Below are 72089 nucleotides of genomic sequence, written 5' to 3' on the forward strand. Positions count from 1 at the left end.
CTAAGTCTATAGGATCACCCCTAGTCTATAGGATCACCCCGAAGTCTTTAGGATCACCCCTAGTCTCTAGGATCACCCCTAGTCTATAGGATCACCCCTAAGTCTATAGGATCACCCCTAGTCTATAGGATCACTCCTAGTCTATAGGATCACCCCTAGTCTATAGGATCACCCCTAGTCAATAGGATCATCCCTAAGTTTATAGGATCACCCCTAAGTCTATAGGATCACCTCTAGTCTATAGGATCACTCCTAGTCTATAGGATCACCCCTAAGTCTATAGGATCACCACTAAGTCTATAGGATCACCCCGAAGTCTATAGGATCACCCCTAAGTCTATAGGATAACCTCTAGTCTATAGGATCACCCCTAAGTCTATAGGATAACCTCTAGTCTATAGGATCATCCCTAAGTCTATAGGATCACCCCTAGTCTATAGGATCACCCCTAAGTCTGTAGGATCACCCCTAAGTCTATATGATCACCCGTAGTCTATAGGACCACCCCTAGTTTATAGGATCACCCCTCGTCTATAGGATCACTCCTGGTCTATAGGATCACCCGTAAGTATATAGGATCACTCCTAGTCTATAGGATCACCCCTAATCTATAGGATCACCCCGAAGTCTGTAGGATCACCCCGAACTCTATAGGATTACCCCTAGTCTATAGGATCACCCCTAAGACTATAGGACCACCCCTAGTCTATAGGATCACCCCTAAATCTATAGGACCACCTTTACTCTATAGGATCACCCCTAAGTCTATAGGATAAACCCTAGTCTATAGGATCACCCCTAGTCTATAGCATCACCCCAAGATAATAGGATCACCCCCTAAGTCTATAGGAACACTTCTAGTCTATAGGATCACTCCTAGTCTATAGCATCACCCCTAGTCTATAGAACCACCCCTAAGTCTATAGGATCACCGCTAAGTCTATAGGATCTCCCCTAGTCTATAGGATCACCCATAGTCTATAGGATCACCCCGAAGTCTATAGGATCACCCCTAGTCTATAGGATCACCCCTAAGTCTATAGGATCACTCCTAGTCTATAGGATCACCCCTAGTCTATAGGATCACCCCTAAGTCTATAGAATCACCCTGAAGTCTATAGGATCACTCCTAGTCTATAGGATCACGCCGAAGTCTATAGGATCACTCCTAGTCTATAGGATCACCCCTAAGTCTATAGGATCACCCCTATTCCATAGGATCACCCTTAGTCTATAGGATTACCGCTAGTCTATAGGATCACCCGTAGTCTATAGGACCACCGCTAGTTTATAGGATCAGCCCTAGTCTATAGGATCACCCCTAGTGTATAGGATCACCCCTCGTCTATAGGATCACTCCTAGTCTATAGGATCACCCGTAAGTCTATAGGATCACCCCTAGTCTATAGGATCACCCCGAAATCTATAGGATCACCCCTAGTCTATAGGATCACCCCTAAGTCTATAGGACCACCCCTAGTCTATAGGATCACCCCTAAGTTTATAGGATCACCCCTAAGTCTATAGGATCACCCCTCTCTATAGGATCACTCCTAGTCTATAGGATCACCCCTAAGTCTATAGGATCACCGCTAAGTCTATAGGATCACCCCTAAGTCTATAAGATCACCGCTAAGTCTATAGGATCACCCCTAGTCTATAGGATCACCCCGAAGTCTATAGGATCACCCCTAGTCTATAGGATCACCCCTAGTCTATAGGATCACCCCTAATTCTATAGGATCACCCCTAGTCTATAGGATCACTCCTAGTCTATAGGATTACCCCTAGTCTATAGGATCACCCCTAGTCTATAGGATCACTCCTAAGTCTATAGGATCACCGCTAAGTCTATAGGATCACCCCTAAGTCTATAAGATCACCGCTAAGTCTATAGGATCACCCCTAGTCTATAGGATCACCCCGAAGTCTATAGGATCACCCCTAGTCTATAGGATCACCCCTAGTCTATAGGATCACCCCTAAGTCTATAGGATCACCCCTAGTCTATAGGATCACTCCTAGTCTATTGGATCACCCCTAGTCTATAGGATCACCCCTAGTCAATAGGATCACCCCTAAGTTTATAGGATCACCCCTAAGTCTATAGGATCACCCCTAGTCTATAGGGTCACTCCTAGTCTATAGGATCACCCCTAAGTCTATAGGATCACCGCTAAGTCTATAGGATCACCCCGAAGTCTATAGGATCACCGCTAAGTCTATAGGATAACCTCTAGTCTATAGGATCATCCCTAAGTCTATAGGATCACTCCTAGTCTATAGGATCACCCCTAAGTCTGTAGGATCACCCCTAAGTCTATAGGATCACCCGTAGTCTATAGGACCACCCCTAGTTCATAGGATCACCCCTCGTCTATAGGATCACTCCTGGTCTATAGGATCACCCGTAAGTCTATAGGATCACTCCTAGTCTATAGGATCACCCCTAATCTATAGGATCACCCCGAAGTCTGTAGGATCACCCCGAACTCTATAGGATTACCCCTAGTCTATAGGATCACCCCTAAGACTATAGGACCACCCCTAGTCTATAGGATCACCCCTAAAACTATAGGACCACCTTTACTCTATAGGATCACCCCTAAGTCTATAGGATAAACCCTAGTCTATAGGATCACCCCTAGTCTATAGCATCACCCCAAGTCTATAGGATCACCCCCTAAGTCTATAGGATCACTTCTAGTCTATAGGATCACTCCTAGTCTATAGCATCACCCCTAGTCTATAGAATCACCCCTAAGTCTATAGGATCACCGCTAAGTCTATAGGATCACCCCTAGTCTATAGGATCACCCATAGTCTATAGGATCACCCTGAAGTCTATAGGATCACCCCTAGTCTATAGGATCACCCCTAAGTCTATAAGATCACTCCTAGTCTGTAGGATCACCCCTAGTCTATAGAATCACTCCTAGTCTATAGGATCACCCCGAAGTCTATAGGATCACCCCTAAGTCTATAGAATCACCCTGAAGTCTATAGGATCACTCCTAGTCTATAGGATCACCCCGAAGTCTATAGGATCACTCCTAGTCTATAGGATCACCCCTAAGTCTATAGGATCACCCCTATTCTATAGGATCACCCTTAGTCTATAGGATCACCGCTAGTCTATAGGATCACCCGTAGTCTATAGGACCACCGCTAGTTTATAGGATCAGCCCTAGTCTATAGGATCACCCCTAGTGTATAGGATCACCCCTCGTCTATAGGATCACTCCTAGTCTATAGGATCACCCGTAAGTTTATAGGATCACCCCTAGTCTATCGAATCACCCCGAAATCTATAGGATCACCCCTAGTCTATAGGATCACCCCTAAGTCTATAGGACCACCCCTAGTCTATACGATCACCCCTAAGTTTATAGGATCACCCCTAAGTCTATAGGATCACCCCTAGTCTATAGGATCACTCCTAGTCTATAGAATCACCCCTAAGTCTATAGGATCACCGCTAAGTCTATAGGTTCACCCCTAAGTCTATCAGATCACCACTAAGTCTATAGGATCACCCCTAGTCTATAGGATCACCCCGAAGTCTTTAGGATCACCCCTAGTCTCTAGGATCACCCCTAGTCTATAGGATCACCCCTAAGTCTATAGGATCACCCCTAGTCTATAGGATCACTCTTAGTCTATAGGATCACCCCTAGTCTATAGGATCACCCCTAGTCAATAGGATCATCCCTAAGTTTATAGGATCACCCCTAAGTCTATAGGATCACCTCTAGTCTATAGGATCACTCCTAGTCTATAGGATCACCCCTAAGTCTATAGGATCACCGCTAAGTCTATAGGATCACCCCGAAGTCTATAGGATCACCCCTAAGTCTATAGGATAACCTCTAGTCTATAGGATCATCCCTAAGTCTATAGGATCATCCCTAGTCTATAGGATCACTCCTAAGTATGTAGGATCACCCCTAAGTCTATAGGATCACCCGTAGTCTATAGGACCACCCCTAGTTTATAGGATCACCCCTCGTCTATAGGATCACTCCTGGTCTATAGATCACCCGTAAGTCTATAGGATCACTCCTAGTCTATAGGATCACCCCTAATCTATAGTATCACCCCGAAGTCTGTAGGATCACCCCGAACTCTATAGGATTACCCCTAGTCTATAGGATCACCCCTAAGACTATAGGACCACCCCTAGTCTATAGGATCACCCCTAAATCTATAGGACCACCTTTACTCTATAGGATCACCCCTAAGTCTATAGGATAAACCCTAGTCTATAGGATCACCCCTAGTCTATAGCATCACCCCAAGTCTATAGGATCACCCCCTAAGTCTATACGATCACTTCTAGTCTATAGGATCACTCCGAGTCTATAGCATCACACCTAGTCTATAGAATCACCCCTAAGTCTATAGGATCACCGCTAAGTCTATAGGATCACCCCTAGTCTATAGGATCACCCATAGTCTATAGGATCACCCCGAAGTCTATAGGATCAACCCTAGTCTATAGGATCACCCCTAAGTCTATAGGATCACTCCTAGTCTATAGGATCACCCCTAGTCTATAGAATCACTCCTAGTCTATAGGATCACCCCTAAGTCTATAGGATTACCCCTAAGTCTATAGAATCACCCTGAAGTCTATAGGATCACTCCTAGTCTATAGGATCACCCCGAAGTCTATAGGATCACTCCTAGTCTATAGGATCACCCCTAAGTCTATAGGATCACCCCTATTCTATAGGATCACCATTAGTCTATAGGATCACCGCTAGTCTATAGGATCACCCGTAGTCTATAGGACCACCCCTAGTTTATAGGATCACCCCTCGTCTATAGGATCACTCCTGGTCTATAGGATTACCCGTAAATCTATAGGATCACTCCTAGTCTATAGGATCACCCCTAATCTATAGGATCACCCCGAAGTCTGTAGGATCACCCCGAACTCTATAGGATTACCCCTAGTCTATAGGTTCACCCCTAAGACTATAGGACCACCCCTAGTCTATAGGATTACCCCTAAATCTATAGGACCACCTTTACTCTATAGGATCACCCTTAAGTCTATAGGATAAACCCTAGTCTATAGGATCACCCCTAGTCTATAGCATCACCCCAAGTCTATAGGATCACGCCCTAAGTCTATAGGATCACTTCTAGTCCATAGGATCACTCCTAGTCTATAGCATCACCCCTAGTCTATAGGATCACCCCTAAGTCTATAGGATCACCGCTAAGTCTATAGGATCACCCCTAGTCTATAGGATCACCCATAGTCTATAGGATCACCCCGAAGTCTATAGGATCACCCCTAGTGTATAGGATCACCCCTAAGTCTATAGGATCACTCCTAGTCTTTAGGATCACGCCTAGTCTATAGAATCACTCCTAGTCTATAGGATCACCCCTAAGTCTATAGGATCACCCCTAAGTCTATAGAATCACCCTGAAGTCTATAGGATCACTTCTAGTCTATAGGATCACCCCGAAGTCTATAGGATCACTCCTAGTCTATAGGATCACCCCTAGTCTATAGAATCACTCCTAGTCTATAGGATCACCCCGAAGTCTACAGGATCACCCCTAAGTCTATAGAATCACCCCGAAGTCTATAGGATCACTCCTAGTCTATAGGATCACCCCGAAGTCTATAGGATCACTCCTAGTCTATAGGATTCCACACAGCAGTGTCAACACGAATGATCAGGGCCCTCTAAAGGGCATCAGCTGAGTGACAGTAACAGAGACAGAAGCAGAAAAAACTCCTACAGCTTAGTAGGGTGAGTGGGTGGGTGAGTGGGTGGGTGAGTGTGTGGGTGGGTGAGTGGGTGAGTGGGTGGGTGGGTGAGTGGGTGGGTGAGTGGGTGGGTGAGTGGGTGAGTGAGTGGGTGAGTGGGTGGGTGAGTGAGTGAGTGAGTGGGTGAGTGAGTGAGTGGGTGAGTGAGTGGGTGGGTAAGTGGGTGAGTGGGTGAGTGAGTGGGTGAGTGGGTGAGTGAGTGGGTGGGTGAGTTTGTGAGTAAGTGGGTGAGTGAGTGGGTGAGTGAGTGGGTGAGTGAGTGAGTGGGTAAGTGGGTGAGTGAGTGAGTGAGTGGGTGAGTGGGTGGGTGGGTAAGTGGGTGAGTGAGTGAGTGGGTGAGTGGGTGAGCGAGTGGGTGGGTGAGTTTGTGAGTAAGTGGGTGAGTGAGTGGGTGAGTGAGTGGGTGAGTGAGTGAGTGAGTGGGTGAGTTTGTGAGTGAGTGAGTGGGTGGGTGAGTTTGTGAGTGAGTGGGTGAGTGAAAGAGTGGGTGAGTGGGTGGGTGAGTGAATGGGTGAGTGGGTGTGTGAGTGAGTGGGTGAGTGGGTGGGTGAGTGAGTGAGTGGGTGAGTGTGTGAGTGAGTGGGTGAGTGAGTGATTGAGTGGGTCGGTGGGTGAGTGGGTGGGTGAGTCGGTGAATGGGTTAGTGAGTGGGTGGGTGAGTGAGTGAGTGGGTGGGTGAATGAGTAGGTGAGTGACTGAGTGAATGGGTGAGTGGGTGAGTGAGTGGGTGAGTGGGTGGGTGAGTGAGTGAGTGGGTGGGTGAGTGTATGAGTGATTGGGTGAGTGGGTGGGTGAGTAGGTGAGTGGGTGGGTGAGTGGGTGAGTGAGTGGGTGAGTGGGTGAGTGAGTGAGTGGGTGAGTGGGTGAGTGAGTGGGTGGGTGAGTGAGTGGGTGGGTGAGTGGGTGAGTGGGTGGGTGAGTGGGTGAGTGAGTGGGTGAATGAGTGAGTGGGTGAGTGGGTGAGTGAATGGGTGAGTGGGTGAGTGAGTAGGTGAGTGGGAGAGTGAGTGGGAGAGTGAGTGAGTGGGTGAGTGGGTGAGTGGGTGAGTGGGTGAGTGGGTGAGTGAGTGAGTGGGTGAGTGGGTGAGTGAGTTTGTGAGTAAGTGGGTGAGTGAGTGGGTGAGTGAGTGGCTGAGTGAGTGAGTGAGTGGGTGAGTGAGTGAGTGGGTGGGTGAGTGAGTGGGTGAGTGAGTGAGTGAGTTTGTGAGTGAGTGGGTGAGTGAAAGAGTGGGTGAGTGGGTGGGTGAGTGAATGGGTGAGTGGGTGTGTGAGTGAGTGGGTGAGTGGGTGGGTGAGTGAATGGGTGAGTGTGTGAGTGTGTGAGTGAGTGCGTGAGTAAATAGGTGAGTGGGTGAGTGTGTGAGTGAGTGGGTGAGTGAGTGATTGAGTGGGTGAGTGGGTGAGTGAATGAGTGAGAGGGTGAGTGAGTTTGTGAGTGAGTGGGTGAGTGAGTGAGTGTGTGGGTGGGTGAGTGAGTGAGTGGTTGAGTGAGTGAGTGGGTGAGTGAATGGGTTGGTGGGTAAGTGAGTGGTTGAGTGAGTGGGTGGGTGGGTGAGTGAGTGAGTGTGTGAGTGAGTGGGTGATTGAGTGAGTGTGTGAGTGAGTGAGTGGGTGAGTGAGTGAGTGGGTGAGTGGGTGACTGGGTGAGTGTGTGAGTGAGTGGGTGGGTGAGTGAGTGAGTGGGTGAGTAAGTGGGTAAGTGAGTGGGTGGGTGGGTGAGTGAGTGAGTGGGTGAGTTTGTGAGTAAGTGGGTGAGTGAGTGGGTGAGTGAGTGGGTGAGTGAGTGAGTGAGTGGGTGAGTTTGTGAGTGAGTGAGTGGGTGGGTGAGTTTGTGAGTGAGTGGGTGAGTGAAAAAGTGGGTGAGTGGGTGGGTGAGTGAATGGGTGAGTGGGTGTGTGAGTGAGTGGGTGAGTGGGTGGGTGAGTTTGTGAGTGAGTGGGTGAGTGAAAAAGTGGGTGAGTGGGTGGGTGAGTGAATGGGTGAGTGGGTGTGTGAGTGAGTGGGTGAGTGGGTGGGTGAGTGAGTGAGTGGGTGAGTGTGTGAGTGAGTGGGTGAGTGAGTGATTGAGTGGGTGGGTGGGTGAGTGGGTGGGTGAGTCGGTGAGTGGGTTAGTGAGTGGGTGGGTGAGTGAGTGAGTGGGTGGGTGAATGAGTAGGTGAGTGACTGAGTGAGTGGGTGAGTGGTCGAGTGAGTGGGTGAGTGGGTGGGTGAGTGAGTGAGTGGGTGGGTGAGTGTATGAGTGATTGGGTGAGTGGGTGGGTGAGTAGGTGAGTGGGTGGGTGAGTGGGTGAGTGAGTGGGTGAGTGGGTGAGTGAGTGAGTGGGTGAGTGGGTGAGTGAGTGGGTGGGTGAGTGAGTGGGTGGGTGAGTGGGTGAGTAGGTGGGTGAGTGGGTGAGTGAGTGGGTGAATGAGTGAGTGGGTGAGTGGGTGAGTGAATGGGTGAGTGGGTGAGTGAGTAGGTGAGTGGGAGAGTGAGTGGGAGAGTGAGTGGGTGAGTGAGTGGGTGAGTGGGTGAGTGAGTGAGTGGGTGAGTGGGTGAGTGAGTTTGTGAGTAAGTGGGTGAGTGAGTGGGTGAGTGAGTGGGTGAGTGAGTGAGTGAGTGGGTGAGTTTGTGAGTGAGTGAGTGAGTGGGTGGGTGAGTGAGTGGGTGAGTGAGTGAGTGAGATTGTGAGTGAGTGGGTGAGTGAAAGAGTGGGTGAGTGGGTGGGTGAGTGAATGGGTGAGTGGGTGTGTGAGTGAGTGGGTGAGTGGGTGGGTGAGTGAATGGGTGAGTGGGTGGGTGATTGGGTGAGTAGGTGGGTGGGTGGGTGAGTGGGTGAGTGTGTGAGTGAGTGGGTGAGTGAGTGATTGAGTGGGTGAGTGGGTGAGTGAATGAGTGAGAGGGTGAGTGAGTTTGTGAGTGAGTGGGTGAGTGAGTGAGTGTGTGGGTGGGTGAGTGAGTGAGTGGTTGAGTGAGTGAGTGAGTGGGTGAGTGAGTGGGTTGGTGGGTAAGTGAGTGGTTGAGTGAGTGGGTGGGTGGGTGAGTGAGTGGGTGAGTGAGTGGGTGATTGAGTGAGTGTGTGAGTGAGTGAGTGGGTGAGTGAGTGAGTGAGTGGGTGAGTGAGTGAGTGTGTGAGTAGGTGAGTGGGTGAGTGAGTGAGTGGGTGAGTGAGTGAGTGGGTGAGTAAGTGGGTGACTGAGTGAGTGGGTGACTGGGTGAGTGTGTGAGTGAGTGGGTGGGTGAGTGAGTGAGTGGGTGAGTAAGTGGGTAAGTGAGTGGGTGGGTGGGTGAGTGAGTGAGTGGGTGAGTGAGTGGGTGAGTGGGTGAGTGAGTGGGTGAGAGAGTGGGTGAGTGGGTGAGTGAGTGGGTGAGTGGGTGAGTGGGTGAGTGAGTGGGTGAGTGTATGAGTGAGTGAGTGTATGAGTGAGTGAGTGGGTGAGTGAGTGGGTGAGTGAGTGGGTGAGTGAGTGAGTGGGTGGGTGAGTGAGTCACCAAAACACAAATCTGAAAAATGTCACCACAAATTTATTTATCAGTCCGCGTCACACAGGGACAGCTGCCACTGGGGGTGCCCCTCAGCAAAAGGATCACTCACAGGATATAGGATCACACACAGGATATAGGATCACACACAGGATATAGGATCACACGTAGCCTAAAGAATCGCTCCTAGGCAATAGGATCATTCCTAGGCTACAGGATAATCCCTAAGTCTATAGGATCACCCCTAGTCTATAGAATCACCCCCAGTTTATAGGACCACCCCTAAGTCTATAGGATAACCTCTAGTCTATAGGATCACCCAAAAGTCTATAGGATAACCCCTAGTCTATAGGATCACCCCTAAGTCTGTACGATTACCCCAAACTCTATAGGATCACCCCTAGTCTATAGGAACACCCCTAAGACTATAGGACCACCCCTTGTCTATAGGATCACCCCTAAGTCTATAGAACCACCTTTAGTCTATAGGATCACCTCTAAGTCTATAGGATCCCCCCTAAGTCTATAGGATCACCCCTAAGTCTATAAGATCACCACTAAGTCTATAGGATCACCCCCAGTCTATGGGACCACCCCTAAGTTTATAGGATCACCCGTAAGTCTATAGGATCACCCCTAGTCTATAGGATCACCCCTAGTCTATAGGATCACCTGTAAGTCTATAGGATCACCCCTAGTCTATAGGATCACCCCTGGTCTATAGGATCACCCGTAAGTCTATAGGATCACTCCTAAGTCTAGAGGATCACCCCTAGTCTATAGAATCACTCCTAAGTCTATAGGATTACCCCTAGTCTATAGGATCACCCCTAAGTCTAAAGGATCACTCCTAGTCTATAGGATCACCCCTAGTCTATAGAATCACTCCCAGTCTATAGGTTCACCCCTAAGTCTATAGGATCACCCCTAAGTCTATAGGATCACCCCTAGTCTATAGGATCACTTCTAGTCTATAGGATCACCCTGAAGTCTATAGGATCACTCCTAGTCTATAGGATCACTCCTAGTCTATAGGATCACCCCTAAGTCTAAAGGATCCCTCCTAGTCTATAGGATCACCCCTAGTCTATAGAATGACTCCTAGTCTATAGGATCACCCCTAAGTCTATAGGATCACCCCTAAGTCTATAGGATCACCCCTAGTCTATAGGATCACTTCTAGTCTATAGGATCACCCCGAAGTCTATAGGATCACTCCTAGTCTATAGGATCACCCCGAAGTCTACAGGATCACCCCTAAGTCTATAGAATCACCCCGAAGTCTATAGGATCACTCCTAGTCTATAGGATTCCAAACAGCAGCGTCAACACGAATGATCGGCCCTCTAAAGGGCATTAGCTGAGTGACAGTCCCAGAAACAGAAGCAGAAAAAACTCCTACAGCTTAGTAGGGTGAGTGGGTGGGTGGGTGAGTGAGTGGGTGGGTAAGTGGGTGAGTGAGTGAGTGGGTCAGTGGGTGAGTGAGTGAGTGAGTGGGTGAGTGGGTGGGTGAGTGGGTGAGTGAGTGGGTGAGTGGGTGAGTGGGTGGGTGATTGGGTGAGTGAGTGGGTGAGTGAGTGGGTGAGTGAGTGGGTGAGTGAGTGGGTGGGTAAGTGAGTGGGTGGGTGAGTGAGTGGGTGGGTGAGAGAGTGGGTGGGTGAGTGGGTCAGTGAGTAGGTGAGTGGTTGAGTGGGTGAGTGGGTGGGTGAGTGAGTGGGTGAGTGAGTGAGTGGGTGGGTGAGTGGGTGAGTGAGTGGGTGGGTGAGTGAGTGGGTGGGTGAGTGGGTGAGTGAGTGGGTGGGTGAGTGAGTGAGTGGTTGAGTGGGTGAGTGAATGGGTGAGTGGGTGAGTGGGTGAGTGAGCGAGTTGGTGAGTGGGTGAGTGAGTGAGTGAGTGGGTGAGTGAGTGGGTGAGTGAGTGGGTGAGTGGGTGGGTGAGTGAGTGGGTGAGTGAGTGAGTGAATGGGTGAGTGCGTGAGTGAGTGAGTGAGTGGGTGGGTGGGTGAGTGGGTGGGTGATTGAGTGAGTGAGTGGGTGAGTGGGTAAGTGAGTTAGTGGGTGGGTGAGTGGGTGGGTGAGTGGGTGGGTGAGTGGGTGGGTGAGTGGGTGGGTGGGTGATTGGGTGAGTGGGTGGGTGAGTGAGTGGGTGAGTGAGTGGGTGATTGGGTGAGTGAGTGAGTGGGTGAGTGGGTGAGTGAGTGGTGAGTGAGTGAGTGGGTGAGTGGGTGAGTGGGTGGGTGAGTGGGTGAGTGAGTGAATGGGTGAGTGGGTGAGTGGGTGGGTGAGTGGGTGAGTGAGCGAGTGAGTGAGTGGGTGAGTGAGTGGGTGAGTGAGTGGGTGAGTGGGTGAGGGAGTGGGTGGGTGAGTGAGTGGGTGAGTGGGTGGGTGAGGGAGTGGGTGGGTGAGTGAGTGGGTGAGTGGGTGGGTGAGTGAGTGGGTGAGTGAGTGAGTGGGTGAGTGGGTGAGTGGGTGGGTGAGGGAGGGAGTGGGTGGGTGAGTGAGTGGGTGAGTGAGTGGGTGAGTGGGTGGGTGAGTGAGTGGGTGAGTAGGTGAGTGGGTGAGTGAGTGGGTGAGTGGGTGGGTGAGGGAGTGGGTGGGTGAGTGAGTGGGTGAGTGAGTGGGTGAGTGGGTGAGTGAGTGAGTTAGTGGGTGAGTGTGTGGGTGGGTGAGTGGGTGAGTTAGTGGGTGAGTGAGTGGGTGGGTGAGTGGGTGAGTGAGTGGGTGAGTGAGTGGGTGAGTGGGTGAGTGAGTGAGTGGGTGAGTGAGTGGGTGAGTGAGTGGGTGAGTGGGTGAGTGGGTGAGTGAGTGGGTGGGTGGGTGTGTGGGTGGGTGAGTGGGTGAGTGAGTGGGTGAGTGAGTGGGTGAGTGACTGAGTGAGTGACTGAGTGATTGAGTGACTGAGTAACTGAGTGAGTGAGTGAGTGACTGAGTGAGTGTATGAGTGAGTGCATGAGTGACTGACTGAGTGAGTGACTGAGTGACTGAGTGAGTGACTGAGTGAGTGTGTGACTGAGTGACTGACTGAATGATTGAGTGACTGAGTAACTGAGTGAGTGACTGAGTGACTGACTGAGTGAGTGACTGAGTGAGTGACTGACTGAGTGACTGAGTGACTGAGCGAGTGACTGACTGAGTGACTGACTGAGTGACTGAGTGAGTGACTGACTGAGTGACTGAGTGAGTGTCTGAGTGAGTGAGTGACTGAGTGACTGACCGAGTGACTGAGTGACTGACTGAGTGAGTGACTGACTGACTGACCGAGTGACTGAGTGATTGACTGAGTGAGTGACTGACTGACTGAGTGACTGACTGAGTGACTGACTGAGTGACTGATTGAGTGACTGACTGAGTGAGTGACTGAGTGACTGAGTGAGTGACTGAGTGATTGAGTGAGTGAGTGACTGAGTGTATGAGTGAGTGTATGAGTGACTGACTGACTGAGTGACTGACTGAGTAACTGAGTGAGTGACTGAGTGACTGAGTGACTGAGTGAGTGACTGTGTGAGTGATTGAGTGACTGAGTGAGTGACTGAGTGAGTGACTGAGTAACTGAGTAACTGAGTGACTGAGTGACTGAGTGAGTGACTGAGTAACTGAGTGAGTGACTGAGTGAGTGACTGAGTGAGTGACTGAGTGTATGAGTGACTGACTGAGTGACTGAGTGTATGAGTGACTGACTGAGTGACTGAGTGTATGAGTAACTGAGTGACTGAGTGAGTGACTGACTGAGTAACTGAGTGAGTAACTGAGTGAGTGACTGACTGAGTGACTGACTGAGTAACTGACTGAGTGACTGAGTGACTGAGTGTATGAATGACTGACTGAGTGACTGAGTATCTAGCGAGGCAGGTGCTGGTACAGCGCCTGTACGTAGGTGAAGATGCACTTGGGGTCTGGGTGATGGCTCATCGCCATCATGTCCTCCACCTCGATCAGACGGTCGCAGTCCGCCAGCTTCCTGCACGGGGCAAGATCACCATCATCATCAGCATCATCATCAGCATCATCACCATCAGCATGGCGGTGTGGGGTGAGGTTTGCGGTGGACCAGCGCCCAACAAAAACGTTGCACCGACGTTGGTGCCGAAACACGCCTTACAATAACAAGCATCATCATCTTCAGCATCATCATCAGCATCATCATCATCATCAGCATCATCAGCAGCAGCAGCAGGGGTGGAGAGGCACATGGTATGTAGAGTTCGCTTGCCATGTTCACCGCCACGTGCCCATGATAACCGCCCAGGCAATGCGTTTCTCATCAGAACCGGCAGCAGCATCGTCAGCAGCATCATCATCATCAGCATCATCATCAGCATCATCATCAGCATCATCCTCAGCATCATCATCAGCATCATCATCAGCATCATCCTCAGCAAGATCTTCTTCAGATGCATCATCATCCTCAGCAAGATCTTCGTCAGATGCATCATCAGCATCATCCTCAGCAAGATCTTCGTCAGATGCATCATCAGCATCATCCTCAGCAAGCTCTTCGTCAGATGCATCATCATCAGCATCATCATCACCATCAGCATCATCCTCAGCAAGATCTTCTTCAGATGAATCATCACCAGCAGCAGCATCATCCTCAGCATCATCATCATCAGCATCATACTCAGCAAGATCTTCTTCAGATGTATCATCATCAGCAGCAGCATCATCCTCAGCATCATCATCCTCAGCAAGATCTTCGTCAGATGCATCATCATCAGCAGCAACAGCATCATCCTCAGCAAGATCTTCGTCAGATGCATCATCATCATCAGCATCATCATCATCCTCAGCATCATCATCCTCAGCGTCATCCTCAGCAAGATCTTCGTCAGATGCATCATCAGCAGCATCACCATCAGCATCATCCTCAGCAAGATCTTCGTCAGGTGCATCATCATCATCAGCATCATCGTGAGCCCGTGGTGGTGAGACGCACGGCATGCTGGGTCAGATTTCCGATTCAAAGTTTCCGTGACTGCAGGGATTAATCTTCCGGGTTCTTTCGGTAAAATCACCGCCACGTAGGATGCAGATGTAACAATGAAACGCAATAAAACGAGATTCCCACGACGTTTCGGTCCATGAAACAAGTAGCCTTCTTCAGGTAAATAAACAGGACTTACGATATTTTACATTATGAGACCTCCTTTGCCAGTTACAAGATAGAGTAATAGGTTTTTACCCCTTTTAACTGGCACTCAAAAAACTGACACCTTTATTCAAGGCATCGTGTCTGCAATAACCACAACACAAGCAGTCAAAATGCAAACAAAAAGAGACAACTCTGATAAAAATATTGGCACTGTCCTTGAATTTGATTGGTCCACACCCGAGACGGCTTTTCTTAGAGCCCTTTAGTCTCTCCACTGGTGTTGGACCAGAAGATGCCAAAAGGCGTACAACTCAAAAAGGTGTCAGTTTTTGTGCCAGTTAAAAGGATTAAAAACCTATTCCTATATCTTGTTACTGGCAAAGGAGGTCTCATAATGTAAATGCTCACCCCAAGCCCTCAATAACTCTGATAGTGCGCTGTTTTTGAGTTGTACTCCTTTTGGCGTCTCCTGGTCCAACACCAGTGGAGAGACTAAAGGGCTCTAAGAAAAGCCGTCTTGGGTGTGGACCAATCAAATTCAAGGACAGTGCCAATATTATTATCAGAGTTGTTTATTTTTGTTTGCATTTTGACTGCTTGTGTTGTGGTTATTGCAGACACGATGCCTTGAATAGAGGTGTCAGTTTTTTGTGCCAATTAAAAGGGTAAAAACCTATTACTAGGACTTACAATACTTGTACAGTGAATATATATATATAGAGCAGTGTGGCATATAGTGGGGGTTATAAGATAAGACACGGTGTAAAGTTACAAGCGTAATATTTCACAGTCTATAAAGCACAGGGCGGCGTAGAGCAACGCATTGTATAATTCAAAAGGTGGGATTTTTTGTTTGTTTTGTTTTTCGGTCCATGGATATGATATTTATTATACCACCACGTAGTTCAGATTGGACGGTGTACTATTACACTGTATAGTAGTCCAGTTTATAGCATAGTTATTAACGCGAGACAGGACAAAGCAGCACAACTATCCTGTTCCTCAGTACCTGCCACCACCCTCCACCCCCGATCCGGCGTTGGTGCTCATTCGTACGTTAATTCCGCCCACACAGCTTAAAAAAATATGTGGTCCAGGCTTGGCAGTTGTTCACCCGAGCGCCATCTTCTGGACAGTCCTGTTCGTTCACCTGAGGAAGGCTACTTGTGTTGTGGCCGAAACGTCGCGAGAATCCGATTTCGTTAGGTTTCATTTTCATCATTTCATTTCCATCCTACGTGGCGGTGACTTTAAGTGAGAATCTTATTTTATTGTTTTGAATTTTTATTATTTTATTTCCATCCTACGTGGCGGTGACTTTAAGTGAGAATTTTATTTTATTACGTTTAATTTTTATTATTTTATTTCCATTCTACGTGGTGACTTTAAGTGAGAATTTTATTTTACGTTTCATTTTTATTATTTTATTTCCATCCTACGTGGCGGTGACTTTTAGTGAGAATTTTATTTTATTATGTTTTATTTTCATTATTTTATTTCCATTCTACGTGGTGACTTTAAGTGAGAATCTTATTTTATTTCGTTTCATCTTCATTATTTTATTTCCATCCTACGTGGCGGTGACTTTACCGAAAGAACCAACAAGACGCGGGGTCAGGTTTGCCCGGACGAGCCCCCGATATCCACGTTCACGGCCGGACCGTCCGCCACTCATCACGACAATCATCATCAGGCCGGTGAGACGCACGGCAAGCGGGGACAGGTGGCCCAGACGAGCCCCCGATATCCACGTTCACCGCCAGACCGTCCGACACTCATCACGACAATCATCATCAGGACAGAGAGACGCGGGGTCAGGTAGCCCGGACGAGCCCCCGATATCCACGTTCACGGCCAGACCGTCCGCCACTCATCACGACAATCATCATCAGGCCGTGCTGGTGAGACGCAGGGTCAGGTCACCCGGACGAGCCCCCAATATCCACGTTCACCGCCAGACCGTCCGCCACTCATCACAACAATCATCATCAGGCCGGTAAGACGTGGGGTCAGGTTTGCCCGGACGAGCCCCCGATATCCACGTTCACCGCCACACCGTCCACCACTCACTATAACAATCATCATTAGGCCGGTGAGACGCGGGGTCAGGTTTGCCCGGACGAGCCCCCGATATCCACGTTCACCGCCACACCATCCACCACTCACTATAACAATCATCATTAGGCCGGTGAGACGTGGGGTCAGGTAGCCCGGACGAGCCCCCGATATCCACGTTCACCGCCACACCGTCCACCACTCACTATAACAATCATCATTAGGCCGGTGAGACGCGGGGTCAGGTAGCCCGGACGAGCCCCCGATATCCACGTTCACCGCCACACCGTCCACCACTCACTATAACAATCATCATTAGGCCGGTGAGACGCGGGGTCAGGTAGCCCGGACGAGCCCCCGATATCCACGTTCACCGCCACACCGTCCACCACTCACTATAACAATCATCATTAGGCCGGTGAGACGCGGGGTCAGGTTTGCCCGGACGAGCCCCCGATATCCACGTTCACCGCCACACCGTCCACCACTCACTATAACAATCATCATTAGGCCGGTGAGACGCGGGGTCAGGTTTGCCCGGACGAGCCCCCGATATCCACGTTCACCGCCACACCGTCCACCACTCACTATAACAATCATCATTAGGCCGGTGAGACGCGGGGTCAGGTTTGCCCGGACGAGCCCCCGATATCCACGTTCACCGCCACACCGTCCACCACTCACTATAACAATCATCATTAGGCCGGTGAGACGCGGGGTCAGGTTTGCCCGGACGAGCCCCCGATATCCAAGTTCACGGCCACACCGTCCGCCACTCACTATAACAATCATCATGAGGCCGTGCTGGTGAGACGTACGGCATGCAGGCAGGCGGGGGGGGGAGGGAGGGGGCAGGCAGGCAGGCAGGGGGTAGGAGGCATGCTTCAAGGCTCGCTGGAGGAGTGTCCGGTTCTGACGAGGCCACGCAGGGCCAGGCACCGGTAGACCTCCTGCAGGTAGGTGAAGACGCTACGCCAGTCCGGACAGCGCATGCACACCATGTCCTCCACGTCCAGCAGGCGCGGGCAATCCAGACGCGCCCTGGGGGCCGCCGTGGTGGGTGGGTGGGTGGGTGGTGGGTGGGTGGAGGGTTTAGGGTGATGGTGGGTGGGTGGTTTAGGGTGATGGTGGTGATGGTGGGTGGGTGGGTGGAGGGTGATGGTGGGTGGGTGGTGGGTGGAGGGAGGGGTTAGGGTGATGGTGGGTGGGTGGTGGGTGGGTGGAGGGTTTAGGGTGATGGTGGGTGGGTGGTGGGTTTAGGATGATGGTGGGTGGGTGGTGGGTGGTGGGTTTAGGGTGGTGGTGGGTGGGTGGAGGGTTTAGGGTGATGGTGGGTGGGTGGAGGGTTTAGGGTGATGGTGGTGATGGTGGGTGGGTGGAGGGAGGGATTATGGTGATGGTGAGTGGGTGGTGGTGGGTGGAGGGTTTAGGGTGATGGTGGGTGGGTGGAGGGGTTAGGGTGATGGTGGGTGGGTGGAGGGTTTAGAGTGACGGTGGGTGGGTGGAGGGTTTATGGTGATGGTGGGTGGGTGGGTCGAGGGTTTAGGGTGATGGTGGGTGGGTGGTGGGCGGGTGGAGGGTTTAGGGTGATGGTGGGTGGGTGGTGGGCGGGTGGAGGGTTTAGGGTGATGGTGGGTGGGTGGAGGGAGGGTTTAGGGTGATGGTGGGTGGGTGGTGGGTGGGTGGAGGGTGTAGGGTGATGGTGGGTGGGTGGTGGGTTTAGGATGATGGTGGGTGGTGGGTGGGTGGTGGGTTTAGGGTGGTGGTGGGTGGGTGGAGGGTTTAGGGTGATGGTGGGTGGGTGGAGGGTTTAGGGTGATGGTGGTGATGGTGGGTGGGTGGAGGGAGGGATTAGGGTGATCGTGGGTGGGTGGGTGGGTGGAGGGTTTAGGGTGATGGTGGGTGGGTGGAGGGGTTAGGGTGATGGTGGGTGGGTGGAGGGTTTAGAGTGATGGTGGGTGGGTGGAGGGTTTAGGGTGATGGTGGGTGGGTGGGTGGAGGGTTTAGGGTGATGGTGGGTGGGTGGTGGGTGGGTGGAGGGTTTAGGGTGATGGTGGGTGGGTGGTGGGCGGGTGGAGGGTTTAGGGTGATGGTGGGTGGGTGGAGGGAGGGTTTAGGGTGATGGTGGGTGGGTGGTGGGTGGGTGGGTGGTGGGTGGGTGGAGGGAGGGGTTAGGGTGATGGTGGTTGGGTGGTGGGTGGGTGGAGGGAGGGGTTAGGGTGATGGTGGTGATGGTGGGTGGGTGGAGGGTGATGGTGGGTGGGTGGTGGGTGGAGGGAGGGGTTAGGGTGATGTTGGTGATGGTGGGTGGGTGGAGGGTTTAGGGTGATGGTGGGTGGGTGGTGGGTGGGTGGAGGGTTTAGGGTGATGGTGGGTGGGTGGTGGGTTTAGGATGATGGTGGGTGGGTGGTGGGTGGTGGGTTTAGGGTGGTGGTGGGTGGGTGGAGGGTTTAGGGTGATGGTGGGTGGGTGGAGGGTTTAGGGTGATGGTGGTGATGGTGGGTGGGTGGAGGGAGGGATTATGGTGATGGTGCGTGGGTGGTGGGTGGGTGGAGGGTTTAGGGTGATGGTGGGTGGGTGGAGGGGTTAGGGTGATGGTGGGTGGGTGGAGGGTTTAGAGTGACGGTGGGTGGGTGGAGGGTTTATGGTGATGGTGGGTGGGTGGGTCGAGGGTTTAGGGTGATGGTGGGTGGGTGGTGGGCAGGTGGAGGGTTTAGGGTGATGGTGGGTGGATGGTGGGCGGGTGGAGGGTTTAGGGTGATGGTGGGTGGGTGGAGGGAGGGTTTAGGGTGATGGTTGGTGGGTGGTGGGTGGGTGGTGGGTGGGTGGAGGGAGGGGTTAGGGTGATGGTGGGTGGGTGGTGGGTGGGTGGAGGGAGGGGTTAGGGTGATGGTGGGTGGGTGGAGGATGATGGTGGGTGGGTGGTGGGTGGAGGGAGGGGTTAGGGTGATGGTTGTGATGGTGGGTGGGTGGAGGGTTTAGGGTGATGGTGGGTGGGTGGTGGGTGGGTGGAGGGTGTAGGGTGATGGTGGGTGGGTGGTGGGTTTAGGATGATGGTGGGTGGGTGGTGGGTTTAGGGTGGTGGTGGGTGGGTGGAGGGTTTAGGGTGATGGTGGGTGGGTGGACGGTTTAGGGTGATGGTGGTGATGGTGGGTGGGTGGAGGGAGGGATTAGGGTGATGGTGGGTGGGTGGGTGGAGGGTTTAGGGTGATGGTGGGTGGGTGGAGGGGTTAGGGTGATGGTGGGTGGGTGGAGGGTTTAGAGTGATGGTGGGTGGGTGGAGGGTTTAGGGTGATGGTGGGTGGGTGGGTGGAGGGTTTAGGGTGATGGTGGGTGGGTGGTGGGTGGGTGGAGGGTTTAGGGTGATGGTGGGTGGGTGGTGGGCGGGTGGAGGGTTTAGGGTGATGGTGGGTGGGTGGAGGGAGGGTTTAGGGTGATGGTGGGTGGGTGGTGGGTGGGTGGTGGGTGGGTGGAGGGAGGGGTTAGGGTGATGGTGGTTGGGTGGTGGGTGGGTGGAGGGAGGGGTTAGGGTGATGGTGGTGATGGTGGGTGGGTGGAGGGTGATGGTGGGTGGGTGGTGGGTGGAGGGAGGGGTTAGGGTGATGTTGGTGATGGTGGGTGGGTGGAGGGTTTAGGGTGATGGTGGGTGGGTGGTGGGTGGGTGGAGGGTTTAGGGTGATGGTGGGTGGGTGATGGGTTTAGGATGATGGTGGGTGGGTGGTGGGTGGGTGGTGGGTTTAGGGTGGTGGTGGGTGGGTGGAGGGTTTAGGGTGATGGTGGTGATGGTGGGTGGGTGGAGGGAGGGATTAGGGTGATGGTGGGTGGGTGGAGGGTTTAGGGTGATGGTGGGTGGAGGGGTTAGGGTGATGGTGGGTGGGTGGAGGGTTTAGAGTGACGGTGGGTGGGTGGAGGGTTTAGGGTGATGGTGGGTGGGTGGTGGGCGGGTGGAGGGTTTAGGGTGATGGTGGGTGGGTGGTGGGCGGGTGGAGGGTTTAGGGTGATGGTGGGTGAGTGGAGGGAGGGTTTTGGGTGATGGTGGGTGGGTGGTGGGTGGGTGGTGGGTGGGTGGAGGGAGGGGTTAGGGTGATGGTGGGTGGGTGGGTGGTGGGTGGGTGGAGGGTTTAGGGTGATGGTGGGTGGGTGGTGGGTGGGTGGAGGGTTTAGGGTGATGGTGGTGATGGTGGGTGGGTGGAGGGAGGGGTTAGGGTGATGGTGGTTGGGTGGTGGGTGGAGGAGTTAGGGTGATGGTGGGTGGGTGGAGGGTTTAGGGTGATGGTGGGTGGTGGGCGGGTGGAGGGTTTAGGGTGATGATGGGTGTGTGGTGGGTGGGTGGAGGGAGGGGTTAGGGTAATGGTGGGTGGGTGGTGGGTGGGTGGAGGGTTTAGGGTGATGGTGGTGATGGTGGGTGGGTGGAGGGTTTAGGGTGATGGTGGGTGGGTGGAGGGAGGGTGGAGGGAGGGGTTAGGGTGATGGTGGTGATGGTGGGTGGGTGGGGGGTGATGGTGGGTTGGTGGTGGGTGGGTGGAGGGAGGGGTTAGGGTGATGGTGGGTGGGTGGTGGGTGGGTGGAAGGAGGGGTTAGGGTGATGGTGGGTGGGTGGAGGGTTTAGGGTGATGGTGGGTTGGTGGTGGGTGGGTGGAGGGAGGGGTTAGGGTGATGGTGGGTGGGTGGTGGGTGGGTGGGTGGAGGGTTTAGGGTGATGGTGGTGATGGTGGGTGGGTGGAGGGTTTAGGGTGATGGTGGGTGGGTGGTGGGTGGAGGGTTTAGGGTGATGGTGGTGATGATGGTATTGATAATGGTGAATGTAATGATGGTATTGATGATAATGGTGAATGTAATGATGGTATTGATAGTGGTGAATGTAATGATGGTATTGATGATGATGGTGAATGTAATGATGGCATTGATGATAATGGTGAATGTAATGATGGTATTGATGATAATGGTGATTGTGATGATGGCATTGATGATAATGGTGAATGTAATGATGGTATTGATGATAATGGTGATTGTGATGATGGTATTGATGAAGTTATTGATCACGGTGTTGGTGGTGGTTTGGAGTGGTAACATGTCCAGGGGTTGCAGGCAGCGTTAGGGGGTAGCCAGGGGCAGCATCATCAGCATCATCATCATCAGCATCATCATCATCAGCATCATCATCAGCATCATCAACAGCAACAGCATCATCATCATCCTCATCATCAGCATCATCATCATCATCCTCCTCATCATCAGCATCATCATCAGCATCATCATCAACAGCAACAGCATCAGCATCAACAGCAACAGCATCATCATTATCATCAACAGCATCATCATTATCATACTCATCATCATCATCAGCATCATCATCAGCATCATCATCAACAGCAACAGCATCGACAGCAACAGCATCAGCATCATCATTATCATACTCAGCAATATCATAATCATCAGCATCATCATCAAGATCATCATCACCATCATTATACTCAGCATCATCAGCATCAGCATCACCATCATCAGCAGCAATCATCATCATCACCATCATCATCAGCAGCATCATCATCATCCTCATCAGCATCACCATCATCAGCATCACCATCACCATCATTAGCAGCATCAGCATCATCAGCATCATCATCAACATCACCAGCATCATCATCATACTCAGCATCATCATCATGATCAGCATCATCATCAACATCACCATCAGCATCATCATCAGCATCACCATCATCAACATTATCATCATCATCACCATCAGCATCATCATCACCATCAGCAGCAGCATCATCATCAGCAGCAGCATCATCAACATCATCATCAGCGACATCATCATCAGCAGCAGCATCATCATCACCATCAGCAGCAGCATCATCATCATCAGCAGCAGCATCATCATCAGCAGCAGCAGCATCAGCAGCATCACCATCATCATCATCAACAGCATCATCATTATCATACTCAGCAATATCATCATCAGCATCATCAGAATCATCATCAGCATCATCATTATCATACTCATCATCATCAACAGCATCATAATCAGCATCATCATCAGCAACAGCATCAACAGCAACAGCATCAACAGCATCAGCATAATCATTATCATACTCAGCAATATCATCATCAGCATCATCATTATCACACTCAGCAATATCATCAGCATCATCATCAACAGCATGATCAGCATCATCATTATCATACTCAGCAATATCATCATCATCAGCAGCAGCATCATCATCAGGATCATCATCACCATCACCATCATCATACTCAGCATCATCAGCATCAGCATCAACATCATCAGCATCATCATCAAACTCAGCATCATCATCAGCATCATCATGATCAGCATCAACATGAACAGAATCATCAGCATCATCATCATCAGCATCACCATCATCAACATTATCATCAGCATCATCACCATCAGCAGCATCAGCATCATCATCAGCAGCAGCATTATCATCATCAGCAGCAGCATCATCATCACCATCATGAGCAGCATCATCATCACCATCATCAGCAGCATCATCATCATCATCAGCAGCAGCAGCATCATCAGCAGCATCAGCAGCATCATCACCATCATCATCAGCAGCATCACCACCATCAGCATCATCAGCATCAGCAGCAGCATCATCACCATCATCACCAGCATCATCATCATCATCAGCATCATCAGCAGCATCACCAACATCATCAACATCATCATCAGCAGCATCACCATCATCAGTATCATCATCAGCATCATAAGCATCATCATCATCAGCAGCAGCATCACCATCATCAGCACCATCATCACCATCATCAGCATCACCATCATCAGCACATCATCACCATCATCACCAGCATCATCATCATCAGTATCATCAGCAGCATCACCAACATCATCAGCATCATCACCATCATCAGCATCATCAGCATCATAAGCATCATCATCATCAGCATCATAAGCATCATCATCATCAGCAGCAGCAGCAGCGTCACCATCATCAGCAACATCATCACCATTATCATCATCAGCATCGTGATTATCAGCATCATCATCATCAGCAGCATCACCATCATCAGCACCATCATCAGCACCATCATCAACATCATCATCAGCATCATCATCATCATCAGTAGCATCATCATCACCATCATCAGCAGCATCATCAGCATCATCATCAGCAGCAAAATCATCACCATCATCAGCAGCATCATCATCAGCAGCAGCATCACCATCATAAGCACCATCAGCATCATCATCAGCAGCATCATCAGCATCAGCATCATCATCAGCATCATCATTAGCAGCATCATCATCATCAGCATCATCATCAGCAGCATCACCATCATCAGCGCCATCATCATCACCATCATCATCATCATCAGTAGATCATCATCACCATCATCAACAGCATCATCATCATCATCATCAGCATCATCAGCATCAGCAGCATCACCATCATCAGCACCATCATCACCATCATCAGCATCATCATCAGCAGGATCATCATCAGCAGCAGCAGCATCATCACCATCATCATCAGCAGCATCACCATCATCAGCATCATCATCAACATCATCAGCATCATCATCATCATTACCATCATCAGCATCATCATCATCGCCATCATCACCATCATCAGCATGATCATCATCATCATCAGCAGCATCATCATCAGCATCATCATCATCAGCAGCATCATCATCAGCAGCAGCATCACCATCATCAGCATGATCATCAGCAGCATCACCATCATCAGCATCATCACCATCATCATCACCATATTCAGCATCATCATCAGCAGCACCATCATCAGCATCATACTCAGCATCATCATCAGCATCATCATCAGCAGCAGCACCATCATCAGCATCATACTCAGCATTATACTCAGCATCATCATCAGCATCATCATCAGCAGCACCATCATCAGCATCACACTCAGCATCATCATCAACATCATCAGCATCATCAGTATCATCATCACCATCATCATCACCATAATCAGCATCATCAGCATCATCATCGGCAGCATCATCATCAGCATCATCATCATCATCATCAGCAGCAGCAGCAGCATCATCAGCAGCAGCATCACCATCATCAGCACCATCATCATCAGCAGCAGCATCACCATCATCATACTCAGCATCATCATAATCAGCATCATCATCATCACCATCATCATCATCATCAGCATCATCCCCATCATCAGCATCATCATCAGCATCATCAGCAGCACCAGCATCATCATCAGCAGCATCATCATCATCATCATCACCATCATCATCATCATCATCCTCATCAGCATCATCAGCATCACCATCATCAGCATCACCATCATTAGCAGCATCAGCATCATCATCATCACCATCATCATACTCAGCATCATTATCATCATCATGATCAGCATCATCTTCAACAGCATCATCATCAACATTATCATCATCATCACCATCAGCATCATCACCATCATCATCAGCATCATCATCATCAGCAGCATCATCAGCATCATCAGCATCATCATCATCATCAGCAGCAGCATCACCATCATCAGCATCATCATCAGCAACATCACCATCATCACCATCATCAGCATCATCATCACCATCATCATCACCATAATCACCATCATCATCAGCAGCACCATCATCAGCATCAGCAGCATCATCATCATCATCACCATCATCATCATCAGCATCACCATCATCAGCATCACCATCATTAGCAGCATCAGCATCATCATCATCACCATCATCATACTCAGCATCATTATCATCATCATGATCAGCATCATCTTCAACAGCATCATCATCAACATTATCATCATCATCACCATCAGCATCATCACCATCATCATCAGCATCATCATCATCAGCAGCATCATCAGCATCATCAGCATCATCATCATCATCAGCAGCAGCATCACCATCATCAGCATCATCATCAGCAACATCACCATCATCACCATCATCAGCATCATCATCACCATCATCATCACCATAATCACCATCATCATCAGCAGCACCATCATCAGCATCATACTCAGCATCATCATCAGCATCATCATCAGCAGCACCATCATCAGCATCACACTCAGCATCATCATCAACATCATCAGCATCATCAGTATCATCATCACCATCATCATCACCATAATCAGCATCATCAGCATCATCATCGGCAGCATCATCATCAGCATCATCATCATCATCAGCAGCATCATCAGCATCATACTCAGCATCATCCCCATCATCAGCATCATCGTCCGCATCATCAGCAGCACCAGCATCATCATCAGCAGCATCATCATACTCAGCATCATCATAATCAGCATCATCATCACCATCATCAGCATCATACTCAGCATCATCATCAACATCATCAGCATCATCAATATCATCATCACCATCATCATCACCATAATCAGCATCATCAGCATCATCATCGGCAGCATCATCATCAGCATCATCATCATCAGCAGCATCATCAGCATCATACTCAGCATCATCCCCATCATCATCAGCATCATCATCAGCATCATCAGCAGCACCAGCATCATCATCAGCAGCACCAGCATCATCATCAGCAGCATCATCATCACCATCATCATCATCATCATCCTCATCAGCATCAGCATCATCAGCATCACCATCATCAGCATCACCATCACCATCATTAGCAGCATCAGCATCATCAGCATCATCATCATCATCACCATCATCATCATACTCAGCATCATCATCATCATGATCAGCATCATCTTCAACAGCATCATCATCACCATCATCAACATTATCATCATCATCACCATCAGCATCATCATCACCATCAGCATCATCATCACCATCAGCAGCAGCATCATCAGCAGCAGCATCATCAGCATCATCATCAGCAGCATCATCAGCAGCAGCAGCAGCATCATCATCAGCAGCAGCAGCAGCATCAGCAGCATCACCATCATCATCATCAACAGCATCATCATTATCATACTCAGCAAAAAATCATCAGCATCATCAGAATCATCATCATCATCATTATCATACTCATCATCATCAACAGCATCATAATCAGCATCATCATCAGCATCATCATCAGCAACAGCATCAACAGCAACAGCATCAACAGCATCAACAGCATCATGAGCATAATCATTATCATACTCAGCAATATCATCATCAGCATCATCATTATCATACTCAGCAATATCATCATCATCAGCATCATCGGGATCATCATCACCATCACCATCATCATACTCAGCATCATCAGCATCAGCATCACCATCATCATCAGCAGCATCATCATCATCATAACCATCAACATCATCAGCATCATCATCACCATCATCATCAGCAGCATCATCATCACTCAGCATCATCATCAGCATCATCATGATCAGCATCAACATAAATAGAATCATCAGCATCATCATCACCAGCATCACCATCATCAACATTATCATCAGCATCATCACCATCAGCAGCATCATCATCACCATCATGAGCAGCATCATCATCACCATCATCAGCAGCATCATCATCATCAGCAGCAGCAGCAGCATCATCATTATCAGCAGCAGCATCAGCAGCATCATCACCATCATCATCAGCAGCATCACCACCATCAGCATCACCATCATCAGTACCATCAGCACCATCATCACCATCATCACCAGCATCATCATCAGCATCATCAGCAGCATCACCAACATCATCAACATCATCATCATCATCAGCAGCATCATCATCAGCATCATAAGCATCATCAGCAGCAGCAGAATCACCATCATCAGCACCATCATCACCATCATCAGCATCACCATCATCAGCATCACCATCATCACCATCATCACCAGCATCATCATCAGCAGCAGCATCACCAACATCATCAACATCATCATCACCATCATCAGCATCATCATCAGCAACATAAGCATCATCATCATCAGCAGCAGCATCACCATCATCAGCACCATCATCAGCAGCATCATCAGCATCATCATCAGCAGCAGCATAATCATCACCATCATCAGCAGCATCATCAGCAGCAGCAGCATCACCGTCATAAGCACCATCAGCATCATCATCAGCATCATCATCAGCAGCATCATCAGCAGCATCATCATCAGCAGCATCACCATCATCAGCACCATCATCACCATCATCATCAGTAGATCATCATCACCATCATCAGCAGCATCATCAGCATCATCATCATCATTAGCATCATCATCAGCATCATCAGCATCAGCAGCATCACCATAATCAGCACCATCATCACCATCATCAGCATCATCATCAGCAGGATCATCATCAGCAGCAGCAGCATCATCATCCGCAGGATCATCATCACCATCATCAGCAGCAGCATCATCATCATCAGCACCATCATCACCATCATCAGCATCATCATCATCATCACCATCATCATCATACTCTGCATCATCATCATCATGATCAGCATCATCTTCAACAGCATCATCATCACCATCATCAACATTATCATCATCATCACCATCAGCATCATCATCACCATCAGCAGCAGCATCATCAGCAGCAGCATCATCAGCAGCATCATCATCATCATCAGCAGCAGCAGCAGCATCATCATCATCAGAAGCATCAGCAGCATCACCATCAGCAGCATCAACAGCATCATCATTATCATTCTCAGCAATATCATCATCAGCATCATCAGAATCATCATCATCATACTCATCATCATCAACAGCATCATAATCAGCATCATCAGCAACAGCATCAACAGCAACAGCATCAACAGCAACAGCATCAACAGCAACAGCATCAACAGCATCATCATCAGCATAATCATTATCATACTCAGCAATATCATCATCAGCATCATCATTATCATACTCAGCAATATCATCATCAGCATCATCATCAACAGCATGATCAGCATCATCATTACAATACTCAGCAATATCATCATCATCAGCATCATCATCAGGATCATCATCACCATCACCATCATCATACTCAGCATCATCAGCATCAGCATCACCATCATCAGCAGCAGAATCATCATCATAACCATCAACATCATCAGCATCATCATCACCATCATCATCATCAGCATCATCATCATCACTCAGCATCATCATCAGCATCATCATGATCAGCATCAACATAAATAGAATCATCAGCATCATCATCATCAGCATCACCATCATCAACATTATCATCAGCATCATCACCATCAGCAGCATCATCATCATCATCAGCAGCAGCAGCATTATCATCATCATCAGCAGCATCATCATCACCATCATGAGCAGCATCATCATCACCATCATCAGCAGCATCATCATCATCAGCAGCAGCAGCATCATCATCATCAGCAGCAGCAGCAGCATCAGCCGCATCATCACCATCATCAGCAGCATCACCACCATCAGCATCATCAGCATCAGCATCATCAGCATCACCATCATCAGCAGCATCACCATCATCACCATCATCAGCATCACCATCATCAGCACCATCAGCACCATCATCACCATCATCACCATCATCACCAGCATCATCATCAGCATCATCAGCAGCATCACCAACATCATCAACATCATCATCAGCAGCATCACCATCATCAGCATCATCATCAGCACCATAAGCATCATCATCAGCAGCAGAATCACCATCATCAGCACCATCATCACCATCATCAGCATCACCATCATCAGCACCATCATCACCATCATCACCAGCATCATCATCATCAGCATCATCAGCAGCATCACCAACATCATCAACATCATCATCATCACCTTCATCAGCACCATCATCAGCATCATCATCATCATCAGCAGCATCACCATCATCATCAGCATCATCATACTCAGCATCATCATCAGCATCATCATCAGCAGCATCATCATCAGCATCATCAGCAGCAGCATCACCATCATCAGCACCATCATCAGGATCATCATCATCAGCAGCAGCAGCATCACCATCATCATCATCAGCATCATACTCAGCATCATCATCAGCATCATCATCATCACCATCATCATCATCAGCAGCAGCACCATCATCAGCATCATACTCAGCATCAGACTCAGCATCATCAGCATCATCATCACCATCATCAGCATCATCATCATCAGCAGCACCATCATCAGCATCATACTCAGCATCATCATCATCACCATCATCAGCATCATCAGTATCATCATCACCATCATCAGCATCATCACCATCATCAGCAGCAGACAGAACCCACGGATCGATAGCAGCGAGGGGCAGGCGAGGGGCAGGTGCATTGGTGACCTGCATAGACGTGTCAGTGTGTTAGTGTGTGTTAGTGTGTGTGTGTTAGTGTGTTGGTGTGTGTGTTAGTGTGTGTGTGTATGTTAGTGTGTATGTTAGTGTGTTAGTGTGTGTGTGTTAGTGTGTGTGTGTTAGTGTGTGTGTTAGTGTGTGTGTTAGTGTGTGTGTGTGTTAGTGTGTGTGTGTTAGTGTGTGTGTGTTAGTGTGTGTGTGTGTTAGTGTTAGTGTGTGTGTGTGTTAGTGTGTGTGTGTTAGTGTGTGTGTGTGTTAGTGTGTGTGTGTTAGTGTGTGTGTGTGTTAGTGTGTGTGTGTTAGTGTGTGTGTGTGTTAGTGTGTGTGTGTGTTAGTGTGTGTGTTAGTGTGTGTGTTAGTGTGTCAGTGTGTGTGTGTGTTAGTGTGTGTTAGTGTGTGTTAGTGTGTGTGTGTTAGTGTGTGTGTTAGTGTGTGTGTATGTTAGTGTGTGTGTATGTTAGTGTGTGTGTTAGTGTGTGTGTGTTAGTGTGTGTGTGTGTTAGTGTATGTTAGTGTGTGTGTGTCAGTGTGTGTGTGTGCCGGGAAAGGTCCTGGCAAGGATTATTCAGCATCGCCTTGCCAGGAACGCTGAGGAGAGGCTTGCGGAGCCCCAATGCGGTTTCAGGAAAGGGCGGTCCTGCACAGATGCCATATTTTCTGTCCGTCTGCTACAGCAGAGGTGTAGGGAATTCCAACAAGACCTACATCTCTGCATTATTGACCTGGTCAAGGCCTATGATACCATCAGTAGGCCTGGGCTCTGGGTCGTTCTTCGTGCTTTTGGAGTACCTGACCCTCTGCTCACGATCATTAAGGACCTTCATGATGGTGAGCGGGCCCGGGTAAAACTACGTGGCCGGGAGTCAGAGCCATTCCCTGTACACCTTGGGGTGCGACAGGGATGTCCTCTGGCTCCCACATTATTTAACATCTATTTTGACCACGTAGTTCGTGAAGCCTTCAATAGCTGTAGCGGGGGAATCTCCATATGGTACAGATATAATGGGAGGCTAATCGATGCCCGGGTGCGGTCAAGGGATGGCTCCCTATTGCTCAACCACGTTATGTATGCTGATGATTTGGTAATAGCTGCTCAGTCAGAGGAGGAGTTGGAGACGCTGCTGCTGAGACTGGAGCGTGCCACTAAGAGGTGGGGCCTTACCATCAGCCCCACCAAAACTAAGCACCTGCCTGGGTATTTTGTACCATCGGACACTCCACCCCCACAACTCCCAATCGGTGATGGGGCAGTTGTGGAGAGAGTGGAGAGTTTCCCATACCTGGGCAGTGTGCTTATGACTGGCTCCAGTTTAACAGCAGAGGTCTCACTCCGAATCAGTCGAGCGGCAATATCTTTTCATCGGTTGCGTAACGCTGTGTGGAAGCTACCTGGTCTGTCGCTCCGCACTAAGCTTCAGGTCTTCTCGGCCACGGTCATTCCCTCCCTTCTCTACGCTTGCGAAACGTGGACCCCCCTAATGGAACATCTTCGCCGGTTAGAAACATTTAGGCTGGGCTGCCTACGATCCATCCTGGGTTTAACCAGACTGGATTGTGTGAGGAGCTCACAAATCCTTGAAAGATCTGGGCAGGGTCCCATCGGTGAGCTCCTCCGGCAGGCAAGGCTGCGATGGCTGGGTCATGTAGCCCGCATGCCCAGCCACCGCATGCCGAAACAGCTTTTGTTTGGCCGGATTGAGGGGGCTAAGCGGGCGCGGCACGGGCTAGAGAAGAGATGGAGTGATGTGGTACAGGAGGACGTGGAGCTGAGTGGACTTGCCGATGACTGGTACCAGCGGTGTCAAGATCGGCCTCTGTGGAGGAGGCTCGTGAAGGATGCTACTGGGCAGTTGGAGGCAGTCGCCCTCCAACAACAACGGAGGGCGGAGGAGCGACGCTCACAACAGCGAGCGGAGCGCCGGGTGGCTAAAGCACAGCAGGTTGGCACAGTAGAGGGCACAGGTGGTGCATCAGCCGGTCATCTCAGTCAGTCGACCCGTGGCACCTGGGTCTGCCCCGTGACCTCCTGCCAGCGGGCGTTCGACACTTCACGTGGCCTCAGGGTGCACGTAGCCTGGCACAAGCGTCGTGGTGACGTCACCGCCACTTAGTGGCGAATGGCGGTTGTTGTGTGTGTTAGTGTGTGTTAGTGTGTGTGTGTTAGTGTTAGTGTGTGTGTTAGTGTATGTTAGTGTGTGTGTGTCAGTGTGTGTGTGTGTGTTAGTGTGTGTTAGTGTGTGTTAGTGTGTGTGTGTTAGTGTGTGTGTTAGTGTGTGTCAGTGTGTGTGTGTGTGTGTCAGTGTGTGTGTGTCAGTGTGTTAGTGTTAGTGTGTGTTAGTGTGTTAGTGTGTGTCTATGTTAGTGTGTGTGTGTTTGTTAGTGTGTGTTAGTGTGTGTGTGTGTTAGTGTGTGTTAGTGTGTGTGTCAGTGTGTGTGTGTCAGTGTGTGTGTGTCTGTGTGTGTGTCTCTGTGTGCGTGTGTGTGACTGTGTGTGTGTCTGTGTGTGTGTGTGTTGAGTGTGTGTGTGTCTGTGTGTGTGTGTCTGGGTGTGTGTGGGAAGCGGTAGTGTAGTGGTTAGCGCTACGCTGCGCTATGAACCTGGCGACCCGGGTTCGATTCCCGCTCACGGACAACACCAGTGGCGATTATCTGAACCGGTCCCGGGCCTCCCCTAGGTCGACTCAGCCTCAAATGAGTACCTGGTGCAGTGTGTAAACATTGCCACTAGGGAGACAAAGGCGGTCGGGCGTGGTGCTGGCCACCCACCCCCTCGTGTACCGTTACCGGCCTTCATAGGTGCTTGCTAACAGCACTTGCCCCTACAGTCTGTTAAGGCTATATGGGGGATCTTTGTCTTTGTCTTTGTTAGTGTGTGTGTGTTAGTGTGTGTTAGTGTGTGTTAGTGTGTGTTAGTGTGTGTGTCTGTGTGTGTGTCTCTGTGTGCGTGTGTGTGACTGTGTGTGTGTCTGTGTGTGTCTGTGTGTGTGTGTGTGTTTTGAGTGTGTGTGTGTCTGTGTGTGTGTGTCTGGGTGTGTGTGTGGGAAGCGATAGTGTAGTGGTTAGCGCTACGCTGCGCTATGAACCTGGTGACCCGGGTTCGATTCCCGCTCACGGCCAACACCATCAGTGACGATTATCTGAACCGGTCCCGGGCCTCCCCTAGGTCGACTCAGCCTCAAATGAGTACCTGGTGCGGTGTGCAAACATCGCCACTAGGGAGACAAAGGCGGTCGGGCGTGGTGCTGGCCACCCACCCCCTCGTGTACCGTTCCGGCCTTCATAGGTGCTCGCTAACAGCACTTGCCCCTACAGTCTGTTAAGGCTATATGGGGGATCTTTGTATCTTTGTCTGTGTGTGTCACTGTGTGTGTGTGTGTCACTGTGTGTGTGTGTATTGTGTGTCACAGTGTGTGTGTGTCACTGTGTGTCTGTGTGTGTCACTGTGTCACACAGTGTACTGTGTGACACAGTGTGTGTCACAGTGTGTGTGTCACACTGTGTGTGTGTGTGTCACAGTGTGTGTGTCACTGTGTGTGTCACTGTGTGTGTCACAGTGTGTCTGTGTGTCTGTGTGTGTGTCACTGTCACACAGTACACTGTGTCACACAGTGTACTGTGTGACACAGTGTGTGTCACAGTGTGTGTGTGTCACTGTGTGTGTCACTGTGTGTGTCACTGTGTGTGTGTGTGTGTGTCACACTGTGTACTGTGTGTGTCACAGTGTGTGTCACAGTGTGTGTGTCACTGTGTATGTGTGTATGTGTGTGTGTCACAGTGTGTGTACTGTGTGTATGTGTGTGTGTGTCAGTGTGTGTGTCACTGTGTGTGTGTGTACCGTGTGTCACTGTGTGTTTGTGTCACTGTGTGTGTACTGTGTGTATGTGTGTGTGTCACTGTGTGTGTGTGTCACAGTGTGTGTGTGTACTGTGTGTGTGTCACTGTGTGTGTCACTGTGTGTGTGTCACTGTGTGTGTCACAGTGTGTGTGTGTGTGTCACAGTGTATGTGTGTGTCACAGTGTGTGTGTGTCACTGTGTGTGTCACAGTGTGTGTGTGTATCTGTGTGTGTGTCTCTGTGTGTGTGTGACACACAGTGTGTGTGTCACTGTGTGTGTGTCACTGTGTACTGTGTGTCTGTGTGTGTGTGTGACACACAGTGTATGTGTGTGTGTCACTGTGTGTGTCACTGTGTGTCACAGTGTGTGTGTGTGTGTCACACAGTGTATGTGTGTGTGTGTCACAGTGTGTGTGTGTGTGTCACTGTGTGTGTGTCAGACTGTGTACTGTGTGTGTCACAGTGTGTGTGTGTGTGTCACTGTGTCACACTGTGTCACACAGTGTGTGTGTGTCACAGTGTGTGTGTGTACTGTGTGTGTGCCACTGTGTGTGTGTGTCACACACTGTGTGTGTGTCACAGTGTGTGTGTGTCACAGTGTGTGTCTGTGTCGCAGGTGTGTGTGTGTGTGTGTCAGTGTGTGTGTGTGACACACAGTGTGTGTGTGTGTCACTGTGTGTGTGTCACACGGTCTGTGTGTGTGTGTCACTGTGTGTGTGTCACAGTGTGTGTGTGTGTCACAGTGTGTGTGTGTCACTGTGTGTGTGTGTGTGTCACAGTGTGTGTGTGTGTGTGTCACTGTGTGTGTCACACGGTCTGTGTGTGTGTGTCACTGTGTGTGTGTCACAGTGTGTGTGTGTGTCACAGTGTGTGTGTGTGTCACTGTGTGTGTGTGTCACAGTGTGTGTGACACACAGTGTGTGTGTGTCACTGTGCGTGTCACTGTGTGTGTGTCACTGTGTGTGTGTCACTGTGTGTACTGTGTGTGTCACTGTGTGTGTGTGTCACAGTGTGTGTGTCACACTGTGTGTGTGTGTCACAGTGTGTGTCACACGGTCTGTGTGTGTCACTGTGTGTGTGTCACACTGTGTGTGTGTGTCACTGTGTGTGTGTCACACGGTCTGTGTGTGTCACTGTGTGTGTGTCACACGGTCTGTGTGTGTCACTGTGTGTGTGTCACTGTGTGTGTGTGTGTCACTGTGTGTGTGTCACACGGTCTGTGTGTGTCTCACTGTGTGTGTGTCACACGGTGTGTGTGTGTGTACTGTGTGTGTGTCACACGGTCTGTGGGTGTCTCACTGTGTGTGTGTCACTGTGTGTGTGTCACACGGTCTGTGTGTGTCTCACTCTGCTGTGCTGAACGCCGTGCTGAAGTTCAGCCTCCGCGTGGCCGGGCTTAGTGCTGAGAAGTCGAAGGCGTCTGGGTAGAAGTTGTGGACCAGGGCACAGAAGGCGAGACCATCAACCCAGCTGGTGGAGAAGTTCTGAATGTCCACACCCTACAGAGGGAGGTGGTGAATGGTGAGTGTGGTGGTGAGTGTGGTGGTGAGTGTGGTGGTGAGTGTGGTGGTGAGTCTAGAAGTTGTGGACCAGGGCGCAGAAGGCGAGACCATCAACCCAGCTGGTGGAGAAGTTCTGAACGTCCACACCCTACAGAAGGAGGTGGTGAGTGTGGTGGTGAGTGTGGTGGTGAGTGTGGTTGTGAGTGTGGTGGTGAGTGTGGTTCTGAGTCTAGAAGTTGTGGACCAGGGCGCAGAAGGAGAGACCATCAACCCAGCTGGTAGAGAAGTTCTGAATGTCTACACCCTACAGAGGGAGGTGGTGAGTGTGGTGGTGAGTGTGGTGGTGAGTGTGGTGGTGAGTGTGGTGGTGAGTGTGGTGGTGGTGAGTGTGGTGGTGAGGGTGGTGGTGAGTGTGGTGGTGAGTGTGGTGGTGAGTCTAGAAGTTGTGGACCAGGGCGCAGAAGGCGAGACCATCAACCCAGCTGGTGGAGAAGTTCTGAATGTCCACACCCTACAGAGGGAGGTGGTGAATGGTGAGTGTGGTGGTGAGTGTGGTGGTGAGTGTAGTGGTGGTGAGTGTGGTGGTGAGTGTGGTGGTGAGTCTAGAAGTTGTGGACCAGGGCGCAGAAGGTGGAGAAGTTCTGAATGTCTACACCCTACAGAGGGAGGTGGTGAATGGTGAGTGTGGTGGTGAGTGTGGTGATGGTGAGTGTGGTGGTGAGTGTGGTGGTGAGTGTGGTGGTGATTGTGGTGGTGAGTGTAGTGGTGAGTGTAGTGGTGAGTGTGGTGGTGAGTATAGTGGTGAGTGTGATGGTGAGTGTGGTGGTGAGTGTGGTGGTGAGTGTGGTGGTGAGTGTGATGGTGAGTGTGGTGGTGAGTGTAGTGGTGAGTGTAGTGGTGAGTGTAGTGGTGAGTGTGGTGAGTGTAGTGGTGAGTGTAGTGGTGAGTGTGGTGGTGAGTATAGTGGTGAGTGTGATGGTGAGTGTGGTGGTGAGTGTGGTGGTGAGTGTGATGGTGAGTGTGGTGGTGAGTGTAGTGGTGAGTGTAGTGGTGAGTGTAGTGGTGAGTGTGGTGGTGACTGTAGTGGTGAGTGAGGTGGTGAGTGTAGTGGTGAGTGTGGTGGTGAGTGTGGTGGTGAGTGTAGTGGTGAGTGTGGTGGTGAGTGTGGTGGTGAGTGTGGTGGTGAGTGTAGTGGTGAGTGTAGTGGTGAGTGTGTTGGTGAGTGTAGTGGTGAGTGTGGTGGTGAGTGTGGTGGTGGGTGTGGTGGTGAGTGTGGTGGTGAGTATGGTGGTGAGTGTGGTGGTGAGTGTAGTGGTGAGTGTGGTGGTGAGTGTGGTGGTGAGTGTGGTTCTGAGTCTAGAAGTTGTGGACCAGGGCGCAGAAGGAGAGACCATCAACCCAGCTGGTGGAGAAGTTCTGAACGTCTACACCCTACAGAGGGAGGTGGTGAGTGTGGTGGTGAGTGTAGTGGTGAGTGTGGTGAGTGTGGTGGTGAGTGTGGTGGTGAGTGTGATGGTGAGTGTAGTAGTGGTGAGTGTGGTGGTGAGTGTGGTAGTGGTGAGTGTGGTGGTGAGTGTGGTAGTGGTAAGTGTAGTGGTGGTGAGTGTGGTGGTGAGTGTGGTGGTGAGTCTAGAAGTTGTGGACCAGGGCGCAGAAGGAGAGACCATCAACCCAGCTGGTGGAGAAGTTCTGAACGTCCACACCCTACAGAGGGAGGTGGTGAGTGTGGTGGTGAGTGTGGTGGTGAGGGTGGTGGTGAGTGTGGTAGTGGTGAGTGTGGTGGTGAGTGTAGTGGTGAGTGTGATGGTGAGTGTGGTGGTGAGTGTGGTGCTGAGTGTGGTGGTGAGTGTGGTGGTGAGTGTGGTGGTGGTGAGTGTGGTGGTGAGTGTGGTGGTGAGTGTGGTGGTGAGTGTAGTGGTGAGTGTGGTGGTGAGTGTGGTGGTGAGTGTGGTGGTGAGTCTAGAAGTTGTGGACCAGGGCGCAGAAGGAGAGACCATCAACCCAGCTGGTGGAGAAGTTCTGAACATCCACACCCTACAGAGGGAGGTGGTGAGTGTGGTTGTGAGTGTAGTGGTGAGTGTGGTGGTGAGTGTGGTAGTGGTGGTGAGTGTAGTGGTGGTGAGTGTAGTGGTGAGTGTGGTGGTGAGTGTGGTGGTGAGTGTGGTGGTGAGTGTGGTGGTGAGTGTGGTAGTGGTGGTGAGTGTAGTGGTGAGTGTAGTGGTGAGTGTGGTGGTGAGTGTGGTGGTGAGTGTGGTGGTGAGTGTGGTGGTGGTGAGTGTGGTGGTGAGTGTAGTGGTGAGTGTGGTGGTGAGTGAGCCACCATCCCACCTCATAACCACGTGTCCGTGCTCGGCACCAGTCCAGGAGTAGTGATTTGACACTGCCACCACCTCCACCACCACCTCCTCCACCACCACCACCACTCTGAAAGCTGTTGGATCGCTGCAGCTTACCACGGCCTCTGCAGGTGGAAATGAGAGGGAGGGGGTGAGTGAGTGGGTGAGTGAGTGGGTGAGTGAGTGGGTGGGTGAGTGAGTGAGTGGGTGGGTGGGTGAGTGAGTGAGTGAGTGGGTGAGTGAGTGAGTGAGTGGGTGGGTGGGTGAGTGAGTGGGTGAGTGAGTGGTTAGGTAATTGAGTGAGTGAGTGGGTGAGTGGGTGAGTGAGTGAGTGGATGGTTAGGTGAGTGATTGGTTGAGTGGGTTAGTGGGTGCGTGAGTGAGTGGGTGATTGAGTGGATGGGTAGGTGAGTGAGTGATTGGGTGAGTGGGTGGGTGAGTGGGTGCGTGAGTGAGTGGATGAGTGAGTGGATGGGTCGGTGAGTGGGTGATTGAGTGAATGAGTGGGTGGTTGAGTTAGTGGATGGGTAGGTGAGTGAGTGAATGAGTGGGTGGGCAAAACAACCCCCTACCTCTTCGCGGTGCCGGACAGGCAACTCTGTCGTGGACAATGCTGTGGGGGGAGGGCCAATTCTGATTGGCTCCTCCCCTCATGGCGTCTGTGTCCACCACAGTGGCTAAACGGGGGCTCTGGACGTGTGCGAGGGGCTGGTAACCCCTTCACCTTCAATAAATTACCACTAAACCACGACTGAAATATATAACTAATAAGCTTTTGCCGGAGGCCCGGGGGGACAGGCGTCTATGACGTCTCCTGGCCAAACCACATTTGGCGGAGCCAGGAGATTGAGTATCTACCCTCGGGGCTCCTCCAGAAACAACGAAAAGCCACTTCGTGTGGCCACGTGGAATGTTCGAACGCTCACTGCGGAGGAGAGGCTGCCACTCCTCTGTCGGGAGCTGGACCAGTACCGCCTGGATCTCTGTGTCATTCAGGAGGTCCGGTGGACCGGTTCTGGCTCCTGCCACCATGAGGGGCGGACAGTCCTTTACTCGGGGCAGCAGACTGCCAAACAACAAGGTGTGGCTCTTCTTTTGAACAAAAGAATGAAGGGGGCGTGGGAGCGTGGCGGTGAGGTGTGGGAAGCTGTAAGCCCCAGGCTACTTTGGGCTCGCCTTCCAATCAACCGGGGCGAGGAGTGGTGGTCGTGGTTACTTATGCCCCCACCGAAGACGAACATCCGTGGAGGGATGCAGGCAAGGCCAATGAGTCACATGCCTTCTATGACCTCCTGTCACAGGTGCTGGCTAAAGTGGCCCCTCGGGATAGAGTCATCTTGTTGGGTGACTTCAATGCCCGAGTTTGTCATGATGCTGGCACCTGGTCTGGAGTGATTGGAGGGCATGGGCCAGATGAGCTCAATGTCAACGGTAGGAGGCTGCTAGATTTATGTGCAGCCCATGGGTATGTAATTACCAACACGCTGTTCCGGTATCGGCGCATCCACACAACATCATGGATGCATGCCGGGTCCAAGCAAGAACGTCTGCTGGACTGCATAGAGATGGACCAGCGGATGCGAGCCCATGTCCTTGACACCAGGACCTACTGTGGAGCTGATCTGCCCTCTGACCATCGACTTTTCATCTGTAAGATGCGCCTGCCATTCTTCCACTCCGGTGGTGGGTGTACACCCAGGACCCCATTCCAACCTAAAGTGGCCTGGTCTCGGTTATCTGATGAAAGTTGCAAGCGAGAATTTAATCATCGCTTGCAGCTGGGATTGGCATCGTCCCCGACTCCTCCTGATGTCGAGGATAAATGGGCGAGGTTTAGGACTGTGGCTCATGCAGCTGCAATGGCTGCTTTGGGTACACGGTCCAGACCTCACCAGAGACCCTGGCTGACAGAGGAGGTGTTCAGGATGGCTGAGAAAAAGCGACAGGCCCACTTTCATCGGCTACAGAATCCCACGTCGGAGAATGAGGAGGCTTACCGCAGCCTTCGCTCGGAGGTTCGGAGAGCCGTGAGGCGCTGCAAGGATGGGTGGTGGTCGTGGGTTGCTGAGGAGATGGAGTCTGCCTCAGTGGCCCGCGATCACAAATCTCTATTTAACTCCATCAAAAAAGTTACCTGCAGCGCCACACCTATCACCATCATTAGGGAAAAAAAACGGTGATCCAATCTCCGACCCCCAGGAACAGGTTTGCAGATTTGCTGAGCATTTCTGTGAGGTCCTGGGGGAGGGAAAATCCCTCAGCATGGAAAACATCATGGGACAAAGTGGGGATGACCCTGCTGAGGCTGTGGTGCCTCATATATTGGAAGAAGTCACCCCCTGTGAGTGGCTGGCTGAAGTGCCATCTGTTGAGGAAGTACTGAAGGCGATCTGGAGTCTGAGACCAAGAAAGGCAGTGGGCAGAGACGATCTCCCAAGCGAAATGCTGAGGGAAGGTGGCGTTTGTGCACAGACTGCCCTCTATAACATCATAACAACAGTCTGGACCACTGGACGGGTTCCGCAGGATTGGAAGGATGCCCTGGTGGTCCCCCTCTTTAAGAAGGGGGACCGCACAGACTGTAACAACTACAGGGGCATCTCACTCCTCAGTGTGCCGGAAAAGGTCCTGGCAAGGATTATTCAACATCGCCTTACCAGGCACGCTGAGGAGAGGCTTGCGGAGCCCCAATGCGATTTCAGGAAAGGGCGGTCCTGCACAGATGCCATATTTTCTGTCCATCTGCTACAGCAGAGGTGTAGGGAATTCCAACCAGACCTACATCTCTGTTTTATTGACTTGGTCAAGGCCTATGATACCATCAGTAGGCATGGGCTCTGGGTTGTTCTTCGTGCTTTAGGAGTCCCTGACCCTCTGCTCACGATCATTAATGACCTTCATGATGGTGAGCGGGCCCGGGTAAAACTACGTGGCCTGGAGTCAGAGCCATTCCCTGTACACCTTGGGGCGCGACAGGGATGTCCTCTGGCTCCCACATTATTTAACAATTATTTTGACCACGTAGTTCGTGAAGCCTTCAATAGCTGTACCGGGGGAATCTCCATATGGTACAGATATAATGGGAGACTGATCGATGCCCGGGTGCGTTCAAGGGATGGCTCCCTATTGCTCAACCACGTTATGTATGCCGATGATCTTTTAATTGCCGCACACTCTGAGGAGGAGTTGGAGGCGCTGCTGCTGAGACTGGAGCGTGCCACTAAGAGATGCGGCCTTACCATCAGCCCCACCAAAACTAAGCACCTGCCTGGGTATTTTAGCCATCGGACACTCCACCCCCACAACTCCCAATCGGTGATGGAGCAGTTGTGGAGAGAGTGGAGAGTTTCCCATACCTGGGCAGTGTGCTCACGAACGGCTCCAGTTTCACAGCAGAGGTCTCACTCCGAATCAGTCGAGCGGCAATATCTTTTCAACGGTTGCGTAACGCTGCTGTGTGGAAGCTACCTGGTCTGTCGCTCCGCACGAAGCTTCGGGTCTTCTCGGCCATGGTGAGCTCCTCTGTTAGGCAAGGCTGCGTTGGCTTGGTCATGTAGCCCGCATGCCCAGTCACCGCATGCCTAAACAGCTTTTGTTCGGCCGGATTGAGAGGGCTAAGCGGGCGCGGCTCGGGCTAGAGAAGAGATGGAGTGATGTGGTACAGGAGGACGTGGAGCTGAGTGGACTTGCCGATGACTGGTACCAGCGGTGTCAAGATCGGCCTCTGTGGGGGAGGCTCGTGAAGGACGCTACTGGGCAGTTGGAGGCAGTCGCCCTCCAACAACAACGGAGGGCGGAGGAGCGACGCTCACAACAACGAGCGGAGCGCCGGGTGGCTAAAGCACAGCAGGTTGGCACAGTAGGGGGCACAGGTGGTGCATCAGCCAGTCATCTCAGCCAGTCGACCCGTGGCACCTGCTGGGTCTGCCCCGTGACCTCCTGCCAGAGGGCGTTCGACACTTCACGTGGCCTCAAGGTGCACATGGCCTGGCACAAGCGACGTGGTGACGTCACCGCCACTTAGTGGCGAATGGCAGTTGTTGTTGTTGAGTGTCTGTGTGTGTCTGTGTGTGAGTGTATGAGTAAATGTGTGAGTGTGTGAGAGAGTGAGTGAGTGTATGGGTGAGTGTTTGAGTGAGTGAGTGAGTGTATGAGTGAGTGTATGAGTGAGTGTATGAGTGAGTGAGTGAGTGTAACAGTGAGTGTATGAGTGAGTGTATGAATGAGAGTATAAGTGAGTGAGTGACTGAGTGACTGACTGAGTGAGTGAGTGTATGAGTGAGTGTATGAGTGAGTGTATGAGTGAGTGTATGATTGAGTGAGTGAGTGTATGAGTGAGTGTATGAGTGAGTGTATGAGTGAGTGTATGAGTGTGTGAGTGTATGAGTGAGTGTATGAGTAAGTGTATGAGTGTGTGAGTGTATGAGTGTGTGTATGAGTGAGTGAGTGTATAAGTGAGTGTATGAGTAACTGACTGAGTGACTGAGTGACTGACTTGACTGACTGACTGAGTGACTGACTGAGTGACTGAGTGAGTGTATGAGTGAGTGACTGACTGAGTGACTGACTGACTGAGTGACTGACTGAGTGACACATGCCTCTACAGCCCTTCCTTCCCGAGGCCACACGGGTCCCCATTGCCTGCGGCTGACCGACCGAGCGAGTATCGCGAAGTCCCCGCTATAAATACCCGTGTCATCACCATCGCCAGATTCTTATTTTTGGTTAGCGGACACCCAGCGGAGAAGTGATGGTTCAGGTTATATTGGGCGGCTTCCACCCACCACTACCCCCCCCACACCCCCCACTATTACCCCCCCCCCACCCCCCGCCCCCATCCACCACAACGGAAAATCGGCGCTGGAATGTGGGAGATGAACCAACACTTCCCCCACCGACCATCCCACTCATCACTCACCCATCCCAAAACTATCACCTGTCCCACGAAGCACTCACTAAGGCGGTGAACGAGTGAGTGTGTGAGTGAGTGTGAGTGAGTGTGTGAGTGAGTGAGTGTATGAGTGAGTGAGTGTATGAGTGAGTGAGTGTATGAGTGAGTGAGTGTATGAGTGAGTGAGTGTATGAGTGAGTGTATGAGTGAGTGAGTGTATGAGTGAGTGAGTGAGTGTATGAGTGAGTGAGTGAGTGTATGAGTGAGTGAGTGTATGAGTGAGTGAGTGAGTGTATGAGTGAGTGAGTGTATGAGTGAGTGTATGAGTGAGTGTATGAGTGAGTGAGTGTATGAGTGAGTGAGTGAGTCAGGTGAGTGTATGAGTGAGTGAGTGTGTGAGTGAGTGGGTGAGTGTGTGAGTAAGTGTATGAGTGAGTGAGTGTATGAGTGAGTGAGTGTATGAGTGAGTGTATGAGTGAGTGTGTGAGTGAGTGTATGAGTGAGTGTATGAGTGAGTGTATGAGTGAGTGAGTGTATGAGTGAGTGAGTGTATGAGTGAGTGAGAGTATGAGTGAGTGTATGAGTGAGTGTATGAGTGAGTGTATGAGTGAGTGTATGAGTGAGTGAGTGTATGAGTGTGTGAGTGTATGAGTGAGTGTATGAGTGAGTGTATGAGTGAGTGTGTGAGTGAGTGTATGAGTGAGTGAATCAGTGTGTGAGTGTATGAGTGAGTGTATGAGTGAGTGTATGAGTGAGTGAGTGTATGAGTGAGTGAGTCAGGTGAGTGTATGAGTGAGTGAGTGTGTGAGTGAGTGGGTGAGTGTGTGAGTAAGTGTATGAGTGAGTGAGTGTATGAGTGAGTGAGTGTATGAGTGAGTGTATGAGTGAGTGTGTGAGTGAGTGTATGAGTGAGTGTATGAGTGAGTGTATGAGTGTGTGAGTGTGTGAGTGTATGAGTGAGTGTATGAGTGAGTGTATGAGTGAGTGTGTGAGTGAGTGTATGAGTGAGTGAATGAGTGTGTGAGTGTATGAGTGAGTGTATGAGTGAGTGTATGAGTGAGGGCGTGTATGAGTGAGTGTGTGAGTGTGTGAGTGAGTGAGTGTATGAGTATATGAGTGAGTGAGTGAGTGTATAAGTGAGTGAGTGTATGAGTGAGTGAGTGAGTGTATGAGTGAGTGAGTGTATGAGTGAGTGTATGAGTGAGTGAGTGTATGAGTGAGTGAGTGTATGAGTGAGTGAGTGTGTGAGTGAGTGTATGAGTGAGTGAGTGTATGAGTGAGTGAGTGTATGAGTGAGTGAGTGACTGACTGAGTGACTGACTGAGTGACTTACTGAGTGACTGACTGACTGAGTGACTGACTGAGTGACTGACTGAGTGACTGACCGAGTGACTGACTGACTGAACCCCACTCACCCTCCCGGTGTTAGCAAGCCCCCTCTCTCCAGCTTGTCCATCAGCACCTTGCGACTCTGAGAGCCGGGAGTTAATGGGAGTGTCAAGGACCTCAGAGTGATTGACTTAGTGACTGACTGACTGAGTGACTGACTGAGTGACTGACTGAGTGACTGAGTGGGTGAGTGTATGAGTGAGTGTATGAGTGAGTGAGTGAGTGTATGAGTGAGTGTATGAGTGAGTGAGTGTATGAGTGAGTGTAAGAATGAGTGAGTGTATCAGTGAGTGTATGAGTGTATGAGTGAGTATAAGAGTGTATGAGTGTCTGAGTGAGTGTATGAGTGAGTGTATGAGTGAGTGTATGAGTGAGTGAGTGTATGAGTGAGTGAGTCAGGTGAGTGTATGAGTGAGTGAGTGTGTGAGTGAGTGGGTGAGTGTGTGAGTAAGTGTATGAGTGAGTGAGTGTATGAGTGAGTGAGTGTATGAGTGAGTGTATGAGTGAGTGTGTGAGTGAGTGTATGAGTGAGTGTATGAGTGAGTGTATGAGTGAGTGAGTGTATGAGTGAGTGAGTGTATGAGTGAGTGAGAGTATGAGTGAGTATATGAGTGAGTGTATGAGTGAGTGTATGAGTGAGTGTATGAGTGAGTGTATGAGTGATTGTATGAGTGTGTGAGTGTATGAGTGTGTGAGTGTATGAGTGAGTGTATGAGTGAGTGTATGAGTGAGTGTGTGAGTGAGTGTATGAGTGAGTGAATGAGTGTGTGAGTGTATGAGTGAGTGTATGAGTGAGTGTATGAGTGAGTGAGTGTATGAGTGAGTGAGTCAGGTGAGTGTATGAGTGAGTGAGTGTGTGAGTGAGTGGGTGAGTGTGTGAGTAAGTGTATGAGTGAGTGAGTGTATGAGTGAGTGAGTGTATGAGTGAGTGTATCAGTGAGTGTGTGAGTGAGTGTATGAGTGAGTGTATGAGTGAGTGTATGAGTGAGTGAGTGTATGAGTGAGTGAGTGTATGAGTGAGTGAGTGTATGAGTGAGTGTATGAGTGAGTGTATGAGTGAGTGTATGAGTGAGTGTATGAGTGTGTGAGTGTATGAGTGTGTGAGTGTATGAGTGAGTGTATGAGTGAGTGTATGAGTCAGTGTGTGAGTGAGTGTATGAGTGAGTGAATGAGTGTGTGAGTGTATGAGTGAGTGTATGAGTGAGTGTATGAGTGAGTGTATGAGTGAGTGTATGAGTGAGGGCGTGTATGAGTGAGTGTGTGAGTGAGTGAGTGTATGAGTATATGAGTGAGTGAGTGAGTGTATAAGTGAGTGAGTGTATGAGTGAGTGAGTGTATGAGTGAGTGAGTGTATGAGTGAGTGTATGAGTGAGTGAGTGTATGAGTGAGTGAGTGTATGAGTGAGTGAGTGTGTGAGTGAGTGTATGAGTGAGTGAGTGTATGAGTGAGTGAGTGTATGAGTGACTGAGTGACTGACTGAGTGACTGACTGAGTGACTGACTGACTGAGTGACTGACTGAGTGACTGACTGAGTGACTGACCGAGTGACTGACTGACTGAACCCCACTCACCCTCCCGGTGTTAGCAAGCCCCCTCTCTCCAGCTTGTCCATCAGCGCCTTGCGACTCTGAGAGCCGGGAGTTAATGGGAGTGTCAAGGACCTCAGAGTGATTGACTTAGTGACTGACTGAGTGACTGACTGAGTGACTGACTGAGTGACTGAGTGACTGACTGAATGACTGACTGAGTGACTGACTGACTGACTGCGTGAGTGACTGACCGAGTGACTGACTGACTGACTGCGTGAGTGACTGACCGAGTGACTGACTGACTGAGTGACTGAGTGTATGAGTGAGTGTAACAGTGAGTGAGTGTATGAGTGAGTGTATGAGTGAGTGTATGAATGAGTGAGTGTATGAGTGAGTGACTGAGTGACTGACTGACTGACTGAGTGACTGGCTGAGTGACTGACTGACTGAGTGACTGACTGAGTGACTGAGTGACTGAGTGACTGACTGATTGACTGATTGACTGACTGAGTGACTGAGTGACTGACTGAGTGACTGACTGACTGAGTGACTGAGTGACTGAGTGACTGACTGACTAACTGAGTGACTGACCGAGTGACTGACTGACTGAGTGACTGACTGAGTGACTGACTGAGTGACTGAGTGGGCGAGTGTATGAGTGAGTGAGTGTATGAGTGAGTGAGTGTATGAGTGAGTGACTGACTGAGTGACTGACTGAGTGACTGACTGACTGACTGAGTGACTGACTGACTGAGTGACTGACTGAGTGACTGAGTGACTGACTGATTGAGTGACTGAGTGACTGAGTGACTGACTGAGTGACTGAGTGACTGACTGAGTGAACCCCACTCACCCTCCCGATGTTAGCAAGCCCCCTCTCTCCAGCTTGTCCATCAGCGCCTTGCGACTCTGAGAGCCGGGAGTTGATGGGAGTGTGAAGGACCTCAGAGTGACTGACTTAGTGACTGACTGAGTGACTGAGTGACTGACTGACTGAGTGACTGACTGAGTGACTGACTGAGTGACTGAGTGGGCGAGTGTATGAGTGAGTGAGTGTATGAGTGAGTGAGTGTATGAGTGAGTGACTGACTGAGTGAGTGACTGAGTGACTGACTGATTGAGTGACTGAGTGACTGAGTGACTGACTGAGTGACTGAGTGACTGACTGACTGAACCCCACTCACCCTCCCGATGTTAGCAAGCCCCCTCTCTCCAGCTTGTCCATCAGCGCCTTGCGACTCTGAGAGCCGGGAGTTGATGGGAGCGTCAAGGACCTCAATAGGGGTCTAGAGCTGTGTGTGGAGCCGGAGACCCCCGTTGGTTTAGGGGGTGTGGGGGGGCCAGAGACCCCCGGGGGTTTAGGGGGTGTGGGGGGGGCGGAGACCCCCGGGGGAGACGTCAGGGGCGGCTCCACGTGGCCTGGGAAGACCCCAAACTCGGTGCTGGACGGGGGAGAGAAGGGGGTTAGGGTGGTGGTGGTGGGGGTGGTGGTGGTGGTGGTGGTGGGGGTGGTGGTGGTGGTGGTGGTGGTGGTGATGGTGGTGGGGGTGGTGGTGGGGGTGGTGGTGGGGGTGGTGGTGGTGGGGGTGGTGGTGGGGGTGGTGGTGGGGGTGGTGGTGGTGGGGGTGGTGGTGGGGGTGGTGGTGGTGGTGGTGGGGGTGGTGGTGGTGGTGGGGGTGGTGGTGGTGGGGGTGGTGGTGGGGGTGGTGGTGGTGGTGGGGGTGGTGGTGGTGGGGGTGGTGGTGGGGGTGGTGGTGGTGGTGAGGGTGGTGGTGAGGGTGGTGGTGGTAGTTGTGGTAGTGGTGGTGGTGGTGGTGATGATGGTGGTGGTGGTGGGGTTGGTGGTGGGGGTGATGATGATGGTGATGGTGGTGTTGATGGTGATGTTGTTGATGATGATGATGGTCATGGTAGTGATGGTGGTGGTGGTGATGATGGTGGTGATGGTGATGATGGTAGTTGATGTTGTTGTTGATGGTGTTGATGTTGTTGTTGATGTTGTTGATGTTGTTGTTGATGTTGTTGATGGTGATGTTGTTGATGTTGTTGTTGATGTTGTTGATGTTGATCGTGATGTTGTTGTGGTTGTTGTTGTTGATGTTGTTGATGTTGTTGTTGATGGTGTTGATGTTGTTGTTGATGTTGTTGTGGTTGTTGTTGTTGATGGTGTTGATGTTGTTGATGGTGATGTAGTTGATGTTGTTGTGGTTGTTGATGTTGTTGATGTTGGTACCTGGATGTTGTTGCAACTTCCACTCCGCGCGTCCCTACAGCAAACACAAACACAGCTGCTGATGATGGTGATGATGGTGGTGATGGTGATGACTCAACACTGCACCATAGACTCAACACTGCCCATAGACTCAACACTGCCCATAGACTCAACACTGCATCATAGACTCAACAATGCCCATAGACTCAACACTGCACCATAGACTCAACACTGCACCATAGACTCAACACTGCACCATAGACTCAATACTGCACCATAGACTCAACACTGCACTATAGACTCAGCACTGCACCATAGACTCAACACTGCCCATAGACTCAATACTGCACCATAGACTCAACACTGCACCATAGACTCAACACTGTCCATAGACTCAACACTGCACCATAGACTCAACACTGCACCATAGACTCAACACTGCACCATAGACTCAACACTACCCATAGACTCAACACTGCCCATAGACTCAACACTGCACCATAGACTCCACACAGCCCATAGACTCAACACTGCACCGTAGACTCAACACTGCACCATAGACTCAACACTACCCATAGACTCAACACTGCCCATAGACTCAACACTGCACCATAGACTCAACACTGCCCATAGACTCAACACTGCCCATAGACTCAACACTGCACCATAGACTCAACACTGCACCATAGACTCAACACTGTCCATAGACTCAACACTGCACCATAGACTCAACACTGCACCATAGACTCAACACTGCCCATAGACTCAACACTGCACCATAGACTCAACACTACCCATAGACTCAACACTGCCCATAGACTCAACACTGCCCATAGACTCATCACTGCCCATAAACTCAACACTGCACCATAGACTCAACACTGCCCATAGACTCAACACTGCCCATATACTCAACACTGCACCATAGACTCAACACTGCCCATAGACTCAATACTGCACCATAGACTCAACACTGCACCATAGACTCAACACTGCCCATAGACTCACCACTGCACCATAGACTCAACACTACACCATAGACTCAACACTGCCCATAGACTCAACACTGCACCATAGACTCAACACTGCACCATAGACTCAACACTGCACCATAGACTCAACACTGCACCATATACTCAACACCGCACCATATACTCAACACTGCACCATATACTCAACACTGCACCATAGACTCAACACTGCACCATAGACTCAACACTGCCCATAGACTCAACACTGCACCATAGACTCAACACTGCCCATAGACTCAACACTGCCCATAGACTCAACACTGCACCATAGACTCAACACTGCACCATAGACTCAACACTACGCTTAGACTCAACACTGCACCATAGACTCAACACTGCACCATAGACTCAACACTGCCCATAGACTCAACACTGAACCATAGACTCAACACTGCCCATAGACTAAACACTGCCCATAGACTCATCACTGCCCATAGACTCAACACTGCACCATAGACTCAGCACTGCACCATAGACTCAACACTGCACCATAGACTCAACACTGCACCATAGACTCAACACTGCACCATAGACTCAACATTGCCCATAGACTCAACACTGCACCATAGCCTCAACACTGCACCATAGACTCAACACTGCACCATAGACTCACCACTGCCCATAGACTCAACACTGCCCATAGACTCATCACTGCACCATAGACTCAACACTGCCCACAGACTCAACACTGCCCATAGACTCATCACTGCACCATAGACTCAACACTGCCCATAGACTCAACACTGCCCATAGACTCAACACTGCACCATAGACTCAACACTGCACCATAGACTCAACACTGCACCATAGACTCAACACTGCACCATAGACTCAACACTGCCCATAGACTCAACACTGCACCATAGACTCAACACTGCACCATAGACTCAACACTGCACCATAGACTCAACACTGCCCATAGACTCAACACTGCACCATAGACTCAACACTGCACCATAGACTCATCACTGCACCATAGACTCAACACTGCCCATAGACTCAACACTGCCCATAGACTCAACACTGCCCATAGACTCAACACTGCACCATAGACTCAACACTGCACCATAGACTGAACACTGCACCATAGACTCAACACTGCACCATAGACTCAACACTGCACCATAGACTCAACACTGCCCATAGACTCAACACTGCCCATAGACTCAACACTGCCCATAGACTCAACACTGCACCATAGACTCAACACTGCCAATAGACTAAACACTGCACCATAGTCTCAACACTGCACCATAGACTCAACACTGCCCACAGACTCCAAACCCTGCCACCCACTCACCCACTCACCAACTCACTCACCCACCCACCGACCCACTCACTCACTCACCCACCCACCCACCCACTCACTCACCCACCCACCAACCAACCCACCCACACACCCACTCACTCACCCACCCACTCACCCACTCACCCACCCACCAACTCACCCACCAACCCACTCACCCACCCACTCACCCACCCACCCACTCACTCACTCACCCACCCACCCACTCACTCAACCACCCACCCACCCACCAACCCACTCACTCACTCACCCACCCACCCACCCACCCACTCACTCACTCACCCACCCACCCACCCACTCACTCAACCACCCACCCACCCACTCACTCACCCACCCACCCACCCCCTCACCCACCCACCCACTCACCCACCCACCCACTCACTCACCCACTCACTCACTCACTCACCCACCCACCAACTCACTCACTCACTCACCCACCCACTCACCCACCCACTCACTCACCCACCCACCCACTCACTCACTCACCCACCCACCCACTCACCAACTCACTCACTCACTCACCCACTCACCCACCCACCCACTCACCCACTCACCCACCCACCCACTCACCAACCCACCCACCCACTCACCCACTCACCCACCCAACCACTCACCAACTCACTCACCCACCCATCCACCCACCCACCAACTCACCCACCCACCAACCCACCCACCGTGCCCACGTGCTCCTCTGACCCCCAGCGGATGGGCCAGCATGGCGAGGGCGGGGCCATGCATCGTGGCTCCTCCCACTTCGTGCGTGGCAACGCCCCTCTCACCCGTGGCTCCGCCTTTTTCTCCCGCGGCCCCGCCCCCTCCCCATCCACCGGCCCCGCCCCTCTCCTCCGAGCGGGCCCTCGAGCGCGAAGGGGCGGGGCCCGGGGGGACCTTGGGGCCCCGGACTCGGAATTCTTCACCCTGTGGGGGGGGGCGGGGCGTGAAGAGGGGGGGTGGGGGGGGGTGAAGAGGGGGGGTGAAGAGGTGGGGGGTGAAGAGGTGGGGGGTGAAGAGGGGGGTGAAGAGGTGGGGGGTGAAGGGGGGGTGAAGAGGGGGGGTGAAGAGGGGGGTGGTGAAGAGGTGGGGGGGTGAAGAGGGGGGTGAAGAGGTGGGGGGTGAAGGGGTGGTGAAGAGGTGGGGGGTGAAGAGGTGGGGGGGGTGAAGAGGTGGGGGGTGAAGGGGGGGGGGTGAAGAGGGGGGGTGAAGAGGTGGGGGGTGAAGAGGGGGGAGGTGAAGAGGTGGGGCGTGGGGTGAAGAGGTGGGGGGTGAAGAGGGGGTGGGGGGGTGAAGAGGTGGGGGGTGAAGGGGGGGGTGAAGAGGGGGGGTGAAGAGGTGGGGGTTGAAGAGGGGGGGGGGTGAAGAGGTGGGGGGGGGGGGTGAAGAGGTGGGGGGGTGGGGGAGCGCTTTGGCTGATTCCAGGAATAGATCAACTCAGACGTTGAGCTGACATTCGGGACCCCACTGTGAACACAAAACCATAACGACAACACAAACACACAAACACACACACAGACACACACACAGACACACACACACAGACACACACACACACACACAGAGACACACACACACAGACACACACACACACAAACACACACAGTACACACACACACTAACACACACAGACACACAGACACACACAGACACACACAGACACACACACAGACACGCACACAGACACACACACAGACACACACACACAGACACACACACACAGACACAGACACACACACACAGACACAGACACACACACAGAGACACATACACACACACAGACACACACACACAGACACACACACAGACACACATACACACAGACACACAGACACACACAGACACACACACAGACACACACAGACACACACACAGACACACACAAAGACACACAGAAACACACACAAAGACACACAGAAACACACACACAGACAGAAACACACAGACACACAGACACACACAGACAGACACACACACACACTAACACAGACACACACAGACACACACACACACAGACACACACACACACACAGACACACACACAGACAAACACACAGTACACACACACAGTACACACACACACAGACACACACACACAGACACACACACACACACAGACACACACACATACACACACACAGACAGACAGACACAACAACCGCAATTCGCCACAAAGTGGCGGTGACGTCACCACGAAGCTTGTGCCAGGCTAGGTGCACCCTGAGGCCACGTGAACGCCCGCTGGCAGGAGGTCACGGGGCAGACCCAGGTGCCACGGGTTGACTGACTGAGATGACTGGCTGATGCACCACCTGTGCCCCCTACTGTGCCAACTTGCAGTGCTTTAGCCACCCGGCGCTCCGCTTGTTGTTGTGAGCGTCGCTCCTCCGCCCTCCGTTGTTGTTGGAGGGCGACTGCCTCCAACTGCTCAGTAGCATCCTTCACGAGCCTCCTCCACAGAGGCCGATCTTGACACCGCTGGTACCAGTCATTGGCAAGTCCACTCAGCTCAACATCCTCCTTTACCACGTCACTCCATCTCTTCTCTAGCCCGTGCCGCGCCCGTTTAGCTCCCTCGATCCGGCCAAACAAAAGCTGTTTCGGCATGCGGTGGCTGGGCATGCGGGCTACATGACCCAGCCATCGCAGCCTTGCCCGCCGGAGGAGCTCACCGATGGGACCCTGCCCAGATCTTTCGAGGATTTGTGAGCTCCTCACACAATCCAGCCTGGTTAAACCCAGGATGGATCGTAGGCAGGCAATACTAAATGTTTCTAAACAGCGAAGATGTTCCATTAGGGGGGTCCACGTTTCGCAAGCATAGAGAAGGGAGGGAATGACCGTGGCCGAGAATATCTGAAGCTTAGTGCGGAGCGACAGACCAGGTAGCTTCCACACAGCGTTACGCAACCGATGAAAAGATATTGCCGCTCGATTGATTCGGAGTGAGACCTCCGCTGTTAAAGTGGAGCCGGTCATAAGCACACTGCCCAGGTATGGGAAACTCTCCACTCTCTCCACAACTGCCCCATCACCGATTGGGAGTTGTGGGGGTGGAGTGCCCAATGGTACAAAATACCCAGGCAGGTGCTTAGTTTAGGTGGGGCTGATGGTAAGGCCCCACCTCTTAGTGGCACGCTCCAGTCTCAGCAGCAGCGTCTCCAACTCCTCATCTGAATAAGCGGCTATTACCAAATCATCGGCATACATAACTTGGTTGAGCAATAGGGAGCCATCCCTTGACCGCACCTGGGCATCGATCAGTCTCCCATTATATCTGTACCATATGGAGATTCCCCCGGTACAGCTATTGAAGGCTTCACGAACTACGTGGTCAAAATAGATGTTAAATAATGTGGGAGCCAGAGGACATCCCTGTCCCACCCCAAGGTGTACAGGGAATGGCTCTGACTCCCGGCCACGTAGTTTTACTAGGGCCTGCTCACCATCATGAAGGTCCTTAATGATCGTGAGCAGAGGGTCAGGGACTCCAAAAGCACGAAGAACAACCCAGAGCCCAGGCCTATTGATGGCATCGTAGGCCTTGACCAGGTCAATAAAGCAGAGATGTAGGTCTTGTTGGAATTCCCTACACCTCTGCTGTAGCAGACGGACAGAAAATATGGCATCTGTGCAGGACCGCCCTTTCCTGAAACCGCATTGGGGCTCCGCAAGCCTCTCCTCAGCGTGCCTGACAAGGCGATGGTGAATAATCCTTGCCAGGATCTTTCCTGGCACACTGAGGAGTGAGATGCCCCTGTAGTTGTTACAGTCTGTGCGGTCCCCCTTCTTAAAGAGGGGGACCACCAGGGCATCTTTCCAATCCTGCGGAACCCGTCCAGTGGTCCAGACTGTTGTTATGATGTCATATAGGACAGTCTGTGCACGAACGCCACCCTCGCTCAGTATTTCACTTGGGAGATCATCTCTGCCTGCTGCCTTTCCTGGTCTCAGACTCCGGATCGCCTTCAGTACTTCCTCAACAGATGGCACCTCAGCCAGCCACTCACAGGGGGTGACTTCTTCCAATATTAGAGGCACCGCAGCCACAGCAGGGTCATCCCCACTTTGTGCCACGATGTTTTCCTGGCTGAGGGATTTCCCCTCTCCCAGGACCTCACAGAAATGCTCAGCAAATCTGCAAACCTGTTCTTGGGGGTCAGAGATTGGATCACCGTTTTTTCCCCTAATGATGGTAATAGGTGTGGCGCTGCAGGTTACTGTTTTGATGGAGTTAAATAGGGATTTGTGATCGCGGGCCACTGAGGCAGACTCTATCTCCTAAGCAATCCACGACCACCACCCATCCTTGCAGCGCCTCACGGCTCTCCGAACCTCCAAGCGAAGGCTGCGGTAAGCCTCCTCATTCTCCGACGTGGGATTCTGTAGCCGATGACAGTGGGCCTGTCGCTTTTTCTCAACCATCCTGAACACCTCCTCTGTCAGCCAGGGTCTCTGGGGAGGTCTGGACCGCGTACCCAAAGCAGCCATTGCAGCTGCATGAGTCACAGTCCTAAACCTCGCCTCATTTACCCTCGACATCAGGAGGAGTCGGGGACGATGCCAATCCCAGCCGCAAGCGATGATGAAATTCTCGCTTGCAACTTTCATCAGCTAGCTGAGACCAGGCCACTATGGGTTTGAATGGGGTCCTGGGCGTTACACCCACCAACCGGAGCGGAAGAATGGCAGGCGCATCTTTACAGATGACTAGTCGATGGTCAGAGGGCCGATCAGCTCCACGGTAGGTCGTGGGTGTCAAGGACATGGGCTCGCATCCGCCGGTCCGTCACTATGTAGTCCAGCAGATGTTCTTGCTTGGACCCGGCATGCATCCGTGATGTTGTGTGGATGCGCCGATGCCGGAACAGCGTGCGTAGGTAATTACAAGCCCATGTGCTGCACGTAAATCTAGCGGCCTCCTACCGTTGACATTGAGCTGATCTGGCCCATGCCCTCCAATCACTCCAGACCGGGTGGCAGCATCGTGACCAACTCGGGCATCGAAGTCACCCAACAAGATGACTCTATCCCGAGGGGCCGCTTTAGTTAGCTTCTCCCACATCGCCCACGTGACCAGACCAGGTGCTGCCACCCCTCCCCTCCCCCTCCCCCCACAATCTCACATCGCCCACGTGACCAGACCAGGTGCTGCCACCCCTCCCCCCCAGCCTCACATTGCCCACGTGACCAGACCAAGTGCTGCCACCCCTCCCCCACATTGCCCACGTGACCAGACCAGGTTCTGCCACCCCTCCCCCCATTCTCACATTGCCCACGTGACCAGTCCAGGTGCTGCCACCCCTCCCCCTCCCCATCCTCACATTGCCCACGTGACCAGACCAGGTGCTGCCACCCCTCCCCACATTGCCCACGTGACCAGACCAGGTGCTGCCACCCCTCCCCCTCCCCATTCTCACATTGCCCACGTGACCAGACCAGGTGCTGCCACCCCTCCCCATCCTCACATTGCCCACGTGACCAGACGAGGCGTCTCCGCTGCTCCCAAGTGGACGCCTCCTCCACGGAGGGCTGCCCACGTGGCCCGCCCCCTCCCCCACCACCCCCTCCTCCTCACCCCCCACCCCCACCTCTTCACCCCCCACCTCGTCGTGGCCGCGGGCAGCCCCCCCCGCGGGAAGGCGAGACCCCTCCTGCTGCTGATGATGTTGATGCTGCTCCTGCTGATGATGATGCTGCTCCTGCTGATGATGATGCTGCTCCTGCTGCTGATGATGATGCAGCGACTCCTGTAGAGCTTGCACCTGGGGGGTGAGTGGGTAGGAGTGTAAGAGTGAGTGTATGAGTGAGTTAGTGTAAGAGTGAGTGTGTGAGTGTGTGTGTGAGTGAGTGTATGAGTGAGTGAGTGTATGAGTTAGTGTATGAGTGTATGAGTGAGTGAGTGTATGAGTGAGTGAGTGTATGAGTGTATGAGTGAGTGTATGAGTTAGTGTATGAGTGAGTGTATGAGTGAGTGTATGAGTGAGTGAATGTATGAGTGAATGTATGAGTGAGTGAATGTATGAGTGAGTGAGTGTATGAGTGAGTGAGTGTATGAGTGAGTGAGTGTATGAGTGAGTGTATGAGTGAGTGTATGAGTGAGTTAGTGAGTGAGTGTATGAGTGAGTGAGTGTATGAGTGAGTGTATGAGTGAGTTAGTGAGTGAGTGTATGAGTGAGTGAGTGTATGAGTGAGTGTATGAGTGAGTGAGTGTATGAGTGAGTGTATGAATGAGTGAGTGAGTGTATGAGTGAGTGTATGAGTTAGTGAGTGTATGAGTGAGTGAATGTATGAGTGAGTGAGTGAGAGTGAGCACACTGGATATTTCCCCCAACCCCTCACCAGCACACACACACAGAGTGGAACTCATTTTAATGAACACCAAATCTCACCCACCCACCCACCACCCTCCTATCGCTCCTTAAAGCTGACATAGAATCCTGCCTCTCAACCCCCCAGACACACACCGACTCATCTGTCAACAGGAGAAGTGAGCTAACAACAGCAGACAAACACACAGACACAGAGACACACACACACACACAGCGAAACACACACAGACACGCACACACAGACACGCACACACAGACACGCACACACAGACACACACACACAGACACAGAGACACACACAGACACACACAGAGACACACAGACACACACACAGACACACACACAGCGAAACACACACAGACACACACACACAGACACACACACACAGACACACACACACAGACACACACAGACACACACACACACACGCACACACAGACACAGAGACACACACACAGACACACACACACACAGACACACACACACACAGACACACACACAGACAGACACACACACAGACACACACAGACACAAAGATAACAAAGATCCCCCGTATAGCCTTAACAGACTGTAGGTGCAAGTGCTGTTAGCGAGCACCTATGAAGGCCGGCACGGCACACGAGGGGGTGGGTGGCCAGCACCACGCCCGACCGCCTTTGTCTCCCTAGTGACGATGTTTACACACCGCACCAGGTACTCATTTGAGGCTGAGTCGACCTAGGGGAGGCCCGGGACCGGTTCAGATAATCGTCACTGGTGTTGGCCGTGAACGGGAATCGAACCCGGGTCGCCAGGTTCATAGCGCAGCGTAGCGCTAACCGCTACACTACCGCTCCCCACTCACACACACAGTCACACACACACAGATACACACAGTAACACAGATACACAGACTCACACACACATACACACACACAGATACACACACACAGACACACACAGACACACACACACAGACACACACAGACACACACACAGACACACACAGAGACTCACACACACACGCACACACAGACACAGAGACACACACACACAGACACACACACACACAGACACACACACACACAGACACACACACAGACAGACACACACACAGACACACACACAGACACAAAGATAACAAAGATCCCCCGTATAGCCTTAACAGACTGTAGGTGCAAGTGCTGTTAGCGAGCACCTATGAAGGCCGGCACGGCACACGAGGGGGTGGGTGGCCAGCACCACGCCCGACCGCCTTTGTCTCCCTAGTGACGATGTTTACACACCGCACCAGGTACTCATTTGAGGCTGAGTCGACCTAGGGGAGGCCCGGGACCGGTTCAGATAATCGTCACTGGTGTTGGCCGTGAACGGGAATCGAACCCGGGTCGCCAGGTTCATAGCGCAGCGTAGCGCTAACCGCTACATTACCGCTCCCCGTAACACACACACAGTCACACACACGCACAAAGAGAGACACACAGACACACAGACGGACACACACACAGACACACACACAGACACACACACACAGACACACACACACAGACACACACAGAGACACACACACAGACACACACACAGACACACAGAGACACGATGTTCCCGTGTCTTGTGGGTGAGTGAGTGGGTGAGTGAGTGGGTGGGTGAGTGAGTGAGTGGGTGAGTGAGTGGTTGGGTGAGTGGGTGAGTGGTTGGGTGAGTGAGTGGGCGAGTGGGCGAGTGGGTGAGTGGGTGAGTGAGTGGGTGAGTGAGCGAGTGGGTGAGTGAGTGAGTGGGCCAGTGAATAAGTGGGTGAGTGGGTGAGTGAGTGAGTGGGTGGGTGAGTGGGTGAGTGAGTGAGTGGGTGTGTGAGTGGGTGAGTGGGTGAGTGAGTGAGTGGGCGAGTGGGCGAGTGAGTGAGTGAGTGGGTGAGTGGGTGAGTGAGTGGGTGAGTGAGTGAGTGGGTGAGTGAGTGAGTGGGCCAGTGAATGAGTGGGTGAGTGGGTGAGTGAGTGAGTGGTTGGGTGAGTGAGTGGGTGAGTGAGTGGTTGGGTGAGTGAGTGGGTGAGTGGGTGAGTGAGTGAATGAGTGGGTGAGTGGCTGGGTGAGTGTGTGGGTGAGTGGTTGGGTGAGTGAGTGAGTGGGTGAGTAAGTGGGCCAGTGAATGAGTGGGTGAGTGAGTGGGTGGGTGAGTGGGTGAGTGAGTGGGTGGGTGAGTGGGTGAGTGATTGGGTGAGTGGGCGAGTGAGTGGGTGAGTGGGTGAGTGAGTGGGTGAGTGGGTGAGTGAGTGAGTGGGTGAGTGGGTGAGTAGGTGAGTGAGTGAGTGAGTGGGTGAGTGAGTGGGTGAGTGGGTGAGTGAGTGGGTGGGTGGGTGAGTGGGTGAGTGAGTGGGTGAGTGGGTGAGTGAGTGAGTGAGTGGGTGGGTGGGTGAGTGGGTGAGTGAGTGGGTGGGTGGGTGAGTGGGTGAGTGGGTGAGTGAGTGGGTGAGTGAGTGAGTGGGTGGAGTGGGTGAGTGCGTGGTTGGGTGAGTGGGTGAGTGGTTGGGTGAGTAAGTGGGCGGAGTGGGTGAGTGGTGAGTGAGTGAGTGAGTGGGTGAGTGAGTGAGTGGGCCAGTGAATAAGTGGGTGAGTGGGTGAGTGAGTGGGTGGGTGAGTGGGTGAGTGAGTGAGTGGGTGATGAGTGAGTGGGTGGGTGGGTGAGTGAGTGAGTGGGTGTGTGAGTGGGTGAGTAGTGAGTTAGCGAGTGGGTGAGTGAGTGAGTGAGTGAGTGGTGACTGGGTGAGCGGGTGAGTGAGTGAGTGGGTGAGTGAGTGGTTGGGTGGTGAGTGAGTGGGTCGGTGACTGGTGAGTGAGTAAGTGGGTGAGTGAGTGGGTGAGCGGGTGAGTGAGTGGGTGAGTGGGTAAGTGAGTGGGTGAGTGAGTGAGTGGGTAGGTGAGTGGGCCAGTGATGAGTGGGTGAGTGGGTGAGTGAGTGAGTGGTTGGGTGAGTGGTTGCGTGAGTGAGTGAGTGGGTGAGTGAGTGGTTGGGTGAGTGAGTGGGTGAGTCGGTGAGTGAGTGGGTGAGTGGGTAAGTGAGTGAGTGGGTGAGTGGCTGGGTGAGTGTGTGGGTGAGTGGTTGGGTGAGTGAGTGAGTGGGTGAGTGAGTGGGCCAGTGAATGAGTGGGTGAGTGAGTGGGTGGGTGAGTGGGTGAGTGAGTGGGTGAGTGGGCGAGTGAGTGGGTGAGTGCGTGGGTGAGTGGGTGAGTGGGTGAGTGAGTGGGTGAGTGGGTGAGTGAGTGGGTGGTCGGTGAGTGGGTGAGTGAGTGAGTGGGTGAGTGAGTGAGTGGGTGGGTGGGTGAGTGGGTGAGTGGGTGAGTGGGTGAGTGAGTGGGTGGGTGAGTGAGTGGGGAGTGGGTGAATGAGTGGGTGGGTGGGTGAGTGGGTGAGTGGGTGAGTGAGTGGGTGGGTGGGTGAGTGAGTGGGTGGGTGAGTGAGTGGGTGAGTGGTTGGGTGAGTGAGTGAGTGGGTGAGTGAGTGGTTGGGTGAGTGAGTGGGTGAGTGGGTGAGTGAGTGAGTGGGTGAGTGGGTGAGTGAGTGAGTGGGTGAGTGGCTGGGTGAGTGTGTGGGTGAGTGGTTGGGCGATTGAGTGGGTGAGTGAGTGGGCAGTGAATGAGTGGGTGAGTGGGTGAGTGAGTGGGTGGGTTGAGTGGGTGAGTGAGTGGGTGAGTGGGCGAGTGAGTGGGTGAGTGGGTGAGTGAGTGGGTGAGTGGGTGAGTGAGTGAGTGGGTGGGTGAGTGAGTGAGTGGGTGAGTGAGTGGGTGAGTGGGTGAGTGAGTGGGTGGGTCGGTGAGTGGGTGAGTGGGTGAGTGAGTGGAGTGGGTGAGTGAGTGGGTGAGAGTGAGTGGGTGAGTGAGTGAGTGGGTGAGTGAGTGGGTGAATGAGTGGGTGAGTGAGTGGGTGAAGTGAGTGGGTGAGTGGATAGTGAGTGGGTGATGAGTGAGTGAGTGGTGAGTGAGTGGGTGAGTGAGTGAGTGGGTGAGTGAGTGGGTGAATGAGTGGGTGAGTGAGTGGGTGAGTGAGTGGGTCAGTGGGTGGGTGAGTGAGTGGGTGGGTGAGTGAGTGGGCGAGTCAATGAGCGAGTAAGCGAGTTGCCTGATCTACCCTCCCCCCCAGTCTAACCCCAGTCTACTCTACACACGCTTACCCCTCCAGTCTCCCCCACTATCCCCCCTAGCCCCCCACTATCCCCCCTAGCCCCCCACTATCCCCCCTAGCCCCCCACTATCCCCTCCCAGCCCCCCACTATCCCCCCTAGCGTACCTGCTGGGCGAGGCGCGAGTGAGCGGTCCTCAGCTCGGCGTTCTCCACCCTCAGCTCCTCCACCGCCGCCGCTAACGCCCGCGTCTCCCGCTCCAGTTCGGCCACGCGGGGGTTCGGGGGGGCCCCCAGGCCCCCGCGCAGTCCACCCCGCCCCCCGCCCAGCGGGGCCCCCCGCGGACGGGATCGCCGGGGTGACCGGGATCCGGATCGGAGTCTCCTGTCGCTGCCGCCGCTCCGACTCCGACTCCGACTCCCACCTCGTCCACCACCGCCAACTCCACCTCCGACTCCGACTCCGACTCCAACTCCACCTCGTCCACCACCGCCAACTCCACCTCCGACTCCACCTCCGACTCCAACTCACCTCGTCCACCACCGACTCCACCTCCAACTCCACCTCAACTCCACCACCGACTCCACCTCCAACTCCACCTCCAACTCCACTTCCAACTCCACTTCCAACTCCACCACCGACTCCACCTCCAACTGCACCTCCAACTCCACCACCGACTCCACCTCGTCCACCGCTGCCGCCCCCTCCGCCACCGGGGCAGGAGGAGGAGGAGGAGGAGTGCCTCCTGCCCCCCGCGGCCCCGACCGGAGATCGGACGGCGGCGAAGGCGGTCACGGCCTCCATCGCAGGAGCACGACCAAGCCCGACCTAAACTGACCAAGCCCAGACCCAAGCCCGACCACGTCTGACCAAGTCTGACCAAACTCGACCTAAACCCGACCTAAACCGACCTAAACGAGACCTAAACTCGACCTAAACTCGACCTAAACCCACCTAAACTCGACCTAAACCCGACCTAAACCCGACCTAAACCCGACCTAAACCCAGACCTAAACTCGACCTAAACCCGACCTAAACCCGACCTAAACCCGACCTAAACCCGATCTAAACCCGACTAAACTCGACCTAAACTCGACCTAAACTCGACCTAAACTCCGACCTAAACTCGACCTAAACCCGACCTAACCCGACCTAAACTCGACCTAAACTCGACCTAAACCCGACCTAAACCCGACCTAAACTCGACGTAAACTCGACCTAAACCCGACCTAAACCCGACCTAAACCCGACCTAAACTCGACCTAAACTCGACCTAACCAACCTAAACCCGACCTAAACTCGACCTAAACCCGACTAAACTCGACCTAAACTCGACCTAAACCGACCTAAACTCGACCTAAACTCGACCTAAACCCGACCTAAACCCGACCTAAACTCGACCTAAACTCGACCTAAACCCGACTAAACTCGACCTAAACTCGACCTAAATCGACCTAAACTCGACCTAAACCCGACCTAAACCCGACCTAAACTCGACCTAAACTCGACCTAAACCCGACCAAAACTCGACCTAAACCCGACCTAAACTCGACCTAAACTCGACCTAAACTCGACCTAAACCCGACCTAAACCGACCTAAACCCGACCTGAACTCGACCTGAACTCGACCTGAACTCGACCTAAACTCGACCTAAACCGACCTAAACCCGACCTAAACTCGACCTAAACTCGACCTAAACCCGCCTAAACCCGACCTAAACCCGACCTAAACCCGACCTAAACTCGACCTAAACTCGACCTAAACTCGACCTAAACCCGACCTAAACTCGACCTAACTCGACCTAAACCCGACCTAAACTCGACCTAAACTCGACCTAAACTCGACCTAAACTCGACCTAAACTCGACCTAAACCCGACCTAAACCCGACCTAAACTCGACCTAAACCCGACCTAAACCCGACCTAAACCCGACCTAAACTCGACCTAAACCCGACCTAAACCCGACCTAAACTCGACCTAAACTCGACCTAAACCCGACCTTAAACTCGACCTAAACCCGACCTAAACCCGACCTAAACCCGACCTAAACTCGACCTAAACCCGACCTAAACCAGACCTAAACCCGACCTAAACTAGATCTAAACCCGACTAAACTCGACCTAAACCCGACCTAAACTCGACCTAAACTCGACCTAAACCCGACCTAAACTCGACCTAAACCCGACCTAAAATCGACCTAAACTCGACCTAAACCGACCTAAACTCGACCTAAACCCGACCTAAACCTGACCTAAACTCGACCTAAACCCGACCTAAACTCGACCTAAACTCGACCTAAACCCGACCTAAACTCGACCTAAACTCAACCTAAACCCGACCTAAACCCGACCTAAACCCGACTAAACTCGACCTAAACCGACCTAAACTCGACCTAAACTCGACCTAAACTCGACCTAAACCCGACCTAAACCCGACCTAAACCCGACCTAAACTCGACCTAAACCCGACCTAAACCTGACCTAAACTCGACCTAAACCCGACCTAAACTCGACCTAAACTCGACCTAAACCCGACCTAAACTCGACCTAAACTCGACCTAAACCCGACCTAAACCCGACCTAAACCCGACCTAAAACTCGACCTAAACCCGACCTAAACCCGACCTAAACCCGACCTAAACCCGACCTAAACTCGACCTAAACCCGACCTAAACTCGACCTAAACTCGACCTAAACTAGACCTAAACTCGACCTAAACCCGACCTAAACTCGACCTAAACCCGACCTAAACTCGACCTAAACTCGACCTAAACTCGACCTAAACTCGACCTAAACTCGACCTAAACTCGACCTAAACCCGACCTAAACTCGACCTAAACTCGACCTAAACTCGACCTAAACCCGACCTAAACTCGACCTAAACTCGACCTAAACCCGACCTAAACCCGACCTAAACTCGACCTAAACCCGACCTAAATCCGACCTAAACTCGACCTAAACCCGACCTAAACCCGACCTAAACTCGACCTAAAGTCGACCTAAAGTCGACCTAAAGTCGACCTAAACAGCCAACAACGGCTGGCCGAGCTCAGCTCCACTCCGTGAATAAGCCGCGTGCAGCAGAGCCGAGGCTTTATATAGCCTGAGGGGGTGGGGGGGCGTGGCCAAGCCCACACCTAGGGGGAGGGGGTGGTGGCCACGCCCCAGGCTGTGGGTAGCCACGCCCCAGGCTGTGGGTAGCCACGCACGCTAGGGGGGGGGTGTGACTACGCCTCACCCCCCCCCCACCCGAGGGTGGGCGTAGCCACGCCCAGCCTGGGGGGTAGGGATTTGGCCACGCCCAGCCGTTGGGAGGCCACGCCCACTCTCTCCACATCTACCCCGTCACCAATTGGAGTTGTGGGATGGAGTGTCAAACACACACACATACACACACATACACACAGATACACACATACACACAAATACACACACACATACACACACATACACATACACACACATACACACATACACACACGCATACACACATAAACACACACATACACACACACATACACCACCATACACACACACATACACACATACACACACACACATACACACACATACACACACATACACACACACATACAGACACACACATACACACACACATACACACAGGCACACACATACACACACACACCGCCACACACATACACATACACACACATGCACACATACACACACATACACACACACTCACACACAGACTCACTCACACACAGACACACAGACACACACACAGACACACGCACAGACACACACACAGGCTCACTCACGCAGAAAAAATACAAAGATCCCCAATATAACCTTAACAGACTGTAGGGGCAAGTGCTGTTAGCGAGCACCTATGAAGGCCGGTAACGGTACACGAGGGGGTGGGTGGCCAGCACCACGCCCGACGTCTTTGTCTCCCCAGTGGCGATGTTTACTACACACCACACCAGGTACTCATTTGAGGCTGATGGGTCGACTGACTGAGATGACTGGCTGATGCACCACCTGTGCCCCCGACTGTGCCAACCTGCTGTGCTTTAGCCACCCGGCGCTCCGCTCGTTGTTGTGAGCGTCGCTCTCCATACGAAATAAATCAAAAGACAACGATCCCCAGTATAGCCTTAACATACTGTTTGGTAAAGTGTCTTCAGCGAGTAGGGCCTATGAAAGCCGGATGGCCAGCACTACGCCCGGCCGCCTTTGTCTCCCTAGTGGCGATGTTTACTACACACCGCACCAGGTACTCATTTTGAGGCTGAGTCGACCTAGGTGAGGCCCGGACCGGTTAAGATAATCGTCACTGGTGTTGTCCACAGGCACACACACACACACAGATACACACACAGACACACACAGATACATACACACACACACATACAGACACACACAGACACACACACAACAACAACCGCCATTCGCCACTAAGTGGCGGTGACGTCACCACGACGCTTGTGCCAGGCTATGTGCACCCTGAGGCCACGTGAAGTGTCGAACGCCCGCTGGCAAGAGGTCACGGGCAGACCCAGGTGCCACGGGTCGACTGACTGAGATGACTGGCTGATGTACCACCTGTGCCCCTACTGTGCCAACATGCTGTGCTTTAGCCACACGGCGCTCCGCTCGTTGTTGTGAGCGTCGCTCCTCCGCCCTCCGTTGTTGTTGGAGGGCGACTACCTCCAACTGCCCAGTAGCATCCTTCACGAGCCTCCTCCACAGAGGCCGATCTTGACACCGCTGGTACCAGTCATCGGCAAGTCCACTCAGCTCCACGTCTTCCTGTACCACATCACTCCATCTCTTCTCTAGCCCGTGCCGCGCCCGCTTAGCCCCCTCAATCTGGCCAAACAAAAGCTGTTACGGCATGCGGTGGCTGGGCATGCGGGCTACATGACCCAGCCATCGCAACCTTGCCTGCTGGAGGAGCTCACCGATGGGACCCTGCCCAGATCTTTCAAGGATTTGTGAGCTCCTCACACAATCCAGTCTGGTTAAACCCAGGATGCATCGTAGGCAGGCCAGCCTAAATGTTTCCAACCGGCGAAGATGTTCCATTAGGGGGGTCCACGTTTCGCAAGCGTAGAGAAGGGAGGGAATGACCGTGGCCGAGAAGACCTGAAGCTTAGTGCGGAGCGACAGACCAGGTAGCTTCCACACAGCGTCACGCAACCGATGAAAAGATATTGCCGCTCGACTGATTCGGAGTGAGACCTCTGCTGTTAAACTGGAGTCGGTCATAAGCACACTGCCCAGGTTTGGGAAACTCTCCACTCTCTCCACAACTGACCCATCACCGATTGGGAGTTGTGAGGGTGGAGTGTCCGATGGTACAAAATACCCAGGCAGGTGCTTAGTTTTGGTGGGGTTGATGGTAAGGCCCCATCTCTTAGTAGCACGCTCCAGTCTCAACAGCAGCGTCTCCAACTCCTCCTCTGAATGAGTAGCTATTACCAAATCATCGGCATACATAACGTGGTTGAGCTATAGGGAGCCATCCCTTGACCGCACCCGGGCATCGATCAGCCTCCCATTATATCTGTACCATATGGAGATTCCCCCAGTACAGCTATTGAAGGCTTCACGAACTACGTGGTCAAAATAGATGTTAAATAATGTGGGAGCCAGAGGATATCCCTGTCGCACCCCAAGGTGTACAGGGAATGGCTCTGACTCCTGGCCACGTAGTTTTACCCGGGCCCGCTCACCATCATGAAGGTCCATAATGATCGTGAGCAGAGGGTAAGGTACTCCAAAAGCACGAAGAACAACCCAGAGCCCAGGCCTACTGATGGTATCATAGGCCTTGACCAGGTCAATAAAGCAGAGATGTAGGTCTTGTTGAAATTCCCTACACCTCTGCTGTAGCAGACGGACAGAAAATATGGCATCCGTGCAGGACCGCCCTTTCCTGAAACCGCATTGGGGCTCCGCAAGCCTCTCCTCTGCGTGCCTGGCAAGGCGATGTTGAATAATCCTTGCCAGGACCTTTCCCGCCACATTGAGGAGTGAGATGCCCCTTTAGTTGTTACAGTCTTTGCGGTCCCCCTTCTTAAAGAGGGGGACCACCAGGGACATCCTTCCAATCCTGCGGAACCCGTCCAGTGGTCCAGACTGTTGTTTTGATGTCATATAGGGCAGTCTGTGCACAAACGCCACCCTCCCTCAGCATTTCACTTGGGAGATCATCTCTGCCCGCTGCCTTTCCTGGTCTCGCCTTCAGTACTTCCTCAACAGATGGCACCTCAGCCAGCCACTCACAAGGGGTGACTTCTTCCAATATTTGAGGCACCGCAGCATCAGCAGGGTCATCCCCACTTTGTGCCACGATGTTTTCCTGGCTGAGGGATTTTCCCTCCCACAGGACCTCACAGAAATGCTAAGCAAATCTGCAAACCTGTTCCTGGGGGTCGGAGATTGGATCACAGTTCTTTCCCCTAATGATTGTAATAGGTGTGATGCTGCAGGTTAAATTTTTTGATGGAGTTAAATAGAGATTTGTGATCACGGGCCACTGAGGCAGACTCCATCTCCTCAGCAACCCGCGACCACCACACATCCTTGCAGCGCCTCACGGCTCTCCGAACCTCCGTGCGAAGGCTGCTGTAAGCCTCCTCTTTCTCTGACATGGGATTGTGTAGTCGATGACAGTGGGCCTGTCGCTTTTTCTCAACCATCCTGAACACCTCCTCTGTCAGCCAGGGTCTCTGGGGAGGTCTGGACCACGTGCCCAAAGCAGCCATTGCAGCTGCATGAGTCACAGTCCTAAACCTCGCCCATTTACCCTCGACATCAGGAGGAGTGGGGGACGATGCCAACCCCAGCCGCAAGCGATGATGAAATTCTCGCTTGCAACTTTCTTCAGACAACTGAGACCAGGCCACTTTAGTTTGGAATGGGGTCCTGGGTGTACACCCACCGCCGGAGTGGAAGAATGGCAGGCGCATCTTACAGATGACTAGTTAATGGTCAGAGGGCAGATCAGCTCCACGGTACGTCCTGGTGTCAAGGACATGGGCTCGCATCCGCTGGTCCCTCACTTTGTCATCCAGCAGATGTTCTTGCTTGGACCCGGCATGCATCCATGATGTTGTGTGGATGCGCCGATGCCGGAACAGCGTGTTGGTAATTACAAGCCCATGGGCTGCACAAAACTCTTGCAGCCTCCTACCGTTGTTATTGAGCTGATCTGGCCCATGCCCTCCAATCACTCCAGACCAGGTGCCAGCATCATGACCAACTCGGGCATTGAAGTCACCCAACAAGATGACTCTATCCCGAGGGGCCACTTTAGCCAGCACCTGTGACAGGAGGTCGTAGAAGGCATCTGACTCATCGGCTTTGCCTGCATCCCTCCACGGATGTTCGTCTTCTGTGGAGGCATAAGTAACCACGACCACCACTCCTCGCCTCCGGTTGATGGGAAGGCGAGCCCAAAGTAGCCTGGGGCTTACAGCTTCCCACAACTCACCGCCACGCTCCCACGCCCCCTTCATTATTTTGTTCAAAAGAAGAGCCACACCCTGTTGTTTGGCAGTCTGCTGCCCCGCGTAGAGGACTGTCCACCCCTTATGGTGGCAGGAGCCAGAACCGGTCCACCGGACCTCCTGAATGCCACAGAGATCCAGGCGATACCAGTCCAGCTCCCGACAGAGGAGTGCCAGCCTCTCCTCCGCAGTGAGCCTTCGAACATTCCACGTGGCCATCCGTAATGGCTTTTCGTTATTTCTCGAGGAGCCCCGAGGGTAGAGATTCAATCTCCTGGCTCTGCCATTTGGGGTTTGGCTAGGAGACATCATAGACGCCTGGCCCCCCGGGGCCTCCGGCACAAGCTTATTAGTTATATACTTTATTCGCGGTTTAGTGGTAATTATTTGAAGGTGGAGGGGTTACCAGCCCCTCGCACCCGTCCAGAGCCCCCCGTTTAGCCCTTGTGGTGGTCACAGACGCCGTGAGGGGAGGAGCCAATCGAAATTGGCCCTCCCCCCACAGCACTGTCCACGACAGAGTTGCCCGTCCGGCACCAGGAGGAGGTAGGGGGTTGTTTTGCCAGACCAGTGTCACACAGTGACACTGACACACACAGTGACACACACACACACACACAGTGCCACACACACAGTGACAACAACAACAACCGCCATTCGCCACTAAGTGGCGGTGACGTCACCACGACGCTTGTGCAAGGCTATGTGCACCCGGAGGCCACGTGAAGTGTCGAACGCCCGCTGGCAGGAGGTCACGGGGCAGACCCAGGTGCCACGGGTCGATTGACTGAGATGACTGGCTGATGCACCACCTGTGCCCCCTACTGTGCCAACCTGCTGTGCTTTAGCCACCCGGCGCTCCGCTCGTTGTTCTGAGCGTCGCTCCTCCGCCCTCCGTTGTTGTTGGAGGGCGACTACCTCCAACTGCCCAGTAGCATCCTTCACGAGCCTCCTCCACAGAGGCCGATCTTGACACTGCTGGTACCAGTCATCGGCAAGTCCACTCAGCTCCACGTCCTCCTGTACCACATCACTCCATCTCTTCTCTAGCCCGTGCCGCGCCCGCTTAGCCCCCTCAATCCGGCCGATCAAAAGCTGTTTCGGCATGCGGTGGCTGGGCATGCGGGCTACCTGACCCAGCCATCGCAGCCTTCCCTGCCGGAGGAGCTCACCAATGGGACCTTGCCCAGATCTTTCAAGGATTTTTGAGATCCTCACACAATCCAGTCTGGTTAAACCCAAGATGGATCGTAGGCAGGCCAGCCTAAATGTTTCTAACCGGCGAAGATGTTCCATTAGGGGGCTCCACGTTTCGCAAGCGTAGAGAAGGGAGGGAATGACCGTGGCCGAGAAGACCTGAAGCTTAGTGCGGAACGACAGACCAGGTAGCTTCCACACAGCGTTACGCAACCGATGAAAATATATTGCCGCTCGACTGATTCGGAGTGAGACCTCTGCTGTTAAACTGGAGCCAGTCACAAGCACACTGCCCAGGTATGGGAAACTCTCCACTCTCTCCACAACTGCCCCATCACCGATTGGGAGTTGTGGGGGTGGAGTGTCCGATGGTACAAAATGCCCAGGCAGGTGCTTAGCTTTGGTGGGGCTGATGGTAAGGCCCCACCTCTTAGTGGCACGCTCCAGTCTCAGCAGCAGCGTCTCCAACTCCTCCTCTGAATGAGCAGCAATTACCAAATCATCGCGCACAACACGAAAGAAGAGTCACGTGGTGGTGGTTGTGGTGGTTGTGGTGGTGGTGGTTGTGGTGGTGGTGGTGGGAGTGGTGAGTGGTGGTGGTGGCGGTCGTGAGTGGTGGTGGTGAGTTGTGGTGGTGGTGATGGTGGTGGTTGTGGTGGTTGTGGTGGTTGTGGTGATGATGGTGGTTGTGGTGGTGGTTGTGGTGGTGGTTGTGGTGGTGGTTGTTGTGGTGGTGGTTGTTGTGGTGGTGGTTGTGGTGGTGGTTGTGGTTGTGGTTGTGGTGATGGTGGTGGTTCTGGTTGTGGTTGTGGTGGTTCTGGTGGTGGTTGTGGTGGTGGTGGTTGTGGTGGTGGTGGTGGTGGGCGTGGTGAGTGGTGTTGGTGGGGGTGGTGAGTGGTGGTGGTGATGGTGGTGGTTGTGGTGGTGGTTGTGGTGGTTGTGGTGATGATGGTGGTTGTGGTGGTTGTGGTGGTGGTTGTGGTGGTGGTGGTGGTTGTGGTGGTTGTTGTGGTGGTGGTTGTTGTCGTGGTGGTTCTGGTTGTGGTTGTGGTGGTGGTGGTTGTGGTGGTGGTGGTGGTTATGGTGGTGGTTGTGGTGGTTGTGGTCGTGGTGGTTGTAGTTGTGGTGGTGGTTATAGTTGTGGTGGTTGTGGTGGTTGTGATTGTGGTGGTGGTTGTGGTGGTTGTTGTGGTGGTGGTAGTGGTGGTGGTGGTTGTGGTGGTTGTGGTGGTGATGGTAGTGGTGATGGTAATGGTGATTGTGGTGGTGGTGGTGGTGGCGGTTGTGGTGGTTGTTGTGGTGGTGTTGGTTGTGGTTGTGGTGGTGCTTGTGGTGATTGTGGTGGTGGTGGTTCTGGTGGTGGTTGTGGTGGTTGTGGTGGTGGTTGTGGTGGTGGTGGTTGTGGTGGTGGTGTTGGTTGTGGCTGTGGTGGTGCTTGTGGTGGTTTTGGTGGTGGTTGTGGTGGTGCTTGTGGTGGTTGTGGTGGTGGTTGTGGTGGTGGTTGTGGTTGTGGTGGTGGTTGTGGTGGGAGTGGTTGTGGTGGTTGTTGTGGTGGTGGTGATGGTGGTAGTTGTGGTGGTGGTTGTGGTGGTTGTGATGGTGGTGGTTGTGGTGGTTGTTGTGTTGGTGGTGGTTGTGGTGGTGGTTGTGGTGGTGGTGGTTGTGGTGGTTGTGGTGGTGGTGGTTGTGGTGGTAATGGTGGTAGTGGTGGTTGTTGTGGTGGTTGTGGTGGTGGTGTTGGTGGTTGTGGTGGTGGTGGTAATGGTGGTAGTGGTGGTTGTTGTGGTGGTTGTGGTGGTGGTGATGGTGGTGGTTGTGGTGGTGGTGGTGGTAGTGATGGTTGTGGTGGTGGTGATGGTGGTTGTGGTGGTGGTGTGATGGTTGTGGTGGTGGTGGCGCTTCAGAACGTGAACACGAGGAAGGTGCCGTCCACGCTGGTACAGAGAGGGGCTCTTTATTTGTGTCGCTGGTGACTTTGTGGATTTCACGTCGAAATCACCTCCAGTGCTGTTGCTGCTGGCGGCAATAAAAGTTGTTTAGAAAGTCAAAAGTCTCTCTCCCCATCTCTCTCCATCTCTCTCCATCTCTCTCCCCATCTCTCTCTCCATCTCTCTCTCTCCCCATCTCTCTCTCCATCTCTCTCCCCATCTCTCTCTCCATCTCTCTCCATCTCTCTCTCTCTCCATCTCTCTCTCCATCTCTCTCCCCATCTCTCCCCATCTCTCTCCCCATCTCTCTCCATCTCTCTCTCTCTCTCCATCTCTCCCCATCTCTCTCCCCATCTCTCTCCCCATCTCCCCATCTCTCTCCCCATCTCCCCATCTCTCTCCCCATCTCCCCATCTCTCTCCCCATCTCTCCATCTCTCTCCCCATCTCTCTCTCCATTTCTCTCCCCATCTCTCTCCCCATCTCTCCCCATCTCTCTCCATCTCTCTCCCCATCTCTCTCCATCTCTCTCTCCATCTCTCTCCATCTCTCTCCATCTCTCTCCCCCATCTCTCTTTCTCCATCTCCCCATCTCTCTCCCCATCTCTCCCCATCTCTCTCCCCATCTCTCTCTCCATCTCTCTCCCAATCTCTCTCCCCATCTCTCTCCCCATCTCTTCCCATCTCTCTCCATCTCTCTCCCCATCTCTCTCCCATCTCTCTCCATCTCTCTCCATCTCTCCCCATCTCTCTCTCCATCTCTCTCTCTCTCTCCATCTCTCCCCATCTCTCTCTCTATCTCCATCTCTCTCCCCATCTCTCCCCATCTCTCTCCATCTCTCTCCCCATCTCTCCTCATCTCTCTCCCCATCTCTCCCCATCTCTCCCCATCTCTCTCCTCATCTCTCTCCCCATCTCTCCCCATCTCTCTCCATCTCTCTCCCCATCTCTCTCCCCATCTCTCTCCCCATCTCTCTCCCCATCTCTCTCCCATCTCTCTCCCCATCTCTCCATCTCTCTCCATCTCTCTCCCCATCTCTCCCCATCTCTCTCCCCATCTCTCCCCATCTCTCCCCATCTCTCTCCCCATCTCTCCCCATCTCTCTCCCCATCTCTCTCCCCATCTCTCTCCCCATCTCTCTCTCCATCTCTCCCCATCTCTCTCCATCTCTCTCCCCATCTCTCTCTCCATCTCTCCCCATCTCTCCATCTCTCTCCCCATCTCTCTCCCCATCTCTCTCCCCATCTCTCTCCATCTCTCTCTCCATCTCTCCCCATCTCTCCCCATCTCTCTCCATCTCTCCCCATCTCTCTCCATCTCTCTCCCCATCTCTCTCCCCATCTCTCC

The 72089-nt window shown here is 52.2% G+C and overlaps 1 protein-coding gene and 2 long non-coding RNA genes across 15 annotated transcripts; all 3 read right to left on the minus strand.

Annotated features, from left to right (window-relative positions):
• Nucleotides 1-13113: 13113 nt before the first annotated feature.
• LOC116937822 (smoothelin-like protein 1) lies at nt 13114-46248 on the minus strand. The gene is made up of 5 exons (XM_076059242.1): nt 46022-46248; nt 37352-37484; nt 34869-35020; nt 17216-17438; nt 13114-13211 (listed from the first exon to the last, which is right to left on the minus strand). Exons 1-4 carry the CDS (start codon nt 46060-46062, stop codon nt 17282-17284), a joined length of 483 nt encoding a protein of 160 aa, XP_075915357.1. The 5' UTR covers nt 46063-46248; the 3' UTR covers nt 13114-13211; nt 17216-17281.
• Nucleotides 46249-55310: 9062 nt separating this feature from the next.
• LOC142908509 (uncharacterized) lies at nt 55311-61203 on the minus strand. The gene is made up of 3 exons (XR_012931842.1): nt 61099-61203; nt 60301-61023; nt 55311-55473 (listed from the first exon to the last, which is right to left on the minus strand). It is a non-coding gene; the product is annotated as an uncharacterized LOC142908509 (long non-coding RNA).
• A 47-nt stretch (nt 61204-61250) lies between these two features.
• On the minus strand, nt 61251-63190 carry LOC142908508 (uncharacterized). 13 transcript variants are annotated; one of them, XR_012931839.1, is made up of 9 exons: nt 62737-63190; nt 62516-62702; nt 62353-62451; nt 62255-62320; nt 62013-62133; nt 61849-61903; nt 61610-61719; nt 61480-61545; nt 61251-61406 (listed from the first exon to the last, which is right to left on the minus strand). It is a non-coding gene; the product is annotated as an uncharacterized LOC142908508 (long non-coding RNA). The 13 variants fall into 13 exon arrangements; XR_012931835.1 differs by having other exon boundaries at nt 61849-61914; nt 61969-62133; XR_012931833.1 differs by having other exon boundaries at nt 61849-61914; nt 61958-62133.
• Nucleotides 63191-72089: the final 8899 nt, after the last annotated feature.

Source organism: Petromyzon marinus (assembly GCF_048934315.1).
Source record: "Petromyzon marinus isolate PM22_M1 ecotype Great Lakes invasive population chromosome 84 unlocalized genomic scaffold, UKy_Petmar_22M1.pri1.0 chr84_unloc.7, whole genome shotgun sequence".
NCBI lineage: Eukaryota > Metazoa > Chordata > Hyperoartia > Petromyzontiformes > Petromyzontidae > Petromyzon > Petromyzon marinus.

Coding starts and splice junctions, on each gene's coding strand:
- LOC116937822 (XM_076059242.1), bottom strand. CDS start 46,062: ATGGACAAGCTGGAGAGAGGGGGCTTGCTAACATCGGGAGG. Junction 35,021..37,351: donor CACGGACACGTGGTTATGAG/GTGGGATGGTGG, acceptor CTCCCTCTGTAG/GGTGTGGACATTCAGAACTT. Junction 17,439..34,868: donor ACGGCGTTCAGCACAGCAGA/GTGAGACACACA, acceptor GGCGGCCCCCAG/GGCGCGTCTGGATTGCCCGC.